Source organism: Erinaceus europaeus, chromosome 12 (assembly GCF_950295315.1).
Source record: "Erinaceus europaeus chromosome 12, mEriEur2.1, whole genome shotgun sequence".
Lineage (NCBI taxonomy): Eukaryota > Metazoa > Chordata > Mammalia > Eulipotyphla > Erinaceidae > Erinaceus > Erinaceus europaeus.
In genome coordinates, this window is record NC_080173.1 from 37,337,346 (window position 1) to 37,407,268 (window position 69,923).

Here is a 69,923-nt window from a genome sequence, read left to right on the forward strand (position 1 = left end):
CAGCTGTTACTTTTCTGCAAGGACTGGAAATCCAAAACCCTCTCCTATGAGCGTCTGTTGACATAGGGCTGGTGTGTAGATGGATGCCCAGCATAGCCCAAGGAGTCAACCTGGATTACCTGGTGCAATTCTTTTAAAGCTTGTTGACAAATATAGGTAGTTAAAAGATTCCCCTTCACTGCTAAAGGCCTGGAGTCCCTACTATATCCTGCATGCAGGAATTTGCTGAAGTTTCTGCAACGTCTTTTTTGTTGTTGTTAAACAAGGTCATTTTTTTAAACATTTAAATTATTTTAATATTTTTTATTCCCTTTTGTTGCCCTTTTTTATTGTTGTAGTTATTATTGTTGTGGTTGTCGTCGCTGTTGGATAGGATAGGATAGAGAGAAATGGAGAGAGGAGGGGAAGACGGGGAGAGAAAGAGAGACACATGCAGACCTGCTTCACTGCTTATGAAGCAATTCCCCTGCAGGTGGGGAGCCAGAGGCTCAAACTGGTCTTTTTTTTTTTTTTTAATGTACAGAGACAAATTGAGAAGGGGAGGATAGAGAAACACCACAGTACTGCTTCACCACTTGTGAAGCTTCCCCCTTGCAGGTGGTGATAAAGAAAGACTTGAACCCAGATCTTTGAGCATTGTAACGTGTGTACTACTAGGTGTGCCACCACAGGGCCCATGGCACCTTACTTCATTGCCAGGTTAAGAGACTTCCCTTGTGACTGCCTTCTTGAAAATGGCAGCTGATATACCTCCTAGGAAGTGATGTTTCTGCTTGGTCTTCGCTACATGGACTTATCTTGTCTCTAGCATCTGTGGCATCATATTTTTCTTGAACTTTCCCAGAGTCCAATGGCTTGGAAAATATGGTGACATTTCTGCCATGGATACAGAAATCTGCTGTTTCTCTATTCTTCTGAGAAGCAGGCATCTGGAGCTAGCTGGACAATGCCTATTTTTGTTACCTTAAAAATAAACATGGGAATTGGGCGGTAGCGCAGTGGGTTAAGCGCATGTGGCGCAAAGCGCAAGCACCAGTGTAAGGATCCTGGTTCGAGCCCCCGGCTCTCCAGCTGCAGGGGAGTTGCTTCACAAGCGGTGAAGCAGGTCTGCAGGTGTCTATCTTTCTCTCCCCCACTCTATCTTCCCCTCCTCTCTCCATTTCTCTCTGTCCTATCTAACAACAATGACACCAATAACAATAAAAGGGCAACAAAAGGGAATAATAATAAAAAAATAGAAGAACCTGAGAAGTCGTGGGAGAATTAGAAAGGGCTCCTTAAGGGGGGTCGGGCGGTGGCGCAGTGGGTTAAGTGCATGTGGCGCAAAGCACAGGGACCGGCGTAAGGATCCCGGTTCGAGCCCCCGGCTCCCCACCTGCAGGGGAGTCGCTTCACAGGCGGTGAAGCAGGTCTGCAGGTGTCTATCTTTCTCTCCCCTTCTCTGTCTTCCCCTCCTCTCTCCATTTCTCTCTGTTCTATCCAACAACGAATTGCGTCAACAAGGGCAATAATAATAATAACCACAGCGAAGCTACAACAAGGGCAACAAAAGGGGGGAAAAATGGCCTCCAGGAGCGGTGGATTCATGGTGCAGGCACCGAGCCCAGCAATAACCCTAGAGGAGGAAAAAGAAAAAAAAAAAAGAAAGGGCTCCTTAAATTTGAAATTCACCAATTGAACTTAAAATTTGATGGAATTAAACAATTCTACTTAACAGTGCAGTGTACTATTCATGTTTGGATGTCAGAGTGGTCCTAATTTTATGTTGTTACATTTTGGAGAAAGAAAAAGACATCAAAGCAAAGCAACACCCATTTGTCTCCATCCTTGATGTTCTTGTGATGCTGGGATCAATTCTAGGGCCTCACTTTTTTTTTTTTTTTGCTAGAACTTCATACTTCATAGTTCTACTGCTCCAAGTACATTTATTAATATTTTTAAATTATTTATTACCAGAGCACTGCTCAGCTTATGGTGGTAGTGCTGGGGATTAAACCTGGGACTTTGTAATCTTGGGCATGAAAATTCTTTTTCCTAACCATTAAGTTATCTCTCCAGCCCAGTAGTACATTTTTCCTCCTTTTAGTTATAGATTTAAAAAAAAAAAAAAAAAAAAAACGGGACAGGGTATAGCATAATGGTTATGCAAATGGTTACGCCTGAGGCTCCAAAGTCCCAGGTTTAGTCCCCCATACCACCATAAACCAGAGCTGAGCAGTGCTCTAATAAAAAATTTAAAAAAAAAAGTGAGGGGGAGTCGGGCTGTAGCGCAGCGGGTTAAGTGCAGGTGGCGCAAAGCACATGAACCGGCATAAGGATCCCGGTTCGAACCCCGGCTCCCCACCTGCAGGGGAATCGCTTCACAGGCGGTGAAGCAGGTCTGCAGGTGTCTATCTTTCTCTCCTCCTCTCTGTCTTCCCCTTCTCTCTCCATTACTCTCTGTCCTATCCAACAATGATGACAACAATAATAATAATTACAACAATAAAAAAAAAACAACAAGGGCAACAAAAGGGAATAAATAAATAAAATAAAATATTAAAAAAAAAAAAGTGAGGAAGACAGGGAGAGATACTCCAGTACTGCTTCACTACTTGTGAAGCTTCCCCTTGTTTGTGGTGCTCCCACATGGCAGTGGAGGTGCAAACCCAGGTCTTCTCACATGGTAAAGTGAGCACTCTACTAAGTGAGCTATCTCCTGGCCCCATGTCTCAATTTTAGCTCTAGAGTTAACATTTTTTAGTTTCTGTTAATGCTATAGTAGTTAGTGACATTCGTAAGAAACTTATTGGTTTATTTTTTTTTTAACTAGGCTAAAGGATACATACTCAGTTAAGAATACTTTCTAGTCCTGTTGCTAAAGTAGGTGTGTATCAGTTGTCCCTACAAATACTGAATAGCTCTTAACCTTCACCATCTTTAGTGATGTGTTTTTGCAATTGGAGGAATGGAAAGGTTTCTGGGTCTCCTGCTGCTCGGCTGCCCCTACAGGGAGCAGCTTTTGTGGCAGGTTGGTCGTCTTTTTCCCTTGGAAGCCTGTTGCCCAACTCGGAGAAGTTCTGTGCAGAAAGCAGTAGCCTCCTTCATGAGATGGTACTTGGGGCAGACACTGAGCGCACTGTAATCATCCTTGGTATCAGCTTCTCTGAAATAGACGACCATGTATTTCTGCCAAAGAGCCTGGCTCCTAAGATCACTGCAGAAGAGGTTAAAGGCCAGGGGAAATAGGTCTTGGGAGCTGTCGCCAGGACTGTCCTTGCTCTTGCCACAGATGCCGTCACACTCAGCACTGGCATCATTGGAAAGAAGGAAGATCACTTTATCTGACGCTTTCTTCTGAGCAGTTAGCCACTGCACTGGACCCAACTCAGCTATTTTCTTTTTCTGCCATGGTTCAATTATCACCTCACTTCTGCAGTGGTTTTGAAGAAAGGCAGTGAAGTAGCAGACTGTATGGTGGAAGCATATCTCTGGTGGGTAAACCACGAGGACCTTAGAGAGGGGCAGCAGTGTGGTGGCAGGAAAGGACATCTTCTTGATCCTTTCTGCAGGGGTGGAGAGACTCACTTGTTATCTTAGCAACATGCAGGCTTTCATCTAAACCATCTGCCTTGCTAGAGAACATCAACTGAGCACCTAGTGTGCTGTGACTGCCAGAGGAAAACATCCCCAACTTTCCTTTTCAATATATCAGCTGAAACAGATAATTAAACCTTAAAAGATGGGTTTTTTTGGGGGGAGTCGGGTAGTAGTGCAGTGGCTTAAGTACACGTGGTGCGAAGTGCAAGGACCCGCGAAAGGATCCCAGTTCGAGCCTCCGGCTCCCCACCTGCAGGGGAGTCGCTTCACAAATGGTGAAGTGGGTCTACAGGTGTCTCTTTCTCTCCCCCTTCTGTCTTCCCCTCCTCTCTCCATTTCTCTCTGTCCTATATAACAACAACTACAAGAACAATGAAAAACAAGGGCAACAAAAGCGAAAATAAAAAAAAAAATTGAAAAAACCTTTTAATAAAATTTTTTTAAAAAAAGATGTTTTTAGGGAGTCGAGCGGTAGCGCAACAGGTTAAGGCGCAGGTGGCACAGAGTGCAAGGACCGGCATAAGGATCCCGGTTCAAGCCCCCAGCTCCCCACCTGCAGGGGAGTCGCTTCACAAGCAGTGAAGCAGGTCTGCAGGTGTCTTAAATTTCTCTCCCCGCCCCGTCTTCCCCTCCTTGCCCATTTCTCTCTATCCTATCCAACAACAACAATAATAACTACAACAGTAAAACACCAAGGGCAACAAAAGGGAATGAAATATTTTTTTTGAAAAAAATAATTTCTTTAAAAAAATGTTTTCAAAATTTTATCTTTCACTAAAATCTTTTCACCCTGTCACTAAAACAGTCCTCCCAAGACATATCTTTTTATATAAATTCACAGAAACCACGTAGGTACTAGGTACTTCGTGTGAAGTGGATTGTAGCATTTAGTATTTTAGTGTCATAAAAAGAGGAATCCCTCAAGCTCCCACCCCTCCTTGGTCTACCCTTTGTCTTGTTTTGAGTTGTATCACCTTGGTGGTTGTCCCCTTGTCTACCTGTAGGTGGTAGAATTTCTTTGTAGTCTCACTAAGTGGTGCCTCTTTTCAGCTCCTGGGATTTAGCTAGAATTTTATGCTCTGTGCTTTAAAGCAGAAGCTGTGTGTGAATGTGCTGTGACTAATACTGGTCAAACAACTTCCCCCTAACAGTGACTCACATCTGAGGTCAGATTACACGATTTTCTTAGAAAAGGCCATATCAGTCTGATCCCACCTTCATCACAAGTGACTCAAAGTCTACAGTTAGCTTTTTTTCTACTTGTGGGAAAGAGGTAAAGTGACTTTGCAGTGTGCTGTTCTTTAGCTGTGTCTGTAGACACATAGCTCTGATCTGTTTCCTGCATTCAAATCCTCACAACATCTGAGTTGGTGAGAACCTTATGGCATATGAATTCATGTGACTGTTATTCTTGGGATGTGTTCTTATTTTTTTATAAAGACAGGAACTGGCATGGAATACCTATCACAAGTAAACTGCATTGTGTTAGCAACTATTTCTTGCTCATTTCAGAACATGTAGGTGCCTCACTAGTGAAAATAAAGCAGGAGGTGGTAACCAGATCTAGAGGTCCTAGTCCCTGCCTGACCTTAGTCATTTTAGGACTGCTTGCTCTAAGGCAGTAAATGAATGCCAACTCTTAACACTAAATGCAGTGTGAAAAGATGATTGCCTCTAGAGAAACTTCTTTTTAAAAAAGTCTATAGTTTTTTTAAAGAGCTGAGTTATACACCTTACCATGCCTCCATGCTAGGTAGATTCCAATCACCAACACCCAGATGGCCACCAGCAGACATGGGAGAAGGAAAGGCAGCCAGCCTTTTCCTGGAGAGAACAAAAAGTATGTTCACCTTCAACAAGCCACAAGCACAAGCTCCTCCTTGGAAACTAAGCTACATTTTCAACCTAGACTTTGTGGGACTTTTGATCCCTTGCTGCCTTACACAGATTCAGGCATTTTTGCTCACGGTGGCCAGAGTTTACATTCCACTCTTCATTCTTTGACAAATTAGTTTCATCCTTGGTGCAGTTACTTCATACATCATGCCAGAAAACTTTATTTTTAAAGGCTGCTTTGTTAAATTGACAAGTGGGGGTAATACCACCCCCTCACGGGGAGGTCCAGGACCAATCAGGTAGGCACAGGCAGGCACAAGCACTCACTACATCCTCACGGAAGTCAGGACTGGCAGGTACTTGGGTTGTTTCAGTTGGCTTGACAGAGTTTCTAAAAATAACAGCTTTAGACATTTGACCTTACCCTTGGCTGGCTCTGGAAACATCTTACTGGTCTGTGTGTGAAAAATCAACATCTCTAACTCCAGAAAGATGTTTTCCAGAACATGCTGCTTTCAGAACCCAGTGAGGTGTGCCTCACAGTTATGTTCCTCATTTGTCATCCAAATGTTGCCCATGTAACCATATCAAGTCGCAGTAACTGCTAGGCTTATGCTGCCCAGACTGACAAAGATATAAAAATAGAGACTGGCAAACCAGCTCACTCAGTGCACTATTTTGCCATGTTTATGACCAAGGCTCAAGTCTGGCCCCCATCACATTGAAGGAAGCTTTTTGGTGCTTTTTATCTCTGTCTGGAAAAGTCATTCCAGAGCAATGATGCCCATAATGACCAAACAAACAAAAAAATTGAATTGCAGTGAAAGACATGTTCCTATACACTTAGTTCTTTTGTGCCATTGGTACTTGGAACATCAGTTTTACAGTGTTTTTTGTTTGTTTTGTTCTTGTTCCTGTCTGTGTGTATAGCCTGCTTCATAAAAGATGTTATTTTTAAATTTTTTTATTATTTATTTTCCCTTTTGTTGCCCTAGTTGTTTTGTTGTTGTAGTTATTATTGTTGTTGTTGATGTCGTTGTTGTTGGATAGGACAGAGAGAAATGGAGAGAGGAGGGGAAGACAAAGAGGGGAAGAGAAAGATAGACACCTGCAGACCTGCTTCACCATCTCTAAAGGGACTCCCCTGCAGGTGGGGAGCTGGGGGCTTGAACCGGGATCCTTATGCCAGTCCTTGCACTTTGCGCCACGTGCGCTTAGCCTGCTGCACTACCGCCCGAGCCCCTATAAAAGATTTTCAATGATTAAAAAAAAAACTTATTCATTCAGATCATGAGCTGCCTAGGGCAGCACTGATACCCAAGTCAGCACACACAGCAGGGACACCCCTTCATGTCCCCTAGATAAACACACTATTATATTCCAGTAGGAGATGGTCACGGTATGCCCTTCATGTTCTGAACCTCTGGTCAGCCTATGAAAATGACTGGGTACTTACTGTTCTCCAGAGGGACAGGAACAGGTGGTTGGGGACAAAGCACAACTGTTGCTTTTCGTCGAATGCAGTCATTTTGACAAGTGTGGAAATACGGAATCAGCTGAGAGAAAACAAAAGGCAGGCTCAGAATTCCACCATGCTTTAGAACAAGATCTCAGCATCATTCCTGCTCCAACCAAAACTTTCCCCTTTTTTTAACCTCAGCCCTCCAACTCCACCCCCCACCCCACACACACACCAAATTTTCTTGGTGACACTTAAAGTAATTTATTTTGCCACCAGGACTTTGTGTAATCTGCTCGATCCTACTTCTGGTGGACTCATTTTCCTTTTTTTCCAGAGAGAGAGAGAGAGAGAGAAAAGAGAGACACCATGGTGCCACTCCATTCCTGAAGCTTCTTCCGCTGTGCACAGTGCCAGGGTGTTAAGCCTGGGTGCATGCACATGGTAGTGTGTGCTCTACTTAGTGAGCTTTGCCCCAGCTCCTGTGAAAGTCTCAAAATCCAAACGAGTGACCAAGGACCAAAATGCCATTTAAGACTCCTGGACTCTGAGCTTCAACATTGTACATCACAACTTATATCTCACATCTGTACATGTTGTTCACATCTTAGTTCCTTATCTGAAAAAGTTAGGTTACATCCTCATAAAGGTGTTGCCCCTGAAATAGAGTAGTTAAGCTCCTGCTACAGACACAGAAATCCTCAGAGTCAGGAAAGTCTATGGCTCTTTGGTGATCATGAGGTGTGGACAGGGCTGGCAAAACAGTTCATCTGAGTGGTTGTGCTGCTCTGCCATGTGCATGACCCCAGTTCGAGCCCTTTCCCCCATGAAAGAAATTTTGGTGTCATGGTCTCTTTTACTCTGCCTCTGTCTCTATCTAAAAAAATAAGGTACTGACAGGTCTGCCCTCTACTGTGTCTAAGCACTGCCTTTATGTTTGAGGTAACAAAAGACAAAAGCTCCTTGTATGGTGGGTGCAGGACCCTCTGTAGTCATACATAATGTATAAACTCAGAACTGAAAGAAGCACCTTCTCTTCCAGCAAGATAAACCAAGGCCTGCTCTCACAGGCAGCAGCTCCCCAAAGTTCATCCACTGACCAGAGAACCCAGGCCATCTCATTTCAAATTCTTTTTTTTTACTTTGTCTTACAGATAGTAAGGCTTGGGGAAAATTAAGCATATTCCTATCTTAGAATGACTCAGGCTCTGTGACAGAAAGAGGGAATCACATTTAGAAGGTCAGCCATCACTGATGAGAACACAGGAGAGCATGACTGTCAGTTCAACTTTCTACCTTACACAATATAGACAGTTTTTCTTTCTTTTTTTTTTTTTATAACTACCAGGGATATCACTGGGCCACTGTGCCTGCAGAAGGAATCCACTAACTTTGATGGGCCATCCTCCACTTTTTTTTTTAATAGAGAAATTGAGGGAAGTAGGGGTGTACAATAAAGAGGGAGAGAAACACCTACAGCACTGCTTCCCCCCTTGTGAAGCTTCCCCCTTGCAGGTAGGAGCTGGGAGCTTGAACCCAGGTCCTTGCACACTGGAACCTGGGTGCTCTTCCTGGTGCACTACCTCCTGGCCCCTAGAAAAACAGTTAATGTAAACGGTCTGTCTTAAGGCCACTAGATGGCAAGAATGAATTGGAGAGACCTCATCAAAAGAATTCACTAGTGGTAGAGCCATCAGTATTCCCATGCCCCTCCCCCCCCCCCCCCAAGGCATCTACTAAACTTTACCTGCACCATGGCGCCTTGGCTTTCACCAGTCACTGGAATCACTAAGGAAGTCCGAGTCAAGTTGCTCTGGTGCAACTGAGACAAGATCAAGAATTGTGAATCAGGGGTAGGTGAAGGGTTCCATTTGGTGTAATGGCAGGCACCTTCGGTGAGCTTTCTACACTCTACTCCCAAACATCTTGTAATCCAATGTTAAATGGATTACAAATTTTAAAAAGAAAGAATTATGAGCTGGATAAGTGAACAGATCAAAGGTTGGCAGAAAACTCTTGTCCCCCAAACTGAATTTCCAATTTATTGCACTCTGTGCAAAGAAGGATTCATTTCATTTCATGCTTTTGAAACATTTCCAGGGATGCCCCCAGGGACTTATTTCTCTCTACTGAACTACTCAAAACAGGCCAGCTCATGTGGGCAACTGACAAGTCCTGTCTGTGCTTGCTCTCTCAGAAAGTCCATCCCGGGAGTCCTAGGGTGTTGACATTTATGCTGCAACAAAGGTAGAGTATCAGAGGTCAAGGAGGAGGGTGAAGTGGAAGACAAGTGAAGGGGGAAAGTACCTCCACAGAAGAATGTCCGATGACAGTGCCATTGTAAATGAAAGCCATGTATCTGCTTCCCAAGGAGCTGGTAGTGAAGTTCACTTCCACTGTCTTCTCATTCTTCTTGCATGCAGTGATGCTGGGGTCCCACAGACTACCTGAGAGTTTAGACGAGAGTCATGTGGATGCAGTTACAGCATTTTCCCTCATCTAAATCCTCAGAAGGACTTAATGACAAACCCTGAATTCCTTTTAACTATTGCTCCCAGAATCCCAAGTTACTGCTGCCCAGGAAATTAAGGCATCCCTGGCCTCCTAACTCTGCTTCTCTAGGCTGAGGGTATCAGGTGCAAAGCCTGAGTTCTACTAACTCCTCTTAACATCCATTTGAGTTAATGGCTGGGATTAGTATTTTCTCTTTTCCAGGACAGGAAGGAGTCATAGTTCAGGGAGTAGAACAAAGGAGTTCAGGACCAGGACTCCAACTATGGAACTTTCTGGATTCCAGGATCTTTAGTCATCAGACTGTTGCACTGGTTTGGTTTATGTTTTTGTTTTAATGAGAGGGAAGGGGAGGCAGGCACTAGAGTGCTGCTCAGTTCTGGCCTATGGTGGTGCTGGGGATTGAACCCGGGACTTCAGAGCCTCAGGAATGAAAGGCTTTTGCATCACCATTATGCTACCTCCCCAGTCCTCATTGTGCTATTTTTACTAGATATGGAAAAATTAGGAATACCTCTGAGCTCAGAGGCTACCCTAGCAGGCCACTCCTGTGAGGAAAAGTCAGTGGTTTCATGCATATGACTTGCAAATCAGTAGCCAGCTAATTCTAGAAACAGGATATATCGTCACCTGCATTATTTTCCCCACCTTGGAAGCCATGTCAGGCCCTAACTCAGAACTGTCTTTAGGAGTTCACAGTCTAAGACGGATTTGGGATGCTCATACTTCCCTCACACCTACAGAGGCCTCCATAGTCCAGGTCTTAGCTGGTGGCACAACAAGCACAGTGCTTCCAACATGCCTTCCAGCAGGTGACTCTGTGCCCCTCAATCTGACAGGTTATATGTACAGGGACCTGCTCTGGGATAGGGTTGCCTAAAAGTGTCAAACTGCCTTCTCCAAAAACCAAGAGCCTCATTATCCTGAGATTTTGCTATCACAAACTTCACACACACACACACACACACACATCCTTTGCAAATCCCTTGGGATTGGAACACTTGGAACTGGTGATCCTAAAGGGATTTAATTGAGATCTTAGAGGATAAGGATGGACTCTCCGTCTAGTGTGCAAGAGGACATGGCTGAAAGCAGCTCCTAGTTCATGGCTTGAGGGAATATGTCTACCTTGAATGTCTGCTAATCCAGACAGGCCAGGTGTCTGAGCAGGTACAGGACTCTTAGTATGCTTTTTTTTTTTTTTTAATAATGAAAGAGACCACAGCACTGAAGCTTCCTTGAACCTGGGCAATGAAAAAGCAGCATACTAGCCATGTGAGCTATTTCACCAGCTCCAGGATAGTATCTAATCAGGAAAGGTCTCAGCTGGCACCACTATCAGGGCAGTTGCGCTGAAGGCTGAAAGCCTAATCTTCCTTGGACAGTCTGGGGCACAGCAGGGACCCAGGATGAGCCTCCTCTGTCTGAGACTCTTGGGCACATACCTCTCCCACTGTAGGTTTCATCTAGAAACTTGTGGGTTGAGCTAAAGAAGGCAAAAGCAGTATTTACTTACCGTCTCTGATGCACTTTCTTTTGTATTTCATTATGTGGTCTAGGCAACCTGGAAATTCAAATGTTGACATTTGACTAGCAGATAGTTCTTAACCCTCTTGCCAGCTAATGTGAATACACATATGCTTCCCACACCTGAAATGGGTGGTCAAAACATTCTGGATATGAGATAAGAGCAAATTTAAATAGGACACTAACATTTTGCTATTAAACAGAAAATTATCTACCCATGAAACAATAACTGAGGTCTAATTTAAGGACAGTTCTCCCTCTCTCCCTCCCCCCATTTTAAAAACTTTATTTATTTATTAAGGACAGAGGTGGAGACAGAACTAGAGCATTACTCTGGTACATGCTACGCCAAGAACTGAAATTGGGACCTCATGCTTCAGAGTCCAGTGCTTTATCCACTGCACTGCCACCTGGGCTGCTCATGTATAGCTTTTATCAAAGCAGGACCCACGTTCTCCAGGAGAGACTCAAACCATTGTTTCAACTGAGCTTTGATAGGTACTACCACTCCCTTCTAGGGATTCTCATACATCCTTTGTGCCATGTGCTGCACTACTGCCCAGCCAACTGCACCATAGCAACGCAAGTTGTTAATGAACAGGACGGGGAGAGAGGTACATGGACATTCATCTTTGCAACACTTATATTTATTCAGAATATTTTAAAAATACTTTTTTATTTTTTAATGAGAGACTGATACCAGAGCACAGCTCAACTCTGGCTTATTATGGTAATGCTGAGGACTGAACCTCAGAACCTCAGACATGAAAGTCTTTGGCATAACCATTATGATATCTTCCCAGCATAGAATCATTAAAAAAACAAAAAAAGGGTGGAAATCTGCTTTGTTGACATTTGAAGGTACAACAAAAGTTGCTCAAGCCAATCTATTTCTTTCTTTAAACAAATAATAAATAGGGGCCAGGTGGTGGCACACCTGGTTGAGCACACGTTACAATGTGCAAAGATCTGGATTTGAGCCCCTGGTCTGTTGGTATGCTTCTAAATTCTGCTTCTAAGACCCCTTCTGTTGCACCGCTTGACATTGTAGTCTATTTACATAATCACTGTTTTACCTGGGTCCCGCTCTGCCTGCAGGGTATTGGTTTAATCCCCACTGGTTAGATGGAAGCTTTCTATGTTCTGTTCACGCTCTTGTTTTTGCTCCGCCCCCTCTCCTAGTCATTTCCTTTCCCTTTCCAGTTCCGGTGAAGAGATTAGATTGTTGATACTGCATTCCCACTTGTCAATAAAGATTGAACTGTGTTCCCAGCTCAGCCATGAGTCCCTGGTCGTCTCTCTACCGCCTGCGAAGCAAGCCCAGCCCAACAAATGGTGCCTGAACAGGGACTGGTTCTTACTGCTCCCCTACTTGTCCCTTCCTGTTTTGTTATAGCATTCAGGTTTATGCCCAAAAGGTTTCTGATCACCCTTACACTACTATTCCTCTGTCACACATAGAGTCTTTTACAGACATTGAACCATCTTAATGCGATGACTAGATAAAAAGATTTAAAAAAAAAATTGTGAGGAGATGGTGGAGCCTAGCAGAGCTTAACCTATGAGATGAGTCCCTCCAGGTAAGTCTCTCTTTAAAGAGGGGTTGACCACAGGGGGGGACACATGAATCTCACAAGGTTGGCGGCCACGTAAGTCTTCCCTTCCCCACAAAAACGTCCTACATCTTCCCACCTGAGCACGGCATTCCTTAAAAACATTTAAGCCTGCTCCACTCTATATTTCCTATACTGTGTCCATTAGATATAAAGAAAAAGGGAGAGATGCTGGGGAATTATACAGATGCAGTCACATCTGCCAAGCCGTCCCCTCAGGCTCTGCCACTTCCCACGAGAGTTAATAGGAGATTCTCAAGTGCCTTTCCCAACCAATCCTGTTCTGACACGTCACCCCTGGCTGTTGCCCTATAAAAAGCCCTCCTACTTCCGCCCCCCCTCTCTTGCCCGTTTTTTTACCTCGGTGATGGAAGGGTGGTGCGCATAGCGGGGGACGGCCATTTTTGGCTAGCTCCACGTGGCCCAAACCGCTGCGCTCTCACCCAACCCTGAGGTGCCCGCGCAAATAAAGATTTGTGTTCCTTCTTCCCAGATCTCCTCTCTCTCTTCTCCGAGGCGCAGCCTGACACTGGTCCCCACCTGTAGGTGGTGAAGCAGTGTTGCAGGTGTCTCTCTTTCTCTCTCCCTTGCTGTCACCCCCTTCCCCTCTATTTCTGGATGTCTCTATCAAATAATGTTAATTAAAATAATAATAAGTAAACATGCTTTCAGGGCTGGTGAAATCATACACTGTGATAGTGTGCTGCTTTGCCATATGCACGACCCAGATTCAAACATAGCTCCCACTGCACTGGAGAAACTTCAGTGCTACAAAGCATACCTCTCTCTCTCTCTGTCTCTCTCTCACACACCCCCTACTCCTCTTCTAGAAAATAAACAAAGAAAAAACTAATTGGGGAAACGTTATCTTATAGGACAGTTTCTGCTTTGGGTTCAAATTCACATCTTCCAGGGTCAGGCAGTGGCTCACCTGGTTAAGTGCACATACTATAGTGCACAGGACCTGAGTTCAAGCCCCTGGTCCCCACCTGCAGGGGGAAGCTTCATGAGTGGTGAAGCAGTGCTACAGGTGTCTCTCTGTCTCTCTCCCTCTCTTTTTTTCCCCTCCCCTCTCAATTTCTGTCTCTATCCAGTAATAAATAGATAAAATTTATTTAAAAAATAAAAGGCTTTGTTTAAAAAAAATTCACATCTCCCCAGAATATGTGGCAACCACCACCATCCTCCACTATAGGGCAGAGTGCCCCAACCTCCTATTACCTCCCAACTCCCTTCTCCAGGTAGACCAAGGACTTATTCACATTTCACCCTGTTCTTTCCCCTTGCTTTGTTTCTTTTTTTAATTTTTATTATTTTTATATTTATTTTCCCTTTTGTTGCCCTTGTTGTTTTTTATTGTTGTAGTTATTATTGCTGTTGTCATTGATATTGTCGTTGCTGGATAGAACAGAGAGAAATGGAGAGAGGAGGGGAAGACAGAGAGAGGAAGAGAAAGATAGACACCTGCAGACCTGCTTCATTGCTTGTGAAGTGACTCCTGCAGGTGGGAGTCACATGCGCTTTGCGCCACATGTGCTTAACCCACTGCGCTACTGCCTGACTCCATTGCTTTGTTTCTTTTTTTTTTTAAATATTTATTTTATTTATTTATTCCCTTTTGTTGCCCTTGTTGTTTTATTGTTGTAGTTATTATTGTTGTTGTCGTTGTTGGATAGGACAGAGAGAAATGGAGAGAGGAGGGGAAGACGGAGAGGAGGAGAGAAAGACAGACACCTGCAGACCTGCTTCACCGCCTGTGAAGCAACTCCCCTGCAGGTGGGGAGCCGGGGTTCGAACCGGGATCCTTATGCCGGTCCTTGTGCTTTGCGCCACCTGCGCTTAACCCGCTGCGCTACAGCCCGACTCCCTGCTTTGTTTCTTAAACCCCACATATGAGGAGACCATCCAGTCTTTCTCCTGCCTCATTTCACTTAGCACCATCCTCTGAAACAATTATTTTCAAAAGCTGTTTTCTAAATATTAAGCAAACTACACAGTATAGTAAATGATGTGGCCCCAGAGGTCTCCATGGGCCACAATATCAGAGAATAGAAATGGGAGTTTTGACATGGGGGACTAAGGACAGGAGGGGGCCAGCACCGGAAGCTGACTCCGCCCGCCTAGCCCATGTGTAACTGTGGGGTCGGCTACAGGCAGGCCCAGGGCTGAAACCATCTACACCGGCTCCCATCTTGTCTTCACTGCAGCCACAGCTGGAGGATACAGGAGCACACTGTTTCACATGGGGTGGGTGGGTTCTAACACCCCTCTGCCACCCTGTCTCTCAAAGACAGTTCAAGAGAGGGTCTTACTGGAATCTCAGAGAAAAACCCCCCACCACACACACACACACACATACTGTCCAACACCACAGCCTGCTAAGGAAGCCCAGACACGACTCAATATCCACTCTGAGTTGTTCCCGTTGTATCAGTGCTACAGATGAGGAAACCAAGACTTGGCAGGGCTGATGACTTCTCCAGAGACCCCTGTCTACCTGATCACCTAACCAGATACCCTGGCAAGTCAGAGAAGAATAGAGTCATGTAGAACTTTACCTGGTGATGTGAAATTCACAGACATGGAAGGACTGTCTTCATTCGTATCTGCGCTGGGGATGTTATGGGCTCCGATGTAATAGAGTGTGTTCAGCTCTACAGGAAAGCCTGTATAGGAAAACACCCACTAAAAGGCAAAGCAAGAAACCCCTGAGTTTCAGAAACACCACAGTGTAAAAGGGCAGTACTGTATGTTGCCCTTTTCATTCACTTATTTATATATTTATTGATTATTTTTAAATATTGGACCCTTTTTCTTTTTTAGGATTTTATTATTAATGAGAAAGGAGGGGAGAGAGAAAGAACCAGACATCAGTCTGTACATGTGCTGCAGGAGATCAAACTCAGGACCTCATGCTTGAGAGTCCGACACTTTATCCACCACACCATCTCCCGGACCACCATTTTTTAATTTTTATTTTTATTGGTTGATTGATTGATTGATATTGCCACCAGGGTTATTTCTGGGGCTCAGTGCCTGCATGACAAATACAATGCTCCTGGAGATCATTTTTTCCTTGTTTTAATTTTATAGCAGAGATACTGAAAGGGAGGAGAGATCGAGAGGGAGAGAGAAAGACATACAGCACTGCTTCACCCTTTTCATGCATAATAGCCTTCCTTCACCTCCTGCTGAAACTCCTATCTCCTGCTAGTTTCTATTAGGGATCACGAGCCACACAATTTGTTTCTGTACCTCACAAGACCAGAGAAGTATGATATGTCCAAGCAAGGTTATGATTTGATTCAGCTCCCTTCACTTGCAGATGGGGAGACTCAGTCCCTGGGGATGCTAGAGGCACAGGGCAGAGAAGTAGTCAGAAAAGGGATTCAAATCAAGAGTCTCCTCCAAACTCTGGGGCCTGGCTGGCTGCTCACTGGCCTGTGTGTGCAGGGGGTCAGCTGTACTCCTGGAGCAGAGGGCCTCACTCCCCAGCAGAGAGCTTACCCTGACGCCGGAGGATCTGGTCTGAGTCTGGAAGGCCTCCGTGTAGTTGCACCTCACACAGCTGGAGGACCGGAAGTTATTGAGGCCTGTCACGCATATCTTGGTAGCCTTCAGAACGAAGATGCTTGCTGCGAGACAGGTGAAAGGGCGCTTGTGTGGCCAACTGTGTATGAGGCATTGTCCCTGCTCCCACTTTAGAAAAAGGGGGAGTGAGGCTTTGGGGACACTGGAGGGCTTTGACTAAGTAATGTACAAAATGGCAACATATAGATTCAGATGAAACCTTTTTTCTAGTGAGCCTGAATTTCACAGGGTATCTGCAAGGTTGGCTTTCTGCATCTCCTACAAGCAGTGGGTTTGCTCTGGGGAATAGTGCAAAGACTACATGCCATGCTTATTCAGACTGCACTTTGCCTAAGTGGGTTCTTCTCCCTGGATGCCCTTCCCTGTCATTTGCTATTTCTCTAAGCCTTCCTATTCCTCCTTCAGGGCTCAACTCATTCCACAGCTGTTGCCACAGCTCACACAAGCAGGAGAGCTCACTGAGCTTCTGTATGGGGACAAGTGTTATCCTACTACATCATGGAGTTTTATGTGGTCTCACCAGAGCTCTCTCCTGCTCCTCCCTGTTTACCCCCCTCCTTCCAGGACCTACCCCAACACATGCTATGTCTGTATCTCCCTTCCCCCTTCACTCATCCACCATCCCTCCATAGCCAACCAGCCTCCCTGTGTTTGGTACTAACTGGATGGAATTGAACTGAATTTAGCCAGTGACTATATAGGCATGGATGGACATGGACTTTAGGACCCAAGGACTGGCTCACAAAAAGCACTCACAGAGTGAGGGGAATGCCAGGACTTCCTTGATACCACTTGGGGAATGGAAAGTAATTGGCCTGAACAAATGGTTTTCCTAAGCCTGGAGGAGCCACCCAGCCTTGTCCTATTCTATTCCGTTAAGTAGAGCAGAACACTAGCAAGCACAGGGATTATAATTTACCACCCAACAACTTTCACACACAGGTAGTTAGTACCTCCATCAAGAAGCACCCAAGGACTGCCCTGACCCCATACTTATTGCCCACCTATCAGAGAGGAGCCACTATTCTGACTTCTGTTTCCATTTGTGTCTTTCTGCTTTGTATTTTTGTTAGACTTGTGTATTGTATACAAATGATTAGAGGGACACATGAAAGTAGAAGTGTATGAACACATGATTCTGGTTCTCTAAGCTTTGTGGATTTTATCCACATGATAAGCAGTTCTAGATTGTTCACAGTCATTGCTATGCTGATTCCATTGTGTGATTTAATTCTCTCATGTGTTGGGTACATTCGGTTTCTTTTGCCTGTTATGAATAATGCAACTTTGGATTTTCTTTTAATTGCGGTATACCAGGGTTTTCACTGGGGCTGTATGCCTACATGACAAATCTACCACTCCTGGTAGCCACTTTATTTTTCTTTCTGATGGTAGAAACAATTAAATTAAGGGGAGTTGGGCAGTAGCGCAGCGGGTTACATGCACGTGGTGCAAAGCACAAGGACCAGCATAAGGATCCAGGTTGGAGCCTCCGGTTCCCCACCTGCAGGAGAGTCACTTCACAGGTGGTGAAGCAGGTCTGCAGGTATCTATCTTTCCCCCTCTGTCTTCCCCTCCATTTCTCTCTGTCCTATCTAAGGACAACAACATCAACAACAACAATAATAACTATAACAACAATAAAAACAAGGGCAACAAAAGGGAAAATAAATAAATATAAAAAAGAAAGAAATTAAGAGGGAAAGGGAGATAGGGAGAGAGAGACACCTGCAGCACTGCTCTACTAGTGTTCATGAAGATTTTCTTTGCTGGTGAGGACTAGGGGTTTGAACCTGCATCCTTGCTTATGGTGATGTGTGCACTGTACTGGATGTACCAGCTCCCATCTCCTTGTCACTATGAACATCCTAGCAGGTGTCTGCTGGTGCATGTATGCATGTATTCTGCTGGTTATATGCCTAAAAGTAGAATTTAGAGTTCAGATTGTCTACACAATTGCTCTAGTAGACACTTTATGCTTTATTGATTGAAGCCAACTCACCATCTGCTCGGAGTGTCCAGCTTATATTCATCAAAATCAAATAGTCCTCCATTGCCACATTGCTTCTCACAGGTTCCACTTGGAGGTCCTTCAATTCCCCTGGGATCAGAGGGTGTGGGACCATCCACTCTGGAGATGGTCCTGGGAAGAGATGAGACTTTTCATGCTGTTCTCTTCCTCAGCTACGACTACCAGCTGCGGTGAGAGACCCGCCCAACCCAGCCTTTATCCACAATTCATCTCTTCTGCCTGCTAAGGCTGGCTAGGAGTTCTCCGTGCTGACCAATTCCTTGCCAAGGTAATGCTCACCCTCCCAGCCTCAACCTACAGAGTACTTAGAATCATTAACTATACACATCTAGTATATTTGATAGATTTACTCTATTAGGATCAATTCTGCCACTCCTGTGCCTCAACCTTGACTTCCACCAGCTGGTGCCTAGTAGTTCTACTTTCCAGCACTGTTTTTGCCTGGACCATCATGCCTTCAGCTGATCCTCTCCATCCACAAGTCTTGGGCCCACCCATTCTTCAAATGCTCATCTAAAAGATCTGATTCCTGATTTAATTTTTTTTTAAAAATATTTTTCATTTATTTTGGGTAGAGACAGAAATTGAGAGGGGGAGGTGAGAGAGGTGAGAAAGACACCTGTAGCCCTGCTTCACCACTTGTAAAGCCTCCCTGCAGATGGGGACTAGGGGCTTGAACCTGGGTGCACACTGCAATGTGTGTGTTCAACCAGGTGTGCCACCACCCAGCCTCCCTGTTTCCAACTGGAAGTAACCTCCCTCCCACATCACTCGCTATCCTGAGGAGTGGCAGACCTTTCTACCATCCTGCACGGCTCTGCTCTGTCCCCTTCTTGTCCCAGAGGCCAGCCCATCCATCTAAGAAACTGGGAGTTGTGTGTGCTTCATCTGCATCCACTCCCAAAGCAATGGTTCACCCACTATGGCCCCTGATGTCTCCATATCTAGATCCAGGGCCTCTAAAGAGGTCCTCCAGTTACCCTGTCCCACTCCCCATTACACTTACCATTTTCAGGGCCACACTGGATCATCTGCAAGAGAGAAAGAGACCAGGTGCCACATTGGCCAAGTCTTCATTTGTCAAGTGAGACAACACATCATGTTTATCTTTTCCTTCAAGGTATCTACATGGTGAGCCTTCAAGAGAAAAACTGAGCTAGTTCTACTTCACAGTGTGGGAGGCCACACCAGGCAAATGGTTGGCTCTGATGGGCTGCAGATTAGCCATCAATATACTCAGTCCTCAATCCTGCCTATCAACCTACTTAAAGATCAGAAGTGGGTCTTCCCCCTTTTGTGCCTCTGCCTTTCTTATACAAGCAGAAGGTGATTCTGTACTCACAAAGGCCCCATCACACTCTTTTAACTAGAGGATCTAATGGGACAGATATCTGATCTAACAGGACAGTCTAGAGTATCTACTGACTTTCCCTGAGGGGAAGCTCTGACCATGCTAAGAAGGGGAACTGATGAAAATCTATAGAAGAGGGAGTCGGGCTGTAGCGCAGCGGGTTAAGCGCAGGTGGCACAAAGCACAAGGACCGGCATAAGGATCCCGGTTCGAACCCCGGCTCCCCACCTGCAGGGGAGTCGCTTCACAGGTGGTGAAGCAGCTATCTTTCTCTCCTCCTCTGTCTTCCCCTCCTCTCTCCATTTCTCTCTGTCCTATCCAACAACGACAACAACAATAATAACTACAACAATAAAACAAGGGCAACAAAAGGGAATAAATAAATATTTAAAAAATTAAAAAAAAAGAAAATCTATAGAAGAAAGCAATCTGTGTTCTCTTTCCTACATTCTTTAAAGTCTTTTTCTAGGACTTATTCAGATTATCTCATGTGTAGATGGAACTTAAGAACAAGGGAAAAAATGGGAAACACAAGGTGACATGTGGGCTGGACATGGTATATTGCACCAAAGCAAAGGACTCTTGGGGAGAAAGGCACCTGAGGAGGTGAAGACAATATTGGGGACTCCATGCATGATTAGCAGAGAATGAGAGAAGGACTCAAGCTGGGTGTGGGAGTGAGGTACAGGCACCTATGGGGAGATGAAAAGAGAATGTACCCATGTGTCAGAAACTAATATTATCTCTAAAAAAAAGAAAAAAGAAAGAAAGAAAAAAAAACTATTATCTCTCCAAAAATGGTTTTAAAAATTCAAAACCAAAAATATGTTGAATATTCCTTTCTAATGTATAAGGGCTCACTTGAGCTATTTTGAAAATCATAAAAATAACTGGTTTCATCACATTTTAAAGAGTTTTAAAGTGTACATCATCGGAACAAAGTGTCTGGTACTAAATTCTTTTGGTGTTAACTGTTCATGGAAAATTAGTACTTGGTTTTGAAATAAATTACCAGACTTAAAACATTTAACTTTGAGGCAATAGAAGGGTCAAGTAACAAGACTCCCAGTGTTCTGATTGAAGCCCACCAGCCTGGAACCTGACCCTTTTCAGCCTCAACATTTCCAAATCATTCCTAAGAGAAGGCAAAGCTTTTGGTGGTTTGAGTAATCTGGGTTTGGGTGAAACTGTCAGTCATTCATCTTTGTCTTTTAGCAACTGAACTCTAAGGGATAGATACCCACAGGTATTCTGTAAGAAAAGCAAGCAACCATACTAGGAGCTGGGATATTAGCAGATAAGTTTTAAAGTAAGTGAGACATACTAGGAACTGAGTTCTTTTCAAAGAACAGATGAGAGTCATTTTAGCAATAAGCGAAGAAACAGGGCTAAACTTCACAAAATTCACGCTGTCGGTCTTATAACAACCACCCCAAAGGCAACACATTCTCCAGTGAAGAAGACTTTGGGCACCTCCAAAGTCAGAGAAGAGGGCAAAGAGAGAAGAAGCCCCTACAGGAATGGTATTTTCCCATATCCATCATCCTGTAGCAACCATGCTTTTATGCTGTGTGCTATAAAGTGAGGCAGGAATAGAGTTCACACTAGGTAGGGGGCACACTTTATTTTACTTCTTTTTTCTCTTTTAGTGACAGGGAAGGTTACCTTGACCCTTCAAATCACTGGGGAAGGAAAGGAAATTTACTGGATAGTTTGCGGGCTTACTGACTGGGATTATGGCACAAATTTCCATGGCGGGGGTGGGGGGAGGAAAAAAAGAAAAAAGAACAGAAAAGAAGAGGCGAGTGGTTATGTAGAGGCAGTTCTTGGATCCCAGTTAGTAAGCAGACCTCCAGACCCCAAGCAGTCACCGTCCTCACTAGCTCCTGGTGAGTGACTAACTATCAGCAGGCTCCTGTCACCGTCCTCATTAGCTCCTGGTGAGTGAATAACTACCATTCTTGGGCAAATGATGATAGCAGTGCACAGTAAACATAAAAGGCAAAGGGCGACATCCGAGCCTGACCTTTCTGATTCCCAGGACCCTGATCAAGCAGCCTGGGGCCCACTCACCCTGATCAAGCAGCCTGGGACCCACTCAAGCCCGGCCTCCACGCACCCCTTGGAGCAGCAGAGCTGGCTGCTGGGGACGCCACCAGGGGTCGAGCTGCAAGGGACCGAAGGAACGCAGGTTGGGAGTGGGGGCTTACCGGCTCCGGGGTCACGGCGCCCCAGCACAGCGTGGCCAGGCTCAGCAGCGCGAGCGACATCGGGGCCTTTGCCCGCCACCACGGAGGGGGGGTGACCCGCCTGCCCCGCACTCTTATCCCCACGCCGGGGGCCACCCCCTCTAGGCTCCGCCTCTCGTCGGCCCAGCAGGGCAGGGGGCGGACCTTCTCGGAGGTGTCTCCCACCCCCACCCCATCGCCTCCTATGGTGGGGAAATGAGAAGCACCGCAACCAGCCCGGCCCAGCCCAGAGGGGACGCGCCAGGTGGGGCGACGTGTAGGATTTAGGCGCCGCGCACAGGTGCGCGCGGGATAACCCGGTGCGCGCGGAGAGCCAGGTGCGCCCCGCCCGCCAGGTCCCTCAGCTGAGTTCCCGCCCTGCAGCTGAGTGGGTCCAGGTCGCCCGCAGCTCGGCTCCTGGCTGTCGGGAGCGCGCGGAGCCCAGGCGCCGCCGGTTGGAGAGAAGCGGGCAGCTGCAGTCCCCGCCGGCTCGGCCCCGGCCCCGGCCCCGGCCCCGACCCCGACCCCGACCCCGACCCCGACCCCGACCCCGACCCCGACCTTCGGGCGAGCAGCCCCGGGTGAGTTGCGTTTGGGTCCTGGCGTCCGGGCCTGAGCCTGGTCGCGTCGCGGAGGCTTGGGCGCTGAGACTGACTGAGAGGGTGTGGGGGGAGGGAGTCCCGGGAACAAAGTGGTGCGACGCGGGTGGCCAGAGCCCCCGGAGCTGTTGGGGGCAAGCTCTTTGCTGGAACTCCGCGGCGGTGTTAGAAAAGGCAGCTTCCCTCCTCCCCGCCCCCTCCGGCTCTCTGGCCGACGTGTTTCTCAAAATGAGCTCTCCCGAGGAAGGAAGGCGGGAGCTTCAGAACTGGCTGGAAACTCGGGTTCTCTGTGCCCAGGACTTCTCAGCCATGCCTTGCAGACAAAATCTGGACCCACCCCTGGGGTAGGGGGCTGGAACAGAAACCCCTGGTCATGCCAGGGGCTCAGGGTTTGGAATTAAGGACCGATCCTCCTACCCCACCCTATTCTTTTACTTGTTCTTTTCTTTACCTTTCTTCTCTTTTCTTTTCCTCTCCTTTTATTTCCTTCTCATTCTTTTCTTTTTGTTCTGGCTGCTCTGAGTCCACTCTTTTCAGATAGACAAAGGGGGAAACACCACAGCACTAAAGCTTTCCCTAGTGTAGTGGGGTCCAGACTGGAACCTGAGCTATGTGTATGGCAATGCAGGTGCACTGTCCAGGTGAGCTATTTTACAAGCCTTCAGTGAACCTTCCTTTGTGAGCTCAGCTCCTTGGCCCTGGGACTCTGCTCTGAGTGGTTTTGGGGAAGGTTAGTGAAAAACAGTAGGACTAGCCACGTTCAGAGCTGGGGATTTTGTAGACCAGGCTAGCTCTACATGCTGAGACCCAGGTCTGGAGCAGGGTTGCGCAAATTATCCAGGTGGAGATTGTACTTAGTCCAGTGGCTGCTTCCTCTTGTGTCTAGGGCCTGTGCCACCTCCAGGGTCCATCTGGGCTGCTTGGAGCAAGGGTTACAACCTCAGCATTAGCTGGGGGCACTGGCGTGCATGTATGTGGGGTTGCTAGTGGATTGGTCTGACTCTTCATCCAGGAGGGTTTCTGGGGGAGTGGGAATGGCTGGGCCCCTTGTCAGCTGAGTTGTTTCTGAGCCCTGGGATGTCTCTCTTCCTAGCATATGCCTGATGGTGCAAAGGTGAACAGTACAAGAGCGCTGGCTGATGGGTGCTCATAGAGGATGAGCTTTGGGGGAGCACGTTCAAGGGTGCATCTGCCTGCCCTGTGGCGGAAGTGCATGGTCTGTCAGCTCTGGACCATGAACTTTGCACCCTGGCACCCAGCTTTGGTTTAGTTGGTGGCCGATTTTCAGTTTGAGAAAGGCCAATTAAGGGACCGCAGGGAGGATTGTGGGGACCTCCCCCTTTGAGAGCCAGGAGGAGACAGCTACTAACTAAATGCACCCTCTGTGTGCCTAGCTGAGTCCCTGCCTTGTGCCAGGCTTGAGCTGTGTGTCCACTAAGTTGTCTCTGTGCAGGTGAGCGTGCTGCAAGTGAGGGCGCTGGGATGATCAGCTGTAGAGCTGGGGCCTGGGGACAGGCCTGATAAGGCAGTTATTTATGGGGGTAAAGGGGTGGCAGGCACTGGGGAGAGCAGGAGGGGGGCTTTGAGGAGGGAGGATACAGCCAGTGGGGTGGATGGAGCTAGAGTCCTGTTGTGAGCATGTCTTAGGTCTCAACTCAAGTGGCAAGAGACAGACACAGGATGTGTGCACAGAGGGGACAGTGGGTAAGGGAGTTTTGGAATTCAGGCAGGGAGAGTCTACAAGGGGAAGGTTCTTTTTTTAAAAAAGAAACTTTTAAAAACTTTTTTTGTTTTATTTATTTATTACTGGATAGAGACAGAGAGAAATTGAGAGGGAAGGGGGAGATAGGGAGAGAGACAGAGAGATAACCTGCAGCCCTGTTTCACCGCTTGTGAAGCTTTCCCCCTGCAGGTGGGGACCAGGGGCTTGAACCTGGGTCCTTGTGCAATGTGATGTGAGCATTTAACCAGGTGCTCCACCACCTGGCCCCCTGGGAAGATTCTTTTGGGGAAGAAGCAGGTGGGCAGAGCAGAGAGGAAAGAGGAGGCAAAGGCTTGGAGAGGCCATGGGGCCTCTGGGTGGAGGAGAAGGGGAGACACTTGGCTTGGACACAGGCTGAGTGGGGGACAGTGTTCCCATCATCCCTGCCCCCATTGCCTGGCACTTTGTGGGTACAGAGATCAGGCCCCCTTAGCTCTGGGGCGGAGCAGAGGGGCTGCCTTTCAGAGTGATCCTTGGTGGTCTGGCGGGCCGCCTCAGGTAGCCTGCTGGAATGCACACCATTTGTTGGGGTGCTGATGCCCCATAGCTTGGTGACTTCGTAAAACAGAGGTAGGGCTGCTGCAGGCTGGGAGCAGTGCCTTCCCCCCACTTCTATGCTACCTCTGTCCAGTCACTACCCTTCTTAGAGCCTCGGTTTTCCTTTCTGTAAAACAGGACAGATAAGACAGGTTCACAGCAGTGACAGATGAGGAGACAGAGGCAGCCCAAAGAGAGGCTCTGGCTCTCACCACTCTGTCCCAAACTGTACCAGATCTGGGTCTCTGAACAAACCAGCATGCCTTGTCCCTGTGTGTCTGAGTATTTAGCAGGCACTTATGAAATGCATGAGTGAATGAATGAATAAATGAATGACTGAGTGAATGAGTGAATGAGTGTGTGAACACCTTCTCTGAGGCTTGTGCAAGTCTGTTCACTGAGGAGAGTAAGTTTAGGCTTCCTCTTCTTCTGTCAGGCCTGGCCATGCCTGGCCATGACCAGTGCTCATGGCACCAACGCCAGGGCCTCTGGGGCAGACTGTTCTGCTGGGGAGGAGATGCCAGGGCTGGGGGTGAGGGTGGGGGGACCTGGACTATGCTGCTGCAGAGTTTTAGGTCCTCCTGTTCCCCTGTTGGCTGGGCATGGCTGACTGGGAGAACCCAGAGGGCAAGTAGGCAGAGCCCTGAAGCATTGAAAGAGCTGTGTCAGTGACTTAGGGACGGGAGAGGCAGGGTAATAAAAACCAAACTCAGAAGCCCCTCTGGCCACAGCCAGTGCCATCCTCAGGCCCTGTCCCTCTTATCAGGCAGACCTTTGTTTCTCTCTGGCCCAGCCCTGATAACACAAGGCTGTTGAGGCTGTTGACATGTCCCTGGCCTAGCCTCTACCCACACCCACACAGGTGGAATTTTCCACTGAGTTCCCTTTGCAAATATTAAGTGAGGCCCCAGCCAGCCAACAGTGGACTCATTGTCTCATGAGAAGCAGGACGCCTCTGGCTGCCTCCCAGGGCCCCAGCAGCTGCCCTAGCTGGGAGTAGGGGGCACTGGGAACACCTCTAGCCTGGATACTACCCCCCCTTTTGGGTTCTGCTCCAGTTGATTAAGCTGCAATATCAAGTAGAATGCTTGCACTTTGGAGCCTCGCAGAAGGCTTGCATCGCATGGTATCAGAAAACAGTGGACATTCCTTTGCGCCCCCCACAACTCTGTGAGCACTGCTCCAGCCACTCCCCAGATGACAACATAAAGCACCCTGTCCCTGCACTGATTTCCATGTGCCAATATACTGGGGCACCAAAGGGAAGCCTTCAAGCAGAGCAGGCAGGGACTGGGTTTCCTAGCACACTCTCTGTCTGTATAGGGCTACTGGGGCTGGTCTCCTGGTGCTGGAGGGAGGATGGCTAGAGGTGGGGGTTGGTGGGGGGTGGAGACTGAGCTCCATGCTGGAGCACAGGGAGGGAGCAGGGCCAGAGACCTCATTTGAGATAAGTGACAGTGTAAATAATCTGTTACTAGCACTATAGGAAGAGTCAGGGGGATCTGCCAACTTTAAGACTAAGGGACACTGAGCTTCCCACTTCATGGCCCAACACAGGCCCCAGGCCCCAGGCCCCAAAGAGCATAAGAAAGGGAAAGGAAAGGAAATGGTGAATCCCTTTGGTTTCTTTCAATTGGTAAACTCAAAAGAGACAGCACAAAGCAGACCTTTGGATCAACTTTTCATTTTTTTTTTAAATTAGTGATTTAGCAGGGTTTTACAAAACTAAAGGTTGCAGGGATATAACTTCATAGCCATCATGGTCAGCGTAGGCTACCACACCCTCCACCACAGTTCTGTGCCTTCCTCACCACCCATAGCCACTAGAGTTCTCACAGAATTGAAGAGAAACGTTAGTTCCCATTGTTCTTGCAAGTTCATTTACTTTATCTGTATTCTATCTATATTACTACACTGTAAACCATTACTCAATAAAGCTCTAAAGTTAAAAAGAAAAAAAAGTAGAAAAAAAGAAAACTTGATCTATATTCCACATGTAAATGAAACCATCTTTCACCTGTATCCTTACTTCACTAAGCTACATCACCTCCAGTTCCAGCCATGTTGTCCCAAGTGATACAATCTCATCTGTTTTTTCTTTATTGCAGAGTAGTATTCCATTGGCAGTCTATCCCATCACTTTATCCAGTCACTTGTTGTTGGACATGTAGGTTGCTCCTGTATGTTGGCTGCTGTGTTGTAGCTTTGAACATAAGGGTGCACTCAGTGGGATCCATCTTATTGCTGATGACTGTGGTCCATGTCTCCAGGTGCTTCGCCTCTGCTGTGGTCCATAGCTGCTATGTTCAGGCTTTGTGGAGAAGGCGGTAGGGCACGTGAGGCTAGACATGGAGGGGAACAAGGCTTGAACCCAGCTACATATGCACTTGATAAAAATCATCCCATGTCCTTTGCTTTGCATGCTTAATGCTTTGAAGTATGCTTTTGAGTTCTTATTTCCTTTTGTCCTCCTAGCAAACCTATGAAGTAGATGGCATCTTAGAGATAAGCAAAGCAGAGACCCAGAGCTACTGAACCCTGAGGGATGAGAGTTGGGGCTGCACCCAAAGATCTTGATCACTAGTTCCTTTCAGTTTTTTTGTTTTTTTTTAATTAGAGAGAGAGAAAGGAGGAGAGGGGACAGGGAGAGGGGTATGTCAGAGCACTGCTCAGCTTTGGCTTGTGATGGTGCTGGGGATTAACTTTGGAATCTCAGGGCCTCAGGCTTGCAAATCTGGTGCAGCTGTGCTGTCTCCCCTGCCCTCAGTTCTTTTCTCAAGTAGTACAGTGTGAACATGGAATGCTAGTAAACAGGACAGGGTGCAATTCCTTGTGGCATATTTATCTGTATGTTTGTTTGCATGTGTGTTTTGTTGCATGGCATAGTGGGAACTCAGGAGCTGTTTTCATATGCATGCCTGAAACTGAGACAGTAGGGACAGCTCTGGTGAATTTATCTCCAGACTTGGTTTGCGGGGCAATGTCGCTCAGCATAGCTACCAGCAGCTGACACAAATTTACAGTATGTATTTCTGAAAGAATGATTTTAAACAGCAGGGCTGTGGTAGATAGCATAATGGTTATGCAAAGAGACTTTCATGCCTGAGGCTCCAAAATCCCAGGTTCAGTCCCCCACACCACCATAAGTTAGAGCTGAGCAGTGCCCTGGTAAAAATTAAAAAGAAAAAAAAAGAATAGTAATAAAATAGTAGTAGTAGTAGTTTTAAACAGCATAATTGCAAACCATGATCACATCAGTGTTTTTTTTTTTTTTAACATCATCAGAGTATGCTCTACTGGGGGAGTGACTCCCTATCTCCTAAGCCCTCTTATGCCTGGGTTGTATTTTGACAGTGGCCCTGGCTGTCCTTTCAAATGTTGCTCTGACCCGTGAGTGGCCCCTGGATCTGGAAGCGTTTGCAGACACTAGCTGCATGTTTGCTAGGCTGTTTCACAGGAGTGCCATGCTCTCCTCCTCAGACCCTTTCTTCACCATGCCATTATCTCCAGAGTGGGGGAGTCACTTTGGTGAGGCCTACACTGACCTTCCACTTGTCCCAGCCACCCCTTCTTCTGATCACTGCAACTTCTGGGGAAGAGTGGACTGTGAGAAAGTGTGGGGAGGGGGCATTGGGGCTGTGTCTGTCTGCTCTCCAGAAGTGAGGTGTATTGCATTACATAGGCCACCTAACACACTTTTACTGCCCCCCAGTGTGTGCCTGGCTCTGGGACCCCCAACATTACAGACTGTAAGGGGGCAGGTATGGTCAGAGCTCAGTGGCATAAGGTCATGCCGTCTACACAGTGCTGCTGCTTTCTTTACCTTGGCGATGTCTTGCATTTCCTTCTCTTGCCCAGGTCCTCTGACTGGGACTTCCAACACTGTGTTGAAAGGGGGTGGCCCATGAGCACCCCCTGTGCCAGACCCAAAGAGGCCCTAGAGAGGAAGGAGGGCCCTTTCTGGTGCTGTGTTGTCTCCACAGAAGAGCTTGGGCACCAGGGTGTCTGTCCCCTTAGCCCTCCTCTCTTTTAGGCCCTGACTCCTCAGCACCTCCCCAGTGGAAGCCTCTACCCCCACTTCTATTTTATTTTATTGAAAGAGGTAGAAAGATAGAGAGTGAAAGCCCCCATCTCCACTTTGTTATTTTATTTTTATTTTTATGAGAGACAGACAGACAGAGGGAGAGAAGAAACAGAACACTGCTCAGCTCTGGCTTATGGTGGTTCTGGGGACTGAACCTGGGACCTCAGAGCCTCAGGCATAAAAGTCTTTTGTAGGGAGTCAGACGGCAGCACAGCAGGTTGAGCACAGGTAGCACAAAGTGTAAGGATCCCAGTTTGAGCCCCCAGCTCCCCACCTGCAGGGGAGTCGCTTCACAGGCGGTGAAGCAGGTCTGCAGATGTCTCTCTTTCTCTCCCCCTCTGTCTTCCCCTCCTCTCTCCATTTCTCTCTGTCCTATCCAACAACAACGACACCAGTAACAACAACAATAATAACTACAACAATAAAACAACAAGGGCAACAAAAGGGAATGAATAAATATTTTTTTAAAAAAGTCTTTTGTAGAGCCATTATGCTGTCTCCCGAGCTGTACTCCCTACTTTCACAATGGGCTTTCTCTGTTGGAGGAGCCCAGGGTGTTCACGTCTAGAGGGGCACCCCTCTTCCTTGTGGGCCTACCCAAGAGGCTGCTATCTCTGCTCCAGTGCTCCGAGTGGTTGATTCTGGGAGGGATCCTGGGGTGCCTGAATAAAGCCACCTCACTACTGCACCTCGTTTCTTAAGCATAACTCACAGGTAGACCACCTGCTCAGGCTCACCCACAAGACTCAACTGCCAGGGAAGAATGACAGGCCCCCCCAAGGAATTATCCCTGGACTTTGTACCCCACCCCACCTCTCCCCTGAAGTGTTAGGGGCCTGGGGTTCCCCACACCCACATCCGAGCTCTGCTTTTGGTAGAGATCAAAATAGAAAGAGGGGGCCAACTGGGGGGAGGGTTGTGCTCCAAACACAAGGCAAATAGATGCCTGAGCTGCTGGGAGCTGACTGAGTGGTCCTGGGGCCCAGAGGAAGAGAGAGCAGATACTTCTAGGATCCGTAAGTGGTGTCCAGAGGCCACACACATGCAGGACAGACAGGAAACCAGAGCTGGGGACACACCCCCGCTCTTTCAGTCTATGTCAGGCTTGGGGAAACCACCTCGGGCTTTTTTGGCAGCCTGGGGTGTGCCCTGCCCAGCTTCTGTCTCAATTCACTACACCCGGAGCATCAGGCCCTGACCAGACAGCCCCGAGTCAGCAGCAAAGGTTAAGGCTTATTTATTTATTTAAAAAATTATTCCCCCCCCTTATGTTGACCTTGTTGTTTTATTGTCGTTGCAGTTATTATTGTGTAGGGTTATTATTTTTTTTTATGTCGTTGTTGGATAAGACAGAGAGAAATGGAGAGAGGAGGGGAAGACAGGGGGAGAGAAATACAGACACCTGCAGACCTGCTTCACCGTCTGTGAAGTGACTCCCCTGCTGGTGGGAAGCCGAGAGCTCGAACTAGGATCCTGATGCCCGTCCTTGTGCTTCACGCCACATGTGTTTAACCTGCTGTGTTCAACTGCCAAGGCTTATTTTATTAACACGGGTGAAGTGGGGTGGGGAGAAGGAGAATATCACTCTGGATGTGCAAAGCCAGGGCTTGAACTCAGGACCTCATGCTTGAGAGTTCACTGCTTTACCCAGTGTGCTGACTCCCAGATCATGTCTTTTATTTTTAAAAATTTTATTATTGATTTAATATCGATGTACAAAATTAGGAAATAATAGAAGTATGATTCCACACCATTTCCACCACCAGAGTTCTGTATCCCATTTCCTCTGTTGGAAACTACAGTAGTTCTCCCAAGGTCACAGATAAGGGTTGACTGTTATTTCTATAATTGTCTATGTATACATATATTTACCCATTTTTTCTTATGGTCTTGCCTCCCCTTCCTTTCTAAGTCACACCTACACATTTTACCACTTCTGCATGTCCTTCCTTTTTTCCTCTTCTCTTTTTGGGTCCTGATGGAGTTGGAGTTCAGAGCCATCTGGCCATCTTTCCCTAACATTTCTCCCCCTCTCTGGGAGTATGGACCAGAATTCTTTATGGGGTGAAGAAGGTGGGAGTTCTGGCTTTTGTAACTGCGTCTCTGCTGGACATGGGTATTGGCAGGTTGATCCACACCCCCCCCCCAGCCTGTTTCTGTCTTTCACTGGTGGGGTAGGGCTCTGGAGAGGTGATGTTTCTGTACATATTGGTGAAGTCATCTGCCTAGGAAAATCAGGATGGAATCATAGTAGCATCTGCAATTTGGTGACTGAAAAGTGGCAAGATATAAAGCAGGACAAAATGATTAATGAACAGGAACCAAAAAGTAGGAATAGAACAAATGAGAATAGGGATTTTAGGGTGGAAAGAAGCTGGGAAGTCTATTTTAGGTATGTTCCAAGGGGCCCATGACTTTCATATTTTGCTTGAGTATGATAGCTAACATGGAGATGGACTGAAAATATTGTCTGGCAAGATGATGTCAGAGTTGAGAGTAAAGATAGGAAGTTGGACTAGGGCAGAGAGTAGCTCCCAATCTTGAAGAAAATTTACGAATAAAATTAAGTGTTTACCTCATCAACCTGACCCAGTGCCCGTAAATACTCATATTTAGCACAGGACCTGTGTAACTTCTGAGTCCTTGTCAGTCTGAGCTCACAGTTCATGTTCACAGTTGGGAACATTCTAGACTCATTTCAGGACCAGTGTTCCTTGAGTGGCAGGGTAGGATGACCCCTCCCTTTGGAGAGTGGAGCAGTCCCTACATTTGATACTTTATAGTGAGGACAAGTTCCTGGAGTGGCCCACAAGAGGGATTATGATGATGTTCCTGATTGAAATGACTAGTGATGGTCCAGGCCATGCCATTTGTTATTTTTTAAAAGCTAGTTATTAATGATAGATGGAGAAAGAGAACCAGAGCATCATTATTACATGTGATGCTGGGGGTTGAACTTGAGGCCCCATGCTTGTCTGCCTAGCTCTACCTCCTGGGCTACAAAAATGCCTTCTTTTAAAAATTATTTGTTATAAAAATAATTTTATATTTTTAAATTTACTTTGATCAAAGCACTGCTCCACTCTGGCTTATGGTGGTTCTGGGGATTGAACTTGGGACCTCAGAGCTTCAGGGATGAAAATCTTTTGCAGAAACATTATGCTGTCTCTCCAACCCAATAATCATTTTAAATGATTCACAGCACATACATAGAAAGCATATTTTGGGGGCAGTGAATAATGTGCTGCTCTGTTATGCTCATGACCCTGGTTCAAGCTGGGTCCTCACCACACTGATGGAAGCCTTGGTGCTGTGGTCTCGGTCTCTCTCTCTCTCTCTCTCTCTCTTGCCTCTGGGGTTATCGCCGGGCCTCAATGCCAGCACTACAGATCCACTTCTCCTGGCAGCCTTTTTTTTTCTTCCTCTGTTTTATTGCATAGGACAGAGAGAAATTAAGAGGGGAGGGGGATATAGAGAGGGAGAGAAAGACACCTGCAGACCTGCTTCAACACTTTTGAAGTGACCCCCCTGCAGGTGGGGAGCCAGGGGCTCAAACCAGGATCCTTGTTCCAGTCCTTGTGTTTCATACTATTTGAGCTTAACCTGGTGCACCACTGGCTGACTGCCCTGTGGTCTCTTTCACTCCCCTTACTTCCCTTCTGCCTCTTTCTCCATCTCTGTAAAAAGAAAAAGAAAGAAAGAAAGAAAAGAAAGAAAGGAAGAAAGGGAGGGAGGGAGGAAAGGAGGGAGAAAGTAGACAACCCCCCACCCCCCCCTAAAAAAAAAACTAGAAAGCTTACTGTCAGTGACTGCCTAGACACAGTGGGGGCTGGGGGGCTGGTCACTGACAGTACCAGTTGTGATCTTGGTCAGTATCTAAATTGTTCCCTGTGGTCTTCCAAAGTGTGTCCACTTTGGCACAGATACTTTTGAGCTGCCTTGGTCTGGGGAGCTCGAGTCCACATGCAGGCCTGCTTCCAATGTCAGCATGAGCATCTGACTCCAGCCAGGCTCAGCCTTGTGGGGGCGGGGGCAAGGCCACAGTGCCCTCCACTGGGGAGATGGGCTGCACAGCTCTTACTTCTTGAGGTCCCCATAGGTGACACCAAGAGTAATCTCAGTACAGAAGTGACCAGTTGTGAGGAAGCTTCCCAGAAGAAGCTCCGAATGAATGAGGCCTGAGGAAGGTGAGAATGGACCCAGGTGCCTCTCTGGGAGAGGGGGCAGCACACACAGAGAATAGCCCAGGTGTGTGCAGCAGGACCTGGAGAGCAAGGCTCTCCGAGATTGATGGGGCTCTTAGGACAACAGAGGCCCTTCCTGCCATCCTGGGGAGGGATAGTGACTTAGGTTGAGGTTCCTATGGGCACAGGAGGCATGTGCATATTTTTTAATTTAGTTAGAGACAGGGAGACAGAGTGAAAGAGACCATAGCATCAAAGCTTCCATCAGGAAGGTGGAGTAGTTTGGCTTTTGTTATAGTTGGGGACTGGGACCAAGGGGAATGTTCTGCTGATGAGTTGGATCTGTATAATTTGAACTTCTAACAAACAGTAAGGACAGGCATGCCTGGGCTTTTATAATGACTTCCCCAGATAGGGGCAGGAAGGAAGAATGGGGGCTGGGGGAGCAGGCAGTGTTGTACCTGGTTAAGCGAATACATCACAGTGTACAAGGACCCAGGTTCAAGCCCCTGGTCCCCACGTTAGGCGGAAAGCTTCATGAGTGGTGAGGCAGTGCTGCAGGTGTCTTTCTGTCTCTTCTCATCTCTATCTCTCCTCCCCATTCCTTCCCCCCCTCCCCTCTCAATTTCTCTCTGTAATCCAATAGTAAATAAAATGAAATAGAAAGATTTAAAGTAAATAAATAAATAAATCTTTAAGAAAAAAGGAAGGAGGGGGTCAGGCGGTGGTGCAGTGGGTTAAGTATATGTGGTGCAAAGTGCAAGGACCGGCGTAACGATCCCGGTTCGAGCCCCCAGCTCCCCACCTGCAGGGGAGTCCCTTTAGAGATGGTGAAGCAGGTCTGCAGGTGTCTATCTTTCTCTCCCCCTCTCTGTCTTCCCCTCCTCTCTCCATTTCTCTCTGTCATATCCAACAGTGAACAACATCAACAGTGGCAATAATAATAACCACAATGAGGCTACAACAACAAGGGCAACAAAAGGGGGAAAAAATGGCCTCCAGGAGCAGTGGATTCATGGTGCAGGCACCGAGCCCAGCAATAACCCTGGAGGGGAAAAAAAAAAAAAAGAAAGAAAAAAGGAAGGAGGGATGGAAACTGAAAGTGGACTTAAGGGGGCTGGTAGTGCACTAGGTTAAGCGCATATACTACAAAGCACAAGAACCCCCACAAGGATCCGGGTTCAAGCCCTAGGCTCCCACCCGTGGTGGGCGTCACTTTACAAGTTGTGAAGCAGGTCAGCAGGTGATTGTCTTTCTCCCTCTCTGTCTTTCCCTCCTCTCTCAAGTTTTCTCTGTGCTACCCAATTAAAACATATATATCCTCCAGGAACAGTGGATTTATAGTGCTTGCACCAAGTCCCAGTAAATAACCCTGAAGGCAAGAAAAAAAAAAAGGACTCAGACACTTCACTTTTTATTTTTATTTTTATTTTTTTTACCAGTGCACTGCTCAGCTATGGCTTATGGTGGTACTGGGGATTGAACCTGGTACTTTGGAGCCTCAGACATGAGAGTCTCTTTGCATAACCATTATGCTATCTACTCCTGTCCCATTTTCAGTTGTTTGTTAATGATACATAAAACACAACTGATTTATGTATAGTGACCTAGTTACTATGGCTCTGGGAATGTCTATGCCGATAATTATTCCTTCTGAAAATCAGGACATTTGTAATTCTTTTCAGCCTTTGTGCCTTTTACTTTAATTCAATTAAGCAATTTAATTCCCTGGTTATGTCCTTCATACAATGTGAACTAAAGTGGCGAGACACTGGACATCCTAGCCTTGGTCCTGGATTCAGATGGAAAGCTGTCAATCTTCACTGTTTAGTACATAGCCAGGTATGTCATAGTTGCCATTTATCTACCAGTTCCCTTCCATTTCTTAAGTGCATCAAGGTCTTTTGATGTTAAATATTTTCAAATGTTTTCAGCACTAAGATAACCAGTAGTTTTTGTTTTTTTGGCTTCTTGCATTGCTGAGATAAATGCTAGTTGACCACAAAGTATATTCTTTGTATATTGCAGATTTAAAAAAAAAAGATGAGAGAGAGAGAGAGAGAGAGAGAGAGAGAGAGAGAGAGAGAGAGAGTGCACTAGAAGTGGAACTCAGGACCTCATATATATAACTGGTTTTCTACCCACTGACAACTTCCTGGATTGTATGTTGCTGATTTTTGTCTGTGAAAATTTTGTTAAAAAGGTTTTTTTAAAAAAGTTTTTCATCTTTGTTAATGAAGAATGGACATTGGTTTGTAACTTTCTTATGATAACTTTATCCACTTTGGTGACAGAATAATCTTGGCTTTATCAAATGAATTAGAGAGTGTTTTATTTTCTATGAAATTATTATTATTCTATCTTGACTACCTGTTCTTATTGTTTGATGGACTATTTTAGCTAGTTGGTTTGTTTGCCAATGGAACATAGAAGTTTTATTGTGGGAAGAAATTAAATTATGAATCCAGTTTCTTTATGGATACATACTGCTGTCTAGGTTATATAACTCTCCTCCTCCTCCCCTCCTCCTCCTCTCCCTCTTTTTTTCTTTTTTGGTCATTACTGTTTCAGGCCAACCTTTTTTTGTTTTCGGTATCTCTTAATCTCTTTTTGAGATCTCTTCTTTTTTAGTTGTCTCTAATTCATCCTCAATCTTGCTAATTCTGTCTTCAGCCTCACTTAATCTATTCTCTCTCCCTTCTACTGTTTTCTGGAGTTCATCTATTTTGTTACCCTGTTCTGATACTGTTTTAGCTTGTTCAGCTAGTTGTGTTCTTAGCTCAGCTATTTCAGCTTTCAGCTCTCAGCTATTAACCTAGATATAGTGTTTTCTTCCAGGGTCTCATTTGTTGTTTCTGCATTTCTGATGACAATTTTTTCAAACTCTTTACTCACTCTTGTGATTCCTTAACTAGTGGTTGGATATTGACCTTATTATTTTGTGCTTCACCCTTTGGGGGGCTTTTAGCTGGACTCTTGTCCTGGTTCATTTCTCCAATATTTCTTCTTGTTGGTTTAACCATTTTATATAGTATGTAATGAGGTCCCTCTCTCAGTACTTTTCAAATTACTGATCACTCTTGCCTGGATTGACTTGCGTCTAAGTAAGGTAATTCAAGGGTTCACAGTTGTGGAAATTGACAGTTTTCAATAGTATTTTAATCCCTGAGTTGGAGCTCAGTGGCTTAAAAGCCTCTTTTGTTCTTTTTCTTCCCTGAAGGCTATGGGAGCCGGAGGGATTTTAAACTATAAGTAGGCTTCTTAGCTTAATAAACGACTCCTGACTAAAAGATAAAGCAGGGTTGGGTAGAGATAATCCAGTGGTTATACAAAGAGACTCTCAGAGCCCCATCACTAGGCCACCAAGGTATAGATCTTCTCCTGAGTTTCCTGGTTAATTCTCTGTCCCCTAGTGTCAGCACAGGGCCACCCCCACCCCTACCCCACCGCTCCAGATTCTGAGGGCAGTAGCAATGGAGACTCACAGTTTGCATTTGGTGAGTCTTAGGGAAGTCCTCTCCTCCCTTCAGCCATCTTTTTGTTGGTGAAACAGACTGTAGGTGGTGTCTTAACTGGTAAATTGTCAGACTGTTACCAGCCACTTAATCTCTCCCTAGGCTCCTCTCTGTCCATGAACTATACGTGTTTGTACTCATCGGTGATTTGGTGGGTTCCTGAAGTCGTTCTAGTTCTGTCTTGTTGCGGTCCTAGGTGGTCTCCTTTGGCATTCCTAGTTGACGGGGGAGAGGAGAGGAAAGAAACTCAGCTGCTGCTGCTCCGTAGCCCCGCCTCTGGAAGTCCTCCCCCAGGCCAACCTTTTTTTGGATAGAAAGAAACAGAGGAAGATAGAAAAAAACCGAGCCTCATGCCTGCAAGTCCTGCAGTCTACCTGCTTTGCCACCTCTCTGCCTGCTATGCTGTCCTTTTTGAGTGAGTTTTGATGACCTTTGGCCAATTGTCTTCATATCATATTTCCCCCTTTTAATTCATATGATGCCAGAGAATAATCCTAGGGCCTCATGCATTGAATAGTACTCTAAAATACTATTCAACAGTGTTCAGTTTTTATTCTCTGTTTTGGACACACAGAGACCATAGCCCCACTACGTTATGCACAGAGTTTAACCTGCTGGCACCCTTTGTGGTGTCTGCAGTGCCCCATGTGGCTCCAGAGATTGACCCCAGGATTTCATACATCACAGGTGTGCACTCTACCCATTGAGCCCCCTTCCAGACCTCCGTATCATCTCTACTATCAAAAGTGTTGGCATAAAGTTGTCATGCTTTCACTGTTTATAGATTATGCAGTTGGTCCCCTCTGTCATGGCTGATGCTGGTGATTTCTCTTCTCTCTATTTCTTTGAGTAGAGATTTCTGATTTTATATATTTTGGCTTTATTAACTTTTGTATTTTAAAAATTATTTTCAGTTGTATTCTGTGGTTTGACTTATTATTTTAAAAGATTTTTATTTGCTTATTTATTTATTTATTTTTATTTTTAATTTTATTTTATTAATGAGAAAGATAGGTGGAAAGAGAGGAAGAGAATTAGACATTGCTCTGGTGTAGGTGCTCCCAGGGTTGAATTTGGAACCTCATGTGCCATGTCTGGGACCATTTGTTGTTTTTTTTCTTTTAATACAGTGCTAGGGATGAACTAGGGAGGGAGAGAAACATATCATAGTGATTTTTATTTATTTGTGTGGGAAATAGTGCAAAATGCACTCTGTGCCTTAAAACAATGACTGAGATGGGAGTCGGGCGGTAGCGCAGCGGGCTAAGCGCATGTGGCACAAAGCACAAGGACTGGCATAAGGATCCCAGTTTGGGCCCCTGCTCCCCACCTGCAGAGAGTCACTTCACAGGCGGTGAAGCAGGCCTGCAGGTGTCTTTCTCTCCCCTCTCTGTCTTCTCTCCTCTCTCTATTTCTTTCTGTCCTATCCAACAGCGACGACATCAACAATAATAACTACAACAACAATAAAAAAGGGCAACAAAAAGGAAAATAAATAAATAAATATTTAAAAAAAACAATGACGGAGACAACTAGAGTCATGAGCAAAGCAAAAGTTTTACTCATGTATATATGAGAGTGCAAGGGTATAAATCAGCAAGCACACCAAAGGCAATCTTCCGAGCCTTTTTATACATTACTGGACATGGGAACAACCTGTCCTCTTTCCCTTTGGCGAGAGGGAATTGGCTCACAATCTAACCACGTTCAGGAAAAGGGGATGGGGGTGGATATTAGAAGGGACTGTAGTGGGAAAGGAAGTACAAAGAAGGGGATTTTGGCCAGGACAATGTGGCTATACTGGGAAAGACAGATTGAGGAATGGGCTTTTGACCAGGAAGTCTGAATTTACAATGTGGCTATAATGGGAATGGGAGATTTAGGAAGGGGCTGGGTCTAAGCTAATTTTGAAGGAAAACAAGGCATGGTTGTAGTCACGTAGACATGTAAAAGTCAGGGGTCTGTAGTCAGACTGGATTGATAGGCATCAATGAGAAGGATACAACCAACTGGGCTATTTCTCACAATTTTTATTTTTAATTTTTTAAAAATTCTATTTATTTATTTATTTATTTATTCCCTTTTGTTGCCCTTGTTTTATTGTAGTTACTGATGTCATCATTGTTGGATAGGACAGAGAGAAATGGAGAGAGGATGGGAAGACAGAGAGAGAGAGAGAGAGAGAGAGCAATCTAGACACCTGCAGACCTGCTTCACCACTTGTGAAGTGAAGCGACTCCCCTGCAGGTGGGGGAACTGGGATCCTTACACTGGTCCTTGTGCTTTGCACCACCTGCGCTTAACCCACTTCGCTACCGTCCAAATCCCCCATAGTGATTTTTAGATGCTTTCTTGAGGTGCTGGAGTTTGGCACTAGTACTTGGGTACTAGATTCAACCTAGTACTTCATGACAGGGTAGCACATGCTAAGTCACCTGGTCCAGAGCAATGCTCTGCTGTCTCTCATAAAATAAATCTTAACTTTTTCTCTCTTCCTTTTTTGATAATGACAGAGCCATGGGGGAAGGGGGAATTGAGAGACCACAGCACAAACATGCCTTCAGTGTGATGGGGGCCCAGGCTAGCTTATTACATTATATCTTCTGATTGCTCTGGAATTTTCTGATTTTTTTCCTTTTTTTTCACCTCCAGGGTTATCACTGGGGCTCAGTGCCTGCACTACGAGTCCACTGCTCCTGAAGGCTTTTTCCCATTTTGTTGCCCTTGTTGTTATTGTTGTTATTGCTGTTGTTGGATAGGACAGAGAGAAATCGAGAGAGGTGGGGGATATGGGGGGGGGGGGAAAGATAGACACCTGCAGACCTGCTTCACTTCTTGCAAAGCAACCCCCTTGCAGATGGGGAGCCGGGGTCTGGAACTGGGATCCTTATGCCAGTCCTTGTGCTTCATGCCATGTGCGCTTAACCCGCTGTTCTACAACCCAACACCCACTTTTCCCCTTGATATTTATCATAACTGGAGCTTCATCACTTCAAGCTGACTTTTTTTTTTCCAGAAAGAGACAGAGAGAGAGAGAGACACTACTGCATCAAATCTTCCTCAGTGTTGTAGGAGCCAAACCCAAACCTGAGTTGTACACATGGCAAAGCAGCATACTATTTATGTGAGTTAGAGACTTGACTTTTCAATGTTTGAAATGCTTCATTTATTTATTAATGTGTGTATGTGTAAGGGGGGGGGGCAGAGAAACAAAACATCACTATGTGATGCCAAGGATTGAACTCAGGACCTCAAAAGTCTAATGCTTTATCCACTGAGCCACCTCCCAGGCTACAAATCTGAGTTTTCTAATTTTATTTGATTTTAAAATTTATTTATGGGGGTATTAATGGTTTACAGTCGGCAGTAAAATACAATAATTTGTACATGTATAAGATTTCCAGCTTTACACATAACAGTTCAACTCCCACTGGGGCCTCCTCTGCTGTCATGTAAGTTTTCTAATTTTATAAGCACTTTAGTGTTATACATTTCCCTCAAAGCATAACTTTTCTTGCATTCCACAATTCTTGGTTTATTGTGCTTCATTTTCATTTAGTAACTCAATTTGTAAGTTCCTTTTGTGATAGACTCATATTGAGGTGTATTGTTTAATACCGTTTTTTTCTTTCAGATATACTTTGTCCTTATCTAAATAAAACTCTGAGCTAGAAACCACACTTTATATCATTTTAATCCTTTTACATTTGTTGCAATTTCTACTAAGGCCAGAATAAAGTTTACTTCTGTGATGGGTATTTGCAGAGATTAGGTTTTTGTTTTGCTAATGTTTAGGTGTTTGGTTTCTATATCTTTGCTGATTTTTGGGGGGGGGGTGTTTTTTAAAAAAATGTTTTTATTTATTTATTATTGGCTAGAGACAGAGAGAAATTGAGAGAGGAGGGCGGAGATAGAGAGGGAGAGTGACAGAGAGAAACCTGCAGCCCTGCTTCACCACTTGTGACACTTTCCCTTGCAGGTGGGGACCAGGGGCTTGAACCTGTGTCCTTGTACACTGTAATATATGTGCTTAACCAGGTGTGCCACTGCCTGGCCCCAATATCCTTGCTGATTTTTTTTAAAGTAATTATACATATGAGAGGGAAGTATTGCAGTCTCCAAGTGAAATGGTGTGTTTATTCATTTCTCCTTTCAGTTTTGCATCAAATTTTGCTTCATGATTTTGAAGTTTTGTTAAGCAATGAACATTTAGAATTGTTATATCTTTATAGATAAGCCGACACCTTTACTATTTAAAAATTTTTTTATTACATTTATTTATTTTCCCTTTTGTTGCCCTTGTGTTTATTGTTGTTATTGATGTCATTGTTGTTGGACAGGACAGAGAGAAATGGAGAGAGGAGGGGAAGACAGAGAGGGGGATAGAAAGACACCTGCAGACCTGCTTCACCGCCTGTGAAGCGACTCCCCTGCAGGTGGGGAGCTGGGGGCTCCAACTGGGATCCTTACACTGGTCCTTATGCCTTGCCCCACATGCGCTTAACCACTGCGCTACCGCCCGACTCCTTCCTTTACTATTTTTAAATGTCTCCTAGACCTTGGCAAGATCCCATGTACTGAACTCCACTTGGTTTGTTTTGATTTATTCACTCTATTTTTTGAGGGTTTAAGTAGTTCATCTTACCCCACTATCTAATTTGTACCTGTGTCTTTATATTTTAAGTGGGTTGTTTATATAGGTAGCATGTATTTTAATCCTTCCCCACCTTTTCTCCACCAGCTGATGGTCTGCATTTTATTCTGTGGACTTTATCATGTTGTCATACATATGGCTTCACTGCTCTTGGCTGGCTTTTTCAGACAGACAGACAGACACATGGAGGTGTCTTTTCCCAGGGCCATGGCACTCCCATGCAGCATGCTGGGGCTCACACCTGTGCCATAGGCATGACAGGCGTGAACCCTACCTCGTGGTCTTTCTCTCTGACCCCAGTCTCTGTATTTTAATTGGAGTGTTTACATTATTCATATACAATGTAGTTATCAATATGATTAGATTTTTTTAATTTTATTTTTTTATCTTTATTTTTTATTAAAGAAAGGATTAATTAACAAAACCATAGGGTAGGAGGGGTACAACTCCACACAATTCCCACCGCCCAATCTCCATATCCCACCCCCTCCCCCGATAGCTTTCCCATTCTCTATCCCTCTGGGAGCATGGACCCAGGGTCATTGAGGGTTGCAGAAGGTAGAAGGTCTGGCTTCTGTAATTGCTTCCTCGCTGAACATGGGCGTTGACTGGTCGGTCCATACTCCCAGTCTGCCTCTCTCTTTCCCTAGTAGGATGGGTCTCTGGGGAAGCTGAGCTCCAGGACACATTGGTGGTGTCTTCAATCCAGGGAAGTCTGGCCGGCATCCTGATGACACCTGGAACCTGGTGACTGAAAAGAGAGTTAACATACAAAGCCAAACAAATTGTTGAGCAATCATGGACCCAAAGCTTGGAAAAGTGGAGAGGAAGTATTAGGGAGGTACTCACTGCAAACTCTAGTATACTTCTGCTTTCTTACTTTGGTGCCATACTCCAAACTCAGTCAATTTCTGCTTTGCGTTTCTACTTCTTCTTTTTTTTTTTTTACATGCATAACATTCCCCAGATTCCCATTTAGCAATACAACCCCCACTATTTCATTCATCATTTTTCATGGACCTGTATTCTCCCCACCCACCCCAGAGTCTTTTACTTTGGTGTAATACTCCAATTCCATTTCAGATTCGACTTGTGTTTTCTTTTCTAATCTTGTTTTTCAACTTCGGCCTGAGAGTGAGATCATCCCATATTCATCCTTCTGTTTCTGACTTATTTCACTCAACATGATTTTTTAAAGGTCCATCCAAGATCGGCTGAAAACGGTGAAGTCACCATTTTTTACAGCTGAGTAGTATTCCATTGTGTATATATACCACAACTTGCTCAGCCACTCATCTGTTGTTGGACACCTGGCTTGCTTCCAGGTTTTGGCTATTACAAATTGTGCTGCCAAGAACATATGTGTACACAGATCTTTTTGGATGAATGTGTTGGGTTCCTTAGGATATATCCCCAGGAGGGGAATTGCAGGATCCTAGGGTAGGTCCATTTCTAGCCTTCTGAGAGTTCTCCAGACTGTTCTCCACAGAGGTTGGACCAATTGACATTCCCACCAGCAGTGCAGGAGGGTTCCTTTGACCCCACACCCTCTCCAGCATTTGCTGCTGTTACCTTTTCTGATGTGTGACATTCTCACAGGAGTGAAGTGATATCTCATTGTTGTCTTTATTTGCATTTCTCTGACAATCAGAGACTTGGAGCATTTTTTCATGTGTTTCTCGGACTTTTGGATCTCTTCTGTGGTGAATATTCTGTCCAATTCCTCCCCCCATTTTTGGATGGGGTTATTTGTTGTCTTGTTGTTGAGTCTGGTAAGCTCTTTATATATGTTGGTTATTAAACTCTTATCTGATGTATGGCATGTAAAGATCTTCTCCCATTCTGTGAGGGGTCTCTTGATTTGGGTAGTGGTTTCTTTTGCTGTGAAGAAGCTTTTTAATTTGATGTAGTCCCATAGGTTTATACTTGCCTTAGTCTTCCTTGTAATTGGATTCGTTTCATTGAAAATGTCTTTAAAATTTATGTGGAAAAAAGTTCTTCCAATATTTTCCTCTAAGTATCTGATCGTTTGTGGTCTAACATCCAAGTCCTTGATCCACTTGGAATTTACTTTTGTATTTGGTGAAATACAGTGATTCAGCTTCATTCTTCTGCATGTTTCAACCCATTGTTTCCAACACCATTTGTTGAAGAGACTCTGCTTCCCCCATATAATAGTCTGGGCCCCTTTGTCAAAGATTAGATGTCCATAGGTGTGGGGCCTTATTTCTGGGCTCTCAATTCTATTCCACTGGTCAGTGTGTCTGTTCATGTTCCAGTACCAAGCAGTTTTGATGACAATGGCCCTATAATATAGTTTGAGATCTGGCAGTGTGATGCCTCCGGTTCTGTTCTTTTTTCTCAAGATTGTTTTGGCAATTCTAGGTCTTTTCTGGTTCCAGATAAACACTTGTAGCATTTGTTCTATTCTCCTAAAAAATGTGCTTGGGATCTTGATGGGGATAGCATTAAATTTGTAGATGGCTCTGGGTAATATATTCATTTTGATGATGTTAATTCTTCCAACCCATGAGCATGGAATATCTTTCCACTTCTTTGTGTCTTTTTCAATTTCTTTGAGTAGTAACTCATAATTTTCAGTATACAAGACTTTCACTTCTTTGGTTAGGTTTATTCCTAGATATTTTATTGTTTTTGTTGCTATAGGAAAAGGAACTGATTTCTGGATTTCAATTTCTTCTAACTTAGTGTTTGCATAGAGGAATGCCACTGACTTTTGAATGTTAATTTTATAGCCTGACACATTACTGTATTGCCTGATGATTTCCAAAAGCTTCTTGCTGGATTCCTTAGGTTTTTCCATGTATACTATCATTTCATCTGCAAATAAGGAGAGTTTGACTTCTTCTCTTCCAATCTGTATTCCTTTAATTCCTTGCTCCTGCCTGATTGCTATGGCAAGAACTTCCAACACTATGTTGAATAGTAATGGTGATAGTGGGCATCCCTGTCTAGTACCTGATCTGAGGGGAAATGCTTCCAGTTTTTCACCATTGAGTATGATGTTGGCTGTAGGTTTGCTATCTATAGACTCCACTATCTTCAGGAATTTTCCATCTATTCCTATTTTTTGTAGTGTTTTGATCATAAAGGGATGTTGTATTTTGTCAAAGGCTTTCTCTGCATCTATTGATATGACCATGTGGTTTTTGGTCTTGCTTTTGTTGATGTGGTGGATCACATTGATTGATTTACGTATATTAAACCAACCTTGCATGCCTGGGATAAACCCCACTCGGTCATGATGAACAATTTTTTTGATATACTGCTGTATCCGGTTGGCTAGAATTTTGTTCAATATTTTCGCATCTATGTTCATCAGAGATATTGGTCTGTAGTTTTCTTTTTTGGTTGTGTCCCTGTCTGCTTTTGGTATCAGGGTGATGTTGGCTTCATAGAAGCTGGCAGGGAGTATTCCAGTGTCTTCAATCTTCTAGAAGACTTTTAAAAGTAGAGGTATTAATTCTTCTTTGAAAGTTTTGTAGAATTCATTTGTAAAACCATCTGGTCCAGGACTTTTATTTTTGGGAAGATTTTTGATAACTGTTTCAATTTCATTAGCTGTGATGGGCCTGTTCATGTTATCCACTTCCTCTTTACTTAGTTTTGGAAGTTGGTAGGTATCTAGGAAATCATTCATTTCTTCCAGGTTCTCTAGCTTGGTGGCATATAGTTGTTCATAGAAGCCTCGCATGATATGTTGAATTTCTGCAGTGTCTGTTGTGATATCTCCTCTTTCATTTACTATCCGATTTCTTTGGGTCTTCTCCCTTTTTTGTTTTGTGAGTCTGGCTAAAGGTTTGTCGATTTTGTTTACTCTTTCGAAGAACCAACATTTACTTTCATTGATCTTTTGTATGGTTTTCCTATTCTCAATGTTATTTATTTCTGCCCTAACTTTAGTAATTTCTGTCCTTCTGGTTGCTTTAGGGTTCCTTTGTTGTTCTTCTTCTAGGTCTTTAAGATGTGCAATCAGGCTGTTTATTTGTGCCTTTTCTTGTTTCCTAATGTGTGCTTGTATAGCTATGAACTTCCCTCTTAGGACTGCTTTAGCTGTGTCCCAAATATTTTGATAGCTTGTGTCTTCATTTTCATTGAACTCTCGAAACATTTTGATTTCTTCCTTGATTTCCTCTTTGACCCAGAAGTTGTTAAGAAGTGTACTGTTGAGCTTCCACATTTTGGCACTGTTACTAATCTTTTGTTGATTGTTAAGTGTTAGTTTAATTCCACTGTGGTCTGAGAAGATGCTTGGGATGATTTCAGTGCTCTTGAATAGGCTGATGCTGTCTTTGTGGCCTAACATATGGTCTATCCTTGAGAATGATCCATGTGGATTTGAGTAAAATGTGTATTCCAGTTTCTTGGGATGAATGACTCTGAAAATGTCCAATAGTTCTAGTTTATCTATCTCTTCATTTTGCTCCCTTATGTCTTTACTGATTTTCTTCCTGGATGATCTGTCAAGTTGAGAGAGTGGGGTGTTGAAGTCCCCTACTATGATTGTGTTACTGTTAATATATTGCTGTAGCTCTTTCAGTAGAAGTTTGATGTATTTAGATGGTTTCTCATTGGGTGCATAGATATTAATAATTGTTAAGTCCTCTTGATTGACTGATCCTCTGAGCATTAAGTAGTGTCCATTCCTATCTTTTTAAATCTTATCTATTTTAAAGTCTATCATGTCAGATATGAGAATAGCTGTTCCTGCCCTTTTTTGTGGGCCATTGGCTTGAATGATAGTTTTCCATCCTTTCACTTTAAGTTTGTGTTTGTCTTGTTGCGTTAGGTGAGTTTCCTGTAGACAACATATTGTTGGGTTGTGTTTTCTGATCCATCTTCCTACTCTGTGTCTTTTAATAGGTGAATTCAGGCCATTCACATTTATTGATATCAAAGATTGAAGATATTTTAACGCCATTCTTGTAGAGTTTTAGAGTGTTTTGATATATGTCCTATTTGTGGTGGTCTGGTTGTTTATAGGAAACCTTTCAGAACTTCTTTCAAGGCAGGCTTGGTGATGGTTGCTTCCTTCAACTGTTGCTTGTCTGAGAAGGTTTTGATGCTTCCATCTAGTCTGAATGACAGTCTAGCAGGATATAGTATTCTTGGCTGAAAGCCTTTCTCATTGAGCACTCGATAGATATCTTGCCATTCTCTTCTGGCCTGTAGTGTTTGTATGGAGAAGTCTGCTGCTAATCTTATGGGTTTTCCTTTGTAGGTGACTCTTTGTTTTTCTCTTGCAGCCTTGAGGATCCTTTCTTTATCCTTATTCCTTTCCAATCTAAGTATGACATGTCTTGGTGTCTTTAGGTCTGGGTTAATTCTGTTTGGGACCCTCTGGGCTTCTTGAATCTTTATGTCTTTGGTGTTGTCTAGACTAGAGAAATTTTCAGCTATTATGGCCTGGAGAACGCTTTCTTCCTCCCCTTCTCTTTCTTCCTCTGGTAAGCCAATAATGCATATTTTGTTTCTTTTGAAGTCATCCCATAGGACTCTGTTGTTGTTTTCAGCATCTCTTAGTCTCTTTTTGAGATCTCTTACTTCTTTTTTAGTTGTCTCTAATTCATCCTCAATCTTGCTAATTCTGTCTTCAGCCTCATAGATTCTATTCTCTCTGCCCTCTACTGCTTTCTGGAGTTCATCTATTTTGTTGCCCTGCTCTGATACTGTTTTAGCTTGTTCAGCTAGTTGCCTTCTTAGCTCAGCAATTTCAGCTTTCAGCTCTCTAATAACCATGAGATTATTAGAATTTTCTTCCATATTCTCATTTGTTGTTCCTGCATTTCTGATTACAATTTTTTCAAATTCTTTACTCACTCCTGTTATTATTTCCTTAGCTAATGTTTGGATGTTGAACTCGTTGTTTTGTGCTTCGCCCTCTGGAGGACTTTTAGCTGGACTCTTGTTCTGGTTCGAGTCTCCATTATTTTTTCTTGTTGTTTTAACCATTTTATATAAGTTAACAGTTTTTTCAGTCCCTGAGTTGGAGTTCAGTGGTGTAAAAGCCTTTTTTTTTTCACCTGTAGGCTATGGTAGCCTGAGGGCTTTTAAACTATCAATAGGCTTCTTGGCTTAATCAATGACTCCTGACCAAGAGATAAAGCAGGGTGTGGCAGAGATAATCCAGTGGTTATGCAAAGAGACTTTCACAGCCCTTCAGCTATGCCACCGAGGTATAGGTCTTCTCCTGAGTTTCCCGGTTAGATCTCTGTGCCCTGGTGTCCCGTCCTGTTGCTGCTCCAGATTCTGAGGATAGTAGCAATGGAGACTCAGAGTTGTACTTAGTGAGTCTCTGGGGAGTCCTTTCCTCCCTTCAGCTATCCCCTTGTTGGTGGAGCAGACTGGAGGTGGTGTTTCCACTGATAAACTGTTGAACTGTTAGCAGTCACTTAATCTCTCCTTAGGCCCCTCTCTCCTCTCTGTCACCAGCCACGCGTGTTTGTACTCACGGGTGATTTACTGGGTTCCTGTGGTCATTCTAGTCCTGTCTTGTTTCGGTCCGGGTGGTCTCCTTTGGTATTCCTAGTTGATCCGGGAGAGGAGAGGAGAGGAGAGGAGAGAAAGCGATCTGCTGCTCGTAGCTCCGCCTCCCAATATGATTAGATTTAAGTCTATTTTTAAATGAAATCCTTGTCTATTTTAAATTAAATCTTGTCTCTTAGTTTCTCTCCTTCTTTTGATTATCTTAATATTTTGTCTCAACTATTAATGTACTTGCTAAAATTCTCAACCTTTTTGGTGGCTATGCTAAGGTTTATAAATACAATGTATATCTTTAATTTAAAAAATATTTGTTAATGAAGGAGAAAGGGGAGCAGAGCATTGCTCTGGCACATGAGATTCTGGGGATTGAACCCAGGACCTCATGCTTGACAGTCCAACACTTTGTCCTCTGTGCTACCTTCTAGGCCTCTATATATCTATATCTATGTCTATCTTTACTTCATCATGGCATTCATATGGCTATACTCCTTCATATATAAGACCATACAAAGGATATTTCTTTTTTAAAAAAATTTTTATTTATAAAAAGGAAACACTGACAAAACCATAGGATAAGAGGGGTACAGCTCCACACAATTCCCACCACCAGAACTCCGTATCCCATCACCTCCTGATAGCTTTTCTATTCTTTAACCCTCTGGGAGCATGGATCCAGGGTCATTATGGGTATAAAAGGTGGAAAGTCTGGCTTCTGTAATTGCTTCCCTGCTGAACATGGGCGTATCCATATTCCCAGCCTGTCTTTCTCTTTCCCTAGTGGGGCAGGGATCTGAGGAAGCAGGGCTCCAGGACACATTGGTGGGGTCATCTGCCTGGGGAGGTCCAGTTGGCATCTGGCCCTGGTAGCATCTGGAACCTGGTGGCTGAAAAGAAAAGTTAATATATAAAGCCAAACAAATTGTTTACTAATCATGAACCTAAAGGCTGGAATATTACAGATTAAGATGTGGGGTCTCCATTTTGAAGATAGCTAGCAGGCCTATTTTAGCTATATTCCAAAGGGCCCATGATTATACTAGTTTTTTTCCTGAGACTGACCTCGGATATGCAGGTGGACCCAAGTTATTGTCTGGGGGAGATGTCATGACTGGAAAAAGGGCTAGAAAGCTGGATCAGGGAAGAGAGTAACTCCCAAATATGGGAAAGGTGTATAAATATTGTTGACTGATAAAGTCTATTTCTACCCTATCTTTTGTGCTTTTGTCAGATACACTGTATGTGATTATATATATAGTATGTCCTGCTACTTTGACTTTAGACAGTAATTAAATAGAGATTAAAAAATAAAGGGAGTGTACTGCATTTACTCACTAGAGCAGGCTTTGCTGTGCTCTTTTCCCCGTTACCCTCAGCCCCCTGTGTCTGTAGTCTAACCTTTTGTGTACTAGAAATGTTTGCTTATTGTTAAAACGGTGTTTGAAGTTGAAATTAAGAATCTGAAGGTGGTGAGACTCTTCTGCATCATCCTGGAGGGTCCAGAGATGAACTCGCAAGTGTCCTAATATGATGGAGATGGTACCTGGCACATGATCAAAGCAAGTGGTTGGGTAGATACAAGGAAAGGGTGACTATTAGAGCATCTGGAAGATGGTTAGGAAACTGATTCTCCATTGGGGAGCTTCTAGAAGCCAGCCTTTCCAAACCTTGATGTTAGCCTAGATTTTGGTTTGGTACTGTCTCACCTGTTTGTTTTAACCAGAAGACTGCTCAGCTCTGGCTTATGGTGGTGCTGGGGATTGAATCTGGATCTTTGGAGCCTGAGGCATGAGAAGTCTCTTTGTAGAACCATCATGCTATCTTCCCACTTGATGTTGCCCAGTGATGCCACTTCAGGCTTCCAGAACTATAGTAAAAGTTTTTGTGTGTTTTTAATATTTTATTTTAATGAAGGAGGAGATACAGGGAAAAACAGAGATCAGAGTATTGCACAGCTCTGGCTTCTAGTGGTGCTGGGGGTTGAATCTGTAACCTCGAAGCCTTAGGCATCTAAGTCTTTAGAAATATAACTTGTCTGCTGTCTCCACAGCCTGCAAATTTTTATTGTTTTAAGCCACCATGTTTATAGTAATGTTATAGGAGCCATAAGAATTTAATACAGCCATTTTTTTCTTTACCATTGACACTGCTTATTTGTGTACACAGAGGGTTTCTTTTTCTTTTCCTTACCAGAGCACTGCTCAGCTCTAGCTTATGGTAGTGCTGGACACTGAACCTAGGACTATACTATTTTTGTGTCACCACTATGCTGTCTCCCTGCCTAGACTGAGGTTTCACATTCATTTAAGCTGTCTTGCTGTGGTGGCCCATGGTGATCCACTGACGACAGTAAATTCTCTCAGCTTTTGTTTCTCTGCCCTTACTTCTCTTTAGTATCTGAAAGACATAAGCACCGATATAGAAAGTTCTAGGCTTACTAGCCCCCTCACTCCCCAGTACTTTAAAGTTGTCACTCCATCATTTTTTGGATCACTAGCTGTGATGCTTCTATTTACTGATCTGTATATAGTGCTTCTTTTTTGTCAGACCACCTGGTTGATTTTTATCTCAGGATTTCAGAAATATGACTGTGATATTTTTTCCTTTGTGTGATCCTGCTTGGGATGCACAAAGATTTTCAAAGCTTTGTTTTTATCTTGCATTCATTTTTTTCCATAATAGACATTTCCTCCTTTTTAAAATAAGTCTTGGACAGTTCTAAAATCTGGATAGATTGTTCCTTTGGTGCTATTAAGTACTGTATTTTTTGATAAGCAGCCATGTATATATATGTTAGAAGGGAGAGAATCAGAGCATCACTCTGGTTCATACCATGCCAGGGACCGAAATCACGACCTCATACTTGAGAGTCTAACACTTTATCCACTATGCCACCTCCTGAGTCACTTGATTTTTTTTAACATGTGTAACAAGACAAAAGAGCAGCAGAGGTGGAGGGATGTATTCCTGAAGAAGGCCTATCATTTATTGTCAGGTGGGCAGTATGACTTGTGGAGCAAGGCCACTGCTGCCCCCTGTGCTTATGGGGCCCAGAGTTGGGGTTTATTCAGTGTCCCTGCTATACCTGGAGCTTTCAGGAGGCCCCAGAACTTCTTCTGCATGAAAGGGTTGGTATAGAAATCATGGTCTTACCACTCACCCTGCCTCTAAGACAGGCTGCTGCTGGTAATCAGTGTAGGCATCAGGGAAGCAGGGACTAGCATGGTTTCCTTGTGGGTTCTCAATTGTCACTTAGCATCACCACTGGGCAGTCCTTGTGCCACATCAGTGGTGCTTCCTGGTCCCTTTGCTGACTCCTGCTACTGAGCTTTCTGGGCTGAGTCTGAACATTGCTGGGACAGAATCATCCCTTGCAATGGGCATTTGTGTTAAAACCCTACACTGCACTGACCTTTGAGGACAGCTCTGACCTCTGCTACAGAGTCCTCCAGTGCCCCAAGGCACCACAGCCAAAGACTTTCAGGTCTTACTCTGTCCTCTCTCCTGTTACTTACTCCAGAATTTTCCTCCACAGACTGGGATTCTGTTCTGGAGACATGCATTGTTCTGTGTTTTTCTAGAGGTGAGACAGGGCTGGTATGTGATAGCTGCACTTTCGCAGCTCTGCAGATGCACAGTTGTCCTGGGGAAGCCAGGTTGTAGTGGCCTCACTAGTCTAACCCTGTGTTCTAGGGTGGAGATTGTGGCTGCTCCTTTCTCAGGGTGAAGATGAGTCTGCACCCCAACTCCCACCTCCACTTCAGGGTGGCCCCATGGAGAGACTGCAGAAACGCTGGCTGTCCTGTCTTTGGGCAGACTGAGCATGGTTATTCTGAGTAAAGATTTTTTAAAATATTTATTTATTTTCCCTTTTGTTGCCCTTGTTTTTTTTACTATTGTAGTTATTATTGTTGTTGTTGATGTCGTCATTGTTAGGACAAAGAGAAATGGAGAAAGGAGGTGAAGACAGAGAGCAGGAAAGATAGACACCTGAAGACCTGCTTCACCGCCTGCACAGGCGACTCCCCTGCAGGTGGGGAGCTGGAGGCTTGAACCGGGATCCTTATGCCAGTGCTTGAGCTTTGCGTCATGTGAGCTTAACTCACTGTGTTACTGCCTGACTCCCTGAGTAAAGATTTTTTAAGTCTATGGAGACAGTCAGAGAGAACACCAGAGTATTACTGTGACACATGCGATGCCAAGAACTGAGCTTGGGCCCTCTCATGGTGGTAGTCCAGCACCTTAGCCACTGTGCCACCAATCAGGCCTTCTGAGTTAAAAACTTTTACATTTGTATTTTATATTTTAGTATACATTAATTTACAAAATTATGAGATAACAGAGGTATAATTCCACACTGTTCCTACCATTAGAGTTCTGTGTCCTCATTCCCCCCACTGGAAACTGCAGGATTTGTCCTAAAGTCACAGATATGGGTTGACTATTATTTCTATAACTGTATTTATATACATTAGTCCATTTTTTCTGTGGTCCTGCCTTAAGTCACACATACACCTATTTCACTTCTGAATGGCCTTCCTCTTTTCCTTTTCTCTCTCCAGGTCCTGGTGGAGTTGGAGTTTGGAGCACTCTGTTCATCTTTCCCTAACATTTTTCCCCCTCTGGCACTATGGACCAAAGTTCTTTTTGGGGTGCAGAAGGTGGGAGTTCTGGCTTCTGTAACTGCTTCTCTGCTGAACATGGGCGTCCTTATCTTTCCATAGAGGGGTCTTAAAAGCCTGTTTTGCTGTTGCAGGAGTGGTGACTGGCCGAGGAGAGTGGGTGCCAGCATGTGGCGCATCCTGCGGGGCTGTGGGGGCACGTGGAGCGCGCGAGGTCTGCAGAGGCCCCCAGGCCTGTGCGAGCTGTCGGGAGGCCCCCCGGAGGAGCACAGCTACGTGGTGGTGGGTGCGGGCTCGGCGGGCTGCGTGCTGGCCGGGCGGCTGACCGAGGATCCAGGGCACAGCCTGCTGCTGCTGGAGGCGGGGCCCAAGGACACGTACCTGGGCAGCAAGCGCCTCTCATGGAAGATCCACATGCCTGCGGCCCTGGTGGCCAACCTATGCGACGACAAGTTCAACTGGTGCTACCACACGGAGCCGCAGGCGGGGTTGGACGGGCGCGTGCTGTACTGGCCGCGTGGCCGCGTGTGGGGCGGCTCATCGTCGCTCAACGCCATGGTGTACGTGCGTGGCCATGCGGAAGACTACAACCGCTGGCAGCGCCAGGGCGCGGAGGGCTGGGACTATGCGCACTGCCTGCCCTACTTCCGCCGCGCTCAGGCGCACGAGCTGGGTGCCGACACCTACCGCGGAGGCAGCGGCCCGCTGCGAGTGTCCCGGGGCCGCACGCGCCACCCGCTGCACTGCGCCTTCCTGGAGGCGGCGCGCCAGGCCGGCTACCCGCTCACCGAAGACATGAACGGCTTCCAGCAGGAGGGCTTTGGCTGGATGGACATGACCATCCATGAAGGTGGGCCTGGCCCCCACCCTGCCACCTGCTTCCTCCCTCTCCAGAGAGAGACCACAGCGCAGAAGCTCCCTTCATATGGTTGGAGCCAGGCTTGAACCAGGGTCGTGCACATGGCAAAGCAGTGCACTCACTGTCCAAGCAAGCTATTTCGTCGACCCACTTCTTATGAAACCAGAGCACTGCTCAGCTCTGGCTTATGGTGGTCCTGGGGAATTGAATTTGGGATTTAAGAGCCACAGGCATGAACGTCTTTTGCATTATGCTGCCTCCCAGTCCAAAGACAGGTTTTTGCTTTTAACTAAACTTCATGAAAGAAACAAACACCTGAGCAGCACTATGCAGAGTGGGGGGACTACTCAGGACCTCATGTGTGGAAGTCCAAAGCTCTACCCCTATACCAGGACTCAGGCTGCACCGCTTTTTTAAAAACTTATTTGTATTTATTATTGGATGGAGACAAGTTGAAAGGGGAGGAGGGTAGAGGGGGAGAAAGACAGAGAGACACCTGCGGCCCTGCTTCACCACTCAAGAAGCTTTCCACCTGCAGGTGGGGACCAGGGGCTTGAACCCAGGTCCTTGCACACTGTAGTGTGTGCACTTAACCACTTGGCCCTGCTGTATGTTTTTTTTTTTTTAAATAATGCAAAACCACCTGCTCTCTAGCCCTACTCCTCCCATTTGCCTGCATCATGACTATATGTGAGCAGGAATGAAGCTGATACGATGAGATATACTGAGGCCTTAGAAACTGCAGGATACAACCCCAAGTCAAGGAGATAGCATCCCTTGGCCTCTAGCCCAATAATATGCGTATTGGAGTTAGCTTCCTGGACAGACAACTTGGCTCAGCAGACCAAAGCAAGGCCGGGGAGACCAGAGCTGCTTCTGCAGAATTCCCACTTCCCCGTCTGTCAAGGGTGAAGGGCATTTCCCTCCTTGACCCCACAGGAACTCAGGTGCTATAACTGTCACTTGGTCTTAGCCTTACCTTGCACTCAGAGCACATGTGGAGGTGTGGTGGGGCTGGGGGCCAGGGGAAGCTGGACAGGACCATGCCTGACCTCACTCTATCCTGCAGGCAAACGCTGGAGCGCAGCCTGTGCATACCTACACCCTGTGCTGAACCGCCCCAACTTCAAAGCTGAGACCCAGACGCTGGTGACTAGGGTGCTGTTTGAAGGCACCCGGGCTGTGGGTGTGGAGTACATCAAGAATGGCCAGAGCCACACGGTGAGTATAGCCTCTGGGCCTGGTTGGCTCAACAAGGCATGAAAGGACTCCTGCCCTCTCAGCTCTATGCAGGGAAGGAACAGTAGTCTAAGGCCATCCCTGGGGGACTTGCAGAGCACTTAGTGCCCCTACAAGAGACTTCACCTCTCCATGCTCTAGAGAGCTCCCCACCCTTGTCCAGCAACTCAGAGCTGAGCAGTTCACACTTTCAAACCACACACCACACCGTACCGCTGATCCGCTTCTGTACAGTGGTGTGTTTTTGTTTTTTGCTGAGCTGCTGCAAGGCCTGCTCACTGCTTGCTATTTGATAAGACAGAAAGGGAGGGAGGGAGGAAGATACCTGCCCCTTCAGTGGGGACCAGGGTCCTTGTGCACAGTAATACATGTGCTCAACTGGGTACACCACTGCCCAGCCTCTGCTTGCATAGCACTATTTTTTTTATAGCAAGGCACTGCTCAACTTTGTCTTACAGTGATGCTGAAGACTGAATCGAGGCCATCACAGCCTCAGGCATGAGTATTTTGTATAACCACTATGCTATCTCCCTGGCCCAGGAGTCTTTTTTTTCACCACCCAGGTTATGGCTGGAGCTTGGTGCCTACATGACTCTACTGTGCCAAACAGGCAATTAAAAAAAATTTTTTTTTTTTACCAGGGCACTGCTCAGCTCTGGTTTATGGTGGTGCAGAGGTTTGAACCTGGGACTTTGGAGCCTCAGGCATGAGAGTCTCTTTGCATAACCATTATGCTATCTACCCTGCCCAGCAACTTTTATTAAGTTTTTTTAAATATCTTCATTTATTTATTAGAGACAGCCAGAAATTGAGAGGGAAGGGGGTGATAGAGAGGGAGAGAGATAGACACCTGCAGCACTGCTCCAACCCTTTGTGAAGCTTACCCCCTGCAGGTCTGAGTGGGGGTCTGAACCTGGGTCCTTGTGCATGGTAACACGTGTGCCATTACCTCGAACATCAGCAACCCCACTCTGAAGGCCCTGTGACTGGCTCAGCATATAGGTGCTGAGCATGGTCCCTGTAGATCACCTTGAGGTCCACAGGGTCCAACTGGCTATGGGGGCAGGGAAGTCTAACCTGCCTGTGCCCTTCTAGGCCTATGCCAGCCAGGAGGTGATTCTGAGTGGAGGTGCCATCAACTCCCCGCAGCTGCTCATGCTCTCCGGTGTAGGGAATGCAGATGAGCTCAAGAAGCTTGGTATCCCAGTGGTGTGCCACCTTCCTGGTGAGCTCCTCAGAGCAAGGGGCAACTGTCAACACATGAAGATGGGGTGGACTCTGCTCAGGGTGGTCAGTCCATGCTGGGGTGGGGGTGTCTCTGTCACACTGCATCTGGCTGTCATATCCCACCAAAAGGACAGAGGTCCCAGCAGAGCAGCTCCACAGCAGGAGGGATTCAGGATATGGATCCACCAGCTGCCCATATGAAGGTGCTGGGTCAGTTCTTCCAAGCAAGCTTTTTATATTTCAACAGTGCTTCCAGGCCTAGCAGGATTTGATCAGCCTCCATGCCCTCTGGACCTGGGCCTCTCTCTATGAGGGCCTACGTTCCCACAGGCCTGGGCATTTTTTGCAGTGAGGCTTAACTCTAAAGGGGACCTGCCCTGAACAGGCCCTGCACAGCAGGGGGTCTGCCTCTGGGCTGTCACTCAGGCCACCACCAAGCCACGCCTGCTGTAGCTCACCAGGGCACCAGGCTGCCTGCCCTCCTCACTCCAGGTGCCTTGGTGCCCCCTTATGAGGACTGAACTAGGAGTTTGGGAAAGGCATCCCTGGGAGGTGACCGTTCAGCCAAAACCTGTACTGAACAAGCAAGAGCTAGCCAGGGGCATGGTGAGAAACCAGCTACAACCACTTGCCAGTAATACTTCCTAGCCACCCCCTCTTCCATCTCAGGTGTCGGCCAGAACCTGCAGGACCACTTGGAGATTTACATCCAGCAGGCCTGTACCCGCCCCATCACACTTCACTCGGCACAGAAGCCCCTGAATAAGATCCGGATTGGTCTGGAGTGGCTCTGGAGGTTCTCAGGTGGGTATGTTCACCTTAGTGTAGGGGAGGGCTGTGGGTGGGGACTCAGATTGCTGTGCTAGATAGCTCTCTGAGCCTTGGCCTACTCTTCTGCAAAATGGGGACACAGTGCCTATCCAGCAGGGTCCAAGGCTTTGGCAGTTGGTGGTTGCTCCTCCCTGCAGTGGTCCAGGATGGCTTCATGTTGGACACTGCCTGGGGTCCACAGAGCCAGCAGACAAGGCACAACAGAGCCATGCTCTCAGTGCTGTGCTGCCCAGGACAAGGAAGGAACAAAACCCCTCCTTCACTCAGCTACTCACACACATCATGTGCTGGAGGGTATTCTAGCACCAAGAAGGCAGTTTTCCTCAGGGAGTTTCAACCCCATTCTGGCGGGGGGTGCTAAAAAGACTGGATGTGAATGAAGGACAGGAGGGTGGCAGGAGAAGTATGTGCAGAGGCCAGGAAGCTTGGCATCTGGTGTATCTGAAGTGATTTTCTGGCCCAGGAGACTACAGTGGGTTGAGGATGAGGCATAGGAGGAGGAAGCCGTCAGAGTGCTAGGGTAACTGGTGCACCAGAGGGAAGGCTGGGAGCTGAGACCAGGTCATGGTGATGAGTGGAGGAGGCAGTAGAGGCAGCTGAGCTTTCTGACTTTAGCACTGTGTGAAGGGGACAGTCAGGGGAGAAAGCTTGCGAGGTGGAGGAGAGTGGAGGCAAAAGAGAAGGCACAAATGAAGGCCCTTGGCATGGAGCTGGCATTTAAGTCAGCAATTCTGCAGCTGCAGAGAGGACTCATTAGCAGAAGACAGGACCCCCGATACCACGGAAGTGGGCACTTGGTTCCAGGCACCAGCACAGAGGCCAGGAAGAAGAGGAGCAGCTCAGGAGAAGGAAAGATAGGCCTACACCTGCCCACCACACCCTGACTTGCTCCTTTCCAACCCTCAGGGGATGGAGCTACAGCTCACCTGGAAACAGGCGGCTTCATCCGGAGCCAGCCCGGGGTCCCCCACCCCGACATCCAGTTCCATTTCCTGCCATCCCAAGTGATTGACCATGGACGGACCCCTACCCAGGAGGAGGCTTACCAGGTGAGCATCCAGTCCAGCTCCTCCTGCCCTCCAGTGCTTTGTTCATTTTTGTTGCTGGGGAGGGAGAGGAGGAGCCCAGAAGCTCCCCTGGCAGCGCCTGCAGTGGGGGGGAAGCCAGTCTGCAGGCACCCAGCTTCAGGCAGGTTGTGAGGCCCACACGAGACCCGGGACTTCAGAGGTGAGCTTGCTTCCACCTCCTTCCAGGTGCACGTGGGGACCATGAGGGGCACGAGTGTGGGCTGGCTCCAACTGAGGAGCGCCAACCCCCAGGACCACCCTGTGATCCAACCCAACTACTTGTCAACAGGTATTTCAGTCACCTCTCTCCCCCAGGCCCTAGCCACTCATTGCCTGAATAAATGAATGATGAACGACCTGGTGGGCTTCACATCTGCCCCCATCCTCACCCCTGGGCAGCATCTTGTATCTAAGACATAAGTCCCTTCTGTGGGCTCCCTCTGCCCTGTCATCCTGGGCTGGGTGCTGGCACTCCTAGCTCATGTCAACAGTAGGAGATCCGGCGACGGGAAAAGCCCCTGGCGGTGTACACCTTCTCCAACCGCAGCCAGGTGTGTGTGTGGGGGGCAGACACAGGTGCTTGGGATGGAGACATGTAGCTTCCAGAACAATTTGGTGGAAGGAGACCTGTGTATAGATAGATCACATAACATTTGTTCCTGCTTTTACTGGAAACATCCTCAAAATATGAGTGACATTCTCAGGCCTGTCTCTGCAAGTGCAGCAGACCCGGGCCCTCTCCCCTGGAGGGCTGTGCTCCCAGCCATTAGAGGCAGAGGCAGGAATGCCTGTCCTTATCCCCATTTCACAGATTCCAGCCCCTGGGGTAGAGGATCCCTCTGTGCCACCTGGCTGGGCTTCCTGGGACTCCACTTGAGGGTTAAGGGCTGATTACCTGTGGGTGGCAGGTAGCTCAGGTCTCTATGCCTAGAGTTCTGTCCCCTCCAGATGCTTACTGATCCTCTCCATGTGGAGAATCTTCTAGGACAACAGGGTCCAAGCTGCCTCACTTGTCTCCTCTCCTTAACAGAAAGCGACATTGTAGACTTCCGTCATTGTGTGAAGTTGACCAGGGAGATTTTTGCGCAGAAGGCTCTGGAGCCCTTCCGGGGTAAAGAGCTCCAGCCCGGCAGCCATGTCCAGTCAGATGAAGAGATTGACGCCTTTGTGCGGGCCAAGGCAGACAGCGCCTACCACCCGTCGTGCACGTGCAAGATGGGTCAGCCCTCAGATCCCAGTGCTGTGGTGGACCCGCAGGCCAGAGTCCTCGGGGTGGAGAATCTCCGGGTGGTGGATGCCTCCATCATGCCCAGCGTGATCAGTGGCAATCTGAATGCCCCCACTATCATGATTGCTGAGAAAGCAGCCGACATAATTCGGGGCCGACCTGCACTCTGGGACAAGAATGTCCCCATCTACCAGCCGGAGACCCTGGCCACCCAGCGTTGAGGTGACCGCAGCCTGAGAAGGCTGATCCCCTTGCTCTTTGCTGGAACTATCTAGAACTATGTGGATTTGATGACTGAGAATCAGATGATTCCTCAGGAAATGAGGCCACTGGTGGCAGTGAATCAGGTCTCTTTTCCCACAAAGAGCTCTCAGGGAAATCAGTGCTCTGGATGGAGCCTCTTCCCAGAGGGACAAGAAAAGTGGGGGGGCCACCTTAACTGCTCAGTCCTGGCTGGACACAAAGGAAGGGGTGCTCTCTCAGGCAAGCCACCCCACCTCCCCCAAAAAAATCCGGGTGCTGGGTTTTCCTGGGGGAGGACTCTCTACCTTAGACTACAGCTGCCTGCCCCCTGAAACAAACAGCCGTGTCCTCTCCCTCTTGCTTCCCTATTCCACTCCCACAGGGATCCCACACACACAAACACACCTGCCATTGATTGCATGGTACAACCTTTCCAGTGACATTCCTGCTCCCAGAAGAGACCCTGAGTCACTGCCATATACCAGCTGGTGGCTCTAGGCAGCAGTAGTGGCAGGGGTTGCGGGGGAAGGCCCCTTCCACTCCACAGCGGCCTCGGCCAGCTCATTCTTATTCCCTAGATGTCTACAGGAGCCAGCCATGGACTGAAAAGAACAGCTAAGTCAAACTTTGCATCTTAAGCCAGCAATGGTGCAGTTGTGCAGAAGAAAAATTGTCAGGCTTGAGCATTTTGGAAGGTGACATTTAAGCAGCATTACAAAGCTCTTGGATCTTTCAACCTGTTGTGCTTTCATAATGTAATCCGGTAACTTATTTTTGAATTGAACTATCTTATCTCAATTGTTCTTACACTGTAATGAAAATGAGATGCATTTTGGATTGATTTTTTTGCTGCCGTCCAGAGTCCCCATCCACAGCAGGGAGGAAGAGGACTGTTCTGTAAAAACTTGGGGTACCAGGGCTAGAATAAAGAAGGGAGGAGATGGGGCATTTCAGATTCCACCCAGGATCAGAGGGGATCTGAAGTGAGCTCAACATGTGACAACTAACTTAGGGTTCTGAGAACAAGTTTCCCAAAAGGTATAAGGAAGCAAACTGTCAAGCCTCTCCTTTTTAAAGATGAGACCACAGCCCTAAAACTTCCTCCAAGGTGCAGTGGGAGCCACACATATGGCAAAGCCACACAGTGTCCAAGTAAACGAACTATTTCACAGGCTGTAAGCCTCCTTTAAAACATTTCCCCAGGAGTTGGACTGTAGCGCAGCGGGTTAAGCGCAGGTGGCAAAGCACAAGGACCGGCATAAGGATCCCGGTTTGAACCCCGGCTCCCCACCTGCAGGGGAGTTGCTTCACAGGCGGTGAAGCAGGTCTGCAGGTATCTTTCTCTCCTCCTCTCTGTCTTCCCCTCCTCTCTCCATTTCTCTCTGTCCTATCCAACAACAACAGCAACAACAACAACAATAACTACAACAATAAAACAACAAGGGCAACAAAAGGGAATAAATAAAATAAATATTAAAAAAAAATTAAAAAAAAAAACACATTTCCCCACCAGGGTGATTGTTGGGACTTGGTGTCTACATGGCTTCACCGTGACCCTAGTGGCCATTTTTTTCTTTTTTGATAGAGGATGAGACACAGAACTAGAGGCATTGTTCGTGAAGCTGCCCTCTACTCTGCAGATGGGAACTGGGGGCTCAAACCCGGGTCCTCAGGCATGGTAACGTGTGTTCCACCGGGTGAGCCAACACCTAGTGCCTCTTTAAAAACTTTAAGCAGCTTTTATTTAAACTTACCTGCATTTCTATTTTCTATTAGAAAGAAGGGTCAAGGAAGTAAACTTTAAATCTGCCAAGTGATTCTAGAGAAATGCCCACATGCCCCCCAGTGGGGAGCACTCACCATCACCTGGGCCTTAGAGCTACCTGTAGTGGTGAGGAGGTGGGGTGTGCAGGGCCAGCCTGATGTTCTGAGGGCAGGAAGTGAAATACTGGCAGTATCAGACTCTCAGACCTAGGGCACTGGTACAGCAGGCAACATGCCCATGAGCCCTGCTGCCTCTTTTTGATGGCACTGCCAGCCTGTGGCACCAGGGCTGATTTGTTGCTTTGGCTGTTAAGAGAAATGGTATAAGAAGAGTTTTTCGCTCTATGGCTTGACATAACCTTCCACATACACAAAGGAGAGGACTGTGAGTGTCATACATCTAGTGAACATGGGGGCAAATTCTAATTTGAAGTGGCTCTTCATCTGGGCCAGGCTGTTAATCTATCTCTCTCTTTCTAATAGAGACAAAAGAGGCAGAGAGAGTGAGAGACCACAGCACCGAAGCTTCCTTCAATGTGGTGGGGACTAGGATCGAACCGGGGTCAAAGCAACACAGTGTCCGAGTGAGCTATTTCACAGGCTCAGGTCTGGCCATTCTCATCTGCAGCCCTAGCCTGAGGCCCTTCAGCAGCAAGGAGTGATCTCCTGGACTGTCAAGAGGGAGCTCAGCCTGGAAAAGGCAGGTGCTGTGTGTGGCTTCAGGGAACCAACTTGTGGACAAGCATTGACTCAGTAGAACAAGCTACATTCAGGCAATCCTGGGGGTGGAGAGGCCAGTCAGCAGCAGCCAGGCCACACAGAAAATGGCTACTGTGTCAGTTATGCCCAGCAGTGAAAGGCTTATGATGCTCAAAATACAGACTATGAACATCTCAAACTAGGCTGGAAAAGTAAAGTCACATATGTGCCCAGTGACTAGACTCTTAGGAGCCCTGAGCTTTAAGCCTGTTTACTCTCCCTAGCAGAAGGTTCTTCCTGGAACAAAGGGACAGAACACACAGGAATATAAGGACATCCCATCTGTAGGGACTAGGAAATGGCAGGTCTCGGGAGCGGAGCTCTGGCGCCTTCACATACAGCACCTCTCTTTGCCTGGAATAGGCCACCAAAGTGATTTCCATACATTCAAATAGATTCTGCTCTAGCCAGAACATCCTAAAGTTGTTTCAAGTTGCCACTCAGATCAATGAATAGATCATTTTCCCTCAAAAAGCAGAAACACACAGATGTCCCCTCACTGGCTCCGTTTTGAGGCCAGGGACCATGGCATCATGGCTCCTATCACTCTCCCCATAGGCACCCTTACACCCACCCTCATCTTACATCCCCAGAATAGACCACATTAGGTCAACTTTTTTCAACAAATGATAGCAAGGAAGCCGGCATTCGTGTGTAATGGCAGCTCCACTCTCTGCCCTCTGCAGGAAAGCAGGCAATAGCCGGGACACTGAAGGTTGAGCCATAAACATGCTGGAGCTGGGAGAGAGCTTACCTGGCAGAATGTGTTCCTTACCACGTGTGAGGTCCAGGGTCAGAGTCCCCGGCACCACGTGAGCCCTGTGGATAGCACGAGGGGGGCTCCACAAAGGGTGGGGTGCTGTGGTATCTTTCAGAGAGGGAGAAATCTGGCCCTGGGAGACTCCTGTCAGCCACTTGCAGGGGTGCAGTGCCACATGCAAAACAAATTCCCTTCTTTTACATGCCATCTTTTAGGGGCCATCATGGGTACCTCAGACAAATCTGGAAATGCTCGGAGAAGACGTGGGGCACACTTCCTGGGCAGATAGGGACTGAGCTGTGTGACAGACACTGAAATAGCAGAAATGATTACAGAGACTCTCTGCTGGTTGACAAGTTAAACTGGAGCAGTTGTTTGCATGTGTGATGTTAGGAAAATCATGAAACAAGATGTGTTATTCCTGGGACCACCACACAGTGACCAAAAGTGAGGAGGAGAACCAATAAAGATAGACACTTAATCAACACTTAAGAAAAGAAGGGGGGCCAGGCGGTAGTGCAGCAGGATAAGTGCACGTGGTGCAAAGCGCAAGGACCAGCGTAAGGATCCCGGTTCAAAATCCCTGGCTCCCCACCTGCAGGGGAGTTGCTTCACAAGCAGTGAAGCAGGTCTGCAGGTGTCTTATCTTTTTCTCCCCCTGTCTTCCTCTCCTCTCTCAATTTCTCTCTGTACTATCCAACAACAATGACAACAATAATAGTAACAACACCACTGATAAACAACAAGGAAGGGCAATAAAAGGGAAAAAAGGCCTCTAGGAGTAGTGGATTAAAAAAAAAAATTCATGCCTGAGGCACTAAAGTCCCTAAACCAAAATTCAATCCCCCACCACTACCATAAGCCAGAGCTGAGAAGTGCTCTGGTACTAAATACATAAATTAAATAAATGCTTCACAACTTCATATTGTTCCTTTTTTTTTTTTTTAAAGACAATGTTGGGTGTGAAGTTTAACTGGCATGCTTAAAGCTGGATAGACAGATGCTGGGAGTAGTTTGGTTTACAGGTACAGGCTGGAGAAGGCCTCTGCATGTGCTAGAATCTGGGTCCTGCCAGACTGATTTGGGCCTGATAACGTTCAGCCCACACAGGAGGACCAGTGCTCAATGAGAAGTGCAGAGCCCAGGAGGGTGAGGACAGTGGTTTAAGGACGGTGGTTTAGGCTTTAGCAGAACCAAGGTACCTTCAGCATCTGAGGACCTAGCCCCTGGGACAAGGAACAGTTCTGAAGCAACAGAACTGCTTTTCCCACTGCCAACCCCTTCCCTCCCCTCCACCACCCCCACCACCACAAGGAAGCTCTCTCCAACAAATACCAGCTCCCCAACACAATACACATAGTACACAGTTTATTCTGAAGAATGTTTTGCATTTTAATAAAAAAGAATCTGTCAGGAAATAATCATTTACAAACCTGCAATTTTTTTTTTTTTGCCTGGATCTGGAATAAGAATGTTTTTAAGAAGAGGTTTGGAAGGCTTTATAACAAAGTGTTGTTATTTACAAAGAAAAAAAAGGTTGTCTATGTCACATTTAAAGTTTTTGAACCCAAAATTGCTACTATTTTTGGTAGCAGGGAATCCCTGCCAAGGTTACTTAATGATATCAGCATGATTCTCTGAAAGAAAAAGGAAGCCTGAATGGCTTTAATGATCCAGAGTGGGTTTTCACTGGGAAGGACAGACTGCGAGTGCCTTCCTGTGAAAACTTCAGCCCTCATTCGATTGCATATAAAAGCCCTCAAAGAGAACACACAGTACAGCAAGGTTTTGGAAAAAGGCAACAATACGATTTGTACAAGACCCCAACATTCTAGCCCTCCGGATGACAGACCCTCTGTCACCAGTCCCAGGAGGACCAGAGCAGAGGTACCTCTTCCCCTGTGCAGTTTCATTTTGCAGAGAGGCAAAAGCATCTTGGGGAGGGAAGGAGAGGAGAGAAAACTAAAGCAGCTGGCTTGCCCTCCTCTATCAGGAACTCAGTAGGGGTTGGTTAGCAAAGGAAAACAGAAGAAAAGATATTATGATGCATAATGGAGCAAAGCACAGAACTCCCATCTCAAAGGCAGGACTACCAAGAGCCACCTGGTAGATCTGGCATAAAGTGACTCAACAGACTTTACAAGAAAATCTCCAAAGTATATCCTTTCAAACTCAAAAATTTATCCCCTCCCACCCTCAGAGATCTTTACTGAATAAGTAAGGAATGGCTCTTATTATTTTCCCCCCTCCTACTTCTGTATATTCCTGGTAAAAATACTAATTTCTAGATTTCATTGTCTGGGGAGGCTGGGGGGGTGAGACTACCATTATTAGGAGCCATGAATATTGCTGCAGTTCAAATACGCTACAATAATTACAAAATATAGACCATCTCTTTACAAATACAAAGTTGAGTATGTTACAGGTCCTGTACAGGATATCTATAGTTTTAAACAAACAAGCATCACTGAGTTTACCTGGTTGTGAGTGCATTCTCTTTCCAGTTTACGGACTCTCTCAGCCCAGAGGTCAGAAAGCCAACCATCGGGGCCGTATTCTGTCCTGTGTAAACTGGTGTCCCAGGACAGGTGACCTCAGCAACAAGGCCCTGCTCCCCTTCCAGGATGGTGGCAGGCAGGCCGGTCTGACATGGGGACACACACACACACACACACACACACACACACACACACACACTCTGCATATGTCAGCACAACTGGACGGGCATCAGGAAGCAGTCTGTCTGGGGGGGGGGGGGGCAAAGGATTGAAAGGTGGATATGCTGGGCCCAGTGAGTGTCTGATATGCTAGACCTACGGCTGAGGTAATGACACAGGCGTGGTGGCTGCCATCACCTGGACCCTTCCCCACTGTCCCTGTGGGTGGGTAGGAGAGGCCCTGGGCACCCTGGACAAGTGGCCCAGGTCTGTCCAACCTCCTTGGAGCTAGTCCTCTCCAAGAGGGGGGCTGGACCTGCTGTGTCCCCAAGCTGGGGTGGAGCACAGGGTGCTCAGCCATCTTCTGCCAGGTTTATGGCTTCCTTGAGGAGTGACATCACTTGTACACAAGTCAAGTTGAACATGGACTCTGAGCTAGTGCCTAAATGCTCCTAACTATGAGGCACTTGTCCCCTGGCTTCTCTGGCACCCTACCTGAGGCCAGAGCCAGCCTATCCCCCTTTTAGGGGTGTGGTGTGGGGCTACAGGGTGGTAATGCAAATCATCTCATCTGCTAGGTCCTCCTCCTCCCTCCCAGGCTCAGGCTCTTCGTCACTATAGCCTGGCCCAAAGTCCTGCAGCTCATAGTCCAGGCAGTGGCAGCCAATGCCAGACCCCAGGCCCCCAGGGGCCCGGCCATGCATGGTCCCGTTCAGCAGGCTGCTGGCCGCACTCTCCATCTCATCAATGGTGAGGTCACAGGCATCCGCAATCTCGTACTTTGTGGCTGACACAAACTTTGGGTCCCGTGCATAGCGCCCCAAACCTTCAGATATCAGGACCTGTAGGGGACAAGGTTCAGTGACAGGTGTGCCCTCCAGGAGTTCTAGAAGGCAGATGAGCACTCAATGACTGGCACAGCAACTGGCCCTGGTGTAGGGAGGAACTCAGGGCAGGGACCTGCCAGTTATCCGCCTACTTGTCCCAAGCCCAGTGCACAGAGGATGGGGAGGAGGCACTGCCTGCAGAAATGCTCCATCCTGCCAGGCGGGGCAAAACCCTAACGTGGCTACAACGTGACCCTGGAGGCCCCTGACCTGCTACTCTTGCCCTCAGTCTTGTAAGTACCCCTTCTCGTACGCCTCTGCCCCCACCCTCCACATCCCTGCAAGAACCCCCTGGCAATGAGTTCTGAGGATATAGCTGAAGCATTTTTTTCTCATTGAAATACATCAGATACCAAATTCAAAGAGTTCTGAAGCTGAGTTACCAGTGGTAGGGAAAGAACAGGGAGAATGCAGGGGCTCCACTACAAGACCAGGGGCCACACCAGCTTGCAGAATGGGAAACTCCTGTGCACAGGCACAAGAAGGCCAGGGGGTTACTTCGGCTGGTAGAATGTGGGACCCCTGTGCTATGAGTCCACAGATACACCAGGACTTTTAAGGCTATCAAACTGGACCAAGACTAACTTATGAGCACCTACTTCGACCAGGGAATATAGATAAGAGAATGAATGAGTAGAGAACTATACATGCAGCCCCCAGAGCTCCTCTGAGACTGGCTCCTGTGTCTTTGGAGCTTATTATACTGTTGTGGCCCTGCTTGCTTACTCACTCAATTGCTTGCTTGATTATACTATTCGTTTAATAAACTGTCCACTTACCTGCACTGAGCGGAGGGACTCTGCTGATCTGACCTCTGCCACATTTACTACTAAGGGGGCCTCCCTGGCTTTTAAGCCCACCTCCCCCACAGTCCTAGGTGTGGCCATCTATGGCTTTTGGGAGGGAGGATGGCAAAACCACCTCAATCACTAATAAATGGTGTGATACACTCTTGGGACTCTGGCCACCTAGGGTCTTCGAGCTCTTACACAGTTACGGGCTGCTGCTGTAAAGAACCTGGACTTTGCTAAACATCAATAACACTGAGTTCAACACAGTGGGACTCCACCAGGGGAAACGTGTTAGTGTCTATTGGAGCAGCACAGAGTTATATATAAGTGCAACCTATTTGGGAGGCTTAGTGGTGGCTATTTGTTGTTGTTGGCTTGTTTTGTTTTTTTAGTTGCCACCAGGGTTATCACTGGGGCTTGGTGCAAGCACTATGAATCTACCTCCTGGCAGCCACTGTCCCCCCTTTTTTCCTTTCTATTTTTATTTTTTTTATTTCTATTTTTATATAGAACAGAGAAAATTGGGGGGGATATAAAGGGATAGAGAAAGCCAGACACCTGCAGACCTGCTTCACTTCTTGTGAAGTATCCCCTATGTAGGTGTGGAATGAGGGCTCAAACTCAGGTCCTTGTGCATCATAATGTGTGTGATGTACCAGTAGCACCACTGCCTGTCCCCCAATGATTGGTTTTATTTTATTTAATTTATTTGTTTTATTTATTTTTGCCTCCAGGGTTATCACTGGGGCTTGGTACCTACACTTAAGAATCCACTGCTCCTGGTAGCTTTTTATTTTTCTTTCCCCCCATTTTATGTAAGAGGACAAAGAGAAACTGAGAGGGAGAGGGAGCAAGTGAAAGAGAGAGAAAGAGAGAGGGGGGGGGTGAGAAAGATAGACACCTGCAGGCCAGCTTTACCACTCATGAAGCATCCCTGCAGGTGAGCTTGAACCTGGGTCCTTGCACATAGTACAAGGCCCCCTTGTGGCTGGTTTTTATATCCACACCAAGAACATCACTGAGTAGTTAAAGCATGAGCAGTGTCCAGGGTCGCTCCAGGACCCTCTGCCCCCAGGACCCACTCTGCACAGTCTCACTCCTTCTCTGCATGGACCCTGTCCTCCTGCCCATCCCCCCCCATACACTCACTGCCTCCACCAAGCTGTCGGCGCTCCTCTGCTTGTCGCTGTTCTTGTTGCAGAAGCTGCTGGGGACAGTGAGGCTGGCTGGAGTGAAAGTCCGATAGGAGATGCCGGGCTCATCTGTGTACCATGAGCTGCGGTGCAGGGACGGTAGGCTGCCATTGACCTGGTCGGGGGCCTCTGAGCGCTCCACCTGGATCAGGGGGGTGTAGCATGGTGTCCAGTCCCGGTACGGTGGTGTTGCCGGAGGGGTGGCCCATGAGCGAGTAGAGTGGCTCGGTGAGTACTTCTGGGCTTTACTCGAATCCAGGCCAGCAACTGCCATGATCTGTGGTGCGCGTGGGGGGGGGGGGGGCGGGGTGAGAGGGAGAAGAGGGAGTAGGGGCACCAGAGGGTTTGAACAGTGAGAGCATGGCATCCATTCTGAGGCAATAGGTTGAACCCCAAGTCTTCTGCTAGTCTCACTGAGGCATATGGGCAAAGGGGGACACTGAAGCCCAGGCTTGGGACAGGGAAGGGCTGTGGTCAAGCTGCCATGACTGCCAGAGGAGGAGGTCCAGACAAACAGGCATGGGAAGGAGACAGGCACTTTTACCCCTGGCAGGGTTTGTGGCATTTGAAAGCCTGGTCCTCCCCAAGGTTTGTCCTGCCATGGCTTGGGAGGTAGTGTAGTGAGTAAAGTGTTGGACTGTTGAGTCTGAGGTCCTGAGTTACCTGATCCTCGGTATTGCATGTGCCCAGAGTGATGCTGTGGCTCTCTATCCCCTATCCCCCCGATAAATAAGTAAATACTTAAAAATACAACCTGAGAAAAAGCCAAGTAAACAAACAAAGGTTTGTTCTACCACAATAAAACAGGACAGAAAAGGGCCATCAAAAGAGGGGGTGGCTGTGTAAAGGTGACAGAGGGGCCTGAGAGGGGCGTCTTCAGTATAACCAGTCTCAGGGAGCTGGTGCTGCAGATTTATAAGGAGGTAGGGGCTTGTTGTACAGTGCAACTATACCCCAGCGTGTGCGCGCACACACACACACACACACACACACACACACACACACATCTCCAAAGTGTTTTCTACAGAAAGAAAACCCAAGTTCTGTCCTTGAAGCATGGACCCTGAGAATGGGTTTGATTCTTCCATTCTCTCCCACATCCTGTCCCTAGCTCCCCTTGGACTGGTCACTCCTTGACTTTGGGAGCTGATTCCCCCTTCAATGTGGGGTAAGGAGCACAATGAATAAAGCATTGGACTCCCAAGTATAGAGCCCTAAGTTTTTATCCCTAGTATCACACATGCCAAAGTGATGCTCTAGTTTTCTCTTCCCCCCCTCTCATAAATGAGTAAATAAACCTTTGGGAAAAGAAGAAAATAGAGAAAGAGGGAAAGGAGGAAAGAAAGAAAGAAAGAAAGAGAAGGAAGAAAGAGAAGGAACAAAGGAGAAGGAAGAAATAAAGAAAGGAAGGCTCTCAGAGCAACTCAAGTCACATTACATGGTGTGGAGGCCATGCATCCAGGTCCTCTTCTCCCATGTGAAGGGGGGAATCCTGCCAGTGGGCCCCCCCCTTGCAGGATGGGCTGGCTCACCTGCTGTTGCATGAGGTGTAGAGGCAGCGCTGTGCGCTGTGGGAAGGCAGGGGATGGTGGGGCCTCCTCCTGGCTGCTCTGGCGACGTAGGCACTCAAAGTTGAAGGAGGATCTCCGGTGGGCTAAGAAGACAAAACAGCACACACCTGTGAAGCCACTTCTCTGCCAGGACTCTGGGTCCCTGGGGGGCTAGAATGCATCATGTGTTCATCAGGGGGACCAGGAAAAAGACAGAAATCATCCATGGTGTAGAATCAGCAAGTAAGGTTTCAGGACTTTGGAAAGCAAGAAGCCCAGCCAGTGGTGTCTTTACAAAGCACAAGTGGTATTCCATTGTGTATCTATACTACAGCTTTCTTAGCCACTTATACTGTAAACCATTAACCCCTCCCCACAATGAAATGATTTAAAAAAGAACAGGTGGGGTCTTTTCGAATTTGTCTGGAGGCCCAGGAGGTAGCACAGCAGTTAGTTTTGTACTTTCAAGCATGTGACTCAGAGTTGGAGTTGCCAGAGTGATGCTCTGGTTCTTTCTCCTTCCCCTGCCCTTTCTCTCTATAATGAAAGAAAAAAAAATCTGTAGCAGGTCTTCTGGTATTTACTGGAAGCCCCCTCCACCCTAGGAAAAACAACCACAAGTATGCCTCCCTCTACATGGGAGATGGGGAAACTTTTTTTTTTTTTGCCTCCAGGGTTAT

The 69,923-nt window shown here is 46.5% G+C and overlaps 3 protein-coding genes across 27 annotated transcripts in view; 1 reads left to right on the forward strand and 2 right to left on the reverse strand.

Annotated features, from left to right (window-relative positions):
• Positions 1-2,097: 2,097 nt before the first annotated feature.
• Positions 2,098-22,405, reverse strand: IL17RB (interleukin 17 receptor B). 3 transcript variants are annotated; one of them, XM_016191824.2, is made up of 12 exons: positions 22,283-22,405; positions 21,710-21,930; positions 19,155-19,179; positions 18,119-18,259; positions 16,033-16,160; positions 15,084-15,210; positions 10,902-10,949; positions 9,182-9,321; positions 8,622-8,696; positions 6,872-6,971; positions 5,317-5,403; positions 2,098-3,545 (listed from the first exon to the last, which is right to left on the reverse strand). In XM_016191824.2, the coding sequence occupies exons 2-12, from the start codon at positions 21,767-21,769 to the stop codon at positions 2,986-2,988; spliced, it is 1,491 nt and encodes a 496-aa protein (XP_016047310.2). In that variant the 5' UTR covers positions 21,770-21,930; positions 22,283-22,405; the 3' UTR covers positions 2,098-2,985. The 3 variants fall into 3 exon arrangements, with proteins under 3 accessions (XP_016047310.2, XP_016047312.1, XP_016047311.2); XM_016191826.2 differs by lacking the exon at positions 8,622-8,696; XM_016191825.2 differs by lacking the exons at positions 21,710-21,930; positions 22,283-22,405 and adding an exon at positions 21,526-21,565.
• On the forward strand, positions 22,195-59,723 carry CHDH (choline dehydrogenase). Of its 5 annotated transcripts, XM_060203130.1 has the most exons (12): positions 22,210-22,308; positions 51,260-51,402; positions 51,503-51,599; positions 52,323-53,038; positions 54,117-54,268; positions 55,382-55,511; positions 56,183-56,317; positions 57,251-57,393; positions 57,598-57,700; positions 57,903-57,962; positions 58,442-58,861; positions 59,461-59,723. In XM_060203130.1, the coding sequence occupies exons 4-11, from the start codon at positions 52,357-52,359 to the stop codon at positions 58,858-58,860; spliced, it is 1,824 nt and encodes a 607-aa protein (XP_060059113.1). In that variant the 5' UTR covers positions 22,210-22,308; positions 51,260-51,402; positions 51,503-51,599; positions 52,323-52,356; the 3' UTR covers position 58,861; positions 59,461-59,723. The 5 variants fall into 5 exon arrangements, with proteins under 5 accessions (XP_060059116.1, XP_060059113.1, XP_060059117.1 ...); XM_060203134.1 differs by lacking the exon at positions 57,903-57,962; XM_060203132.1 differs by lacking the exon at positions 51,260-51,402.
• Positions 59,724-63,519: 3,796 nt separating this feature from the next.
• The window catches only part of CACNA1D (calcium voltage-gated channel subunit alpha1 D), a 375,944-nt gene continuing 369,540 nt past the window's right edge, over positions 63,520-69,923 (reverse strand). For all 19 annotated transcript variants that reach the window (XM_060203128.1, XM_060203122.1, XM_060203120.1 and 16 more), the window contains 3 exons: positions 69,226-69,347; positions 67,650-67,970; positions 63,520-65,664 (listed from right to left, as the gene is read on the reverse strand). In XM_060203128.1, the coding sequence (XP_060059111.1) occupies positions 65,365-65,664; positions 67,650-67,970; positions 69,226-69,347 (743 nt within the window). In that variant the 3' untranslated portion in view covers positions 63,520-65,364. The remainder of the gene's footprint in view (positions 65,665-67,649; positions 67,971-69,225; positions 69,348-69,923) is intronic.

Bases quoted from the DNA above. Each gene is read 5' to 3' on its own strand.
- IL17RB (XM_016191824.2), bottom strand. From the start codon at position 21,769: ATGTCGCTCGCGCTGCTGAGCCTGGCCACGCTGTGCTGGGGCGCCGTG. The intron at 8,697-9,181 runs GTACTTTCCCCC...ATCTTGTCTCAG, and splicing joins TCGGACATTCTTCTGTGGAG to TTGCACCAGAGCAACTTGAC. The intron at 5,404-6,871 runs GTAAGTACCCAG...TGTTCTCTCCAG, and splicing joins TCCTGTCCCTCTGGAGAACA to GAAAAGGCTGGCTGCCTTTC.
- CHDH (XM_060203133.1), top strand. From the start codon at position 52,357: ATGTGGCGCATCCTGCGGGGCTGTGGGGGCACGTGGAGCGCGCGAGGT. The intron at 57,701-57,902 runs GTATTTCAGTCA...TCATGTCAACAG, and splicing joins ACCCAACTACTTGTCAACAG to TAGGAGATCCGGCGACGGGA. The intron at 57,963-58,441 runs GTGTGTGTGTGG...TCTCCTTAACAG, and splicing joins CCTTCTCCAACCGCAGCCAG to AAAGCGACATTGTAGACTTC.